The following is a 72,089-nucleotide window of genomic DNA, read 5'->3' as shown; positions in this document are numbered from 1 at the left end:
TACCGGTAAGAGTAGTAATACCGTTAAAACCTTAACGATACCCATCCCTAGCTGTCAGTGTGAAGCACTAAGATGTGTGTGCAATGTTTTCTTTATGATTATGAGCATGTCAATATTTTTAATCAAAGCAAATAAACCTCCCGTGAGTAGAGATGTGATGGTCTTTGCTGTCACCCCGCAGGTCAATACTGAATAGATTACTGGGCAAAATTATATATTTATATATAAAATCATGACAATTACAGTTAGTATTCTTAATATATACAGTACTGTGTAAAATCTTAGGCCACTATGCCAAAATTAGATTTGTTGTTTTTGCAATGATCATATATAATTGTCTCTCAGTCTCGTTAAAAGAATACATCCAGAAAATACAGGAAATTTTATAAAAAACTCTTTAAAAATGTAAAAAGTTTTTAGGGGAAACTCCTCTTCCACTTGAGCAATAGCAGGAAACGGCACGATCTCTTAAACCTAAATTAAGTTAAATCCTGATTTTTAATTTTAAAGAAATTAGTCTTTTTACTTTATTCTGCTAAAAAACGCTCAAGATGTGTTTAGTGCCAAGAGAGGTCACACTAAACAGACGATGCCAAAAGAAGACATTTAATCCTGAATTTTTTTTTTTTTACATTTTTCTGTTTGTATTTTAATAAAATAAATATAGATGGATATTAAAACTTCTAAAACAACAAGTCTGGTGGTGGTGCCCTAAAACTTTTGCACAGTACTGTACATCATATAAGGTTTTATGACAAGGGTTTTATAGAACTATCAAGAGTCATATCAAGAGTCTTATCTATCAAGAGTCAGTATTGTTCTGAAAGTTTTTGATCCAATAAGTAAAGGGATAGTTCACCCCAAAATTAAATAATTTTCTCACCCTCATGTTGTTCTAAACCTGTATGAATTTCTGTATGGCCCCGCCATGTGCGTATATAAGCCGCAGGTGTAGAATCCCTTACGAAAAATAAGTTTATTGAAGTGTGCTAAAAGTATTCTTCTTTTAAACTTAAAATAAGAAAGTATACTTTCAGTTTACTTTTTATGTACTTCTCTAAAATGTTCCTTAGGTACTTCTCAGAAATATACTTAAATTGTACTAAAGTATACTTGACCTTTACTGACCGAAATGTCTAAGTATATTTGGCCTATACTTGCTTACTGACATATACTTAAAAGTATAAAGTAAAAATGCAACAACGAAAGCTACATCAAGAAAGCTGCAAAAAGCCATATGAATAGCCCTGGTGAAAAATAAATATATACTTTATTGTATTTCAAGTATATTTAACTTTGCAATAGTACATTACAAATATACTTAGAAAGAAATGTACCATATTTGAATATATTGAAAGTATGCTTACAACATATTTGCTTACAATTAAACTTTTAACATATTTCAAAATAATTATAATTTAGTATATTTTCTAAAAGTATACTTTAAAAAATATACTTGGAGTTAAAGTTCTCTATACATACACTTAAGTTAAGACATAACGAAATGTTTTATTAGAATAAGAATACTGTTGAGATAATTTTGTTTATTATATGTGCCCTGTCAAGAGCAGAAAGATTTTATGTACGCTTGCTTTTAGGAACGCGTCTCTCCGATGTTCCCTATTGAGTGGCCTTAAACCCGCGCGCGCACACAGAGATGGAGGGGGCACAAACTGCGCACATAAACGCCCCACATACGTTGTTTTTCATTACTCTATTCGCAAAATGTATGTTAATATACTACAGTATAAGACACAGTAGCGCAACTCTCTTTAAAGTTTACACATCAAGAGTTCTGATCCGTCACAGCAGCACTACACATCTGTGCAACTGCGATTATACTGTAGCCTATGTCAGCATTGCGTTCACATACCATCTCACCAACAGTTTAATACTTAACTTACTCGCACATCCAAACGTAGTCAGAGAAGTGCCTCATCTTCTTTCCAATCGCATGAACGTTGCGAAACAGCAGTCACATCCTCTCAATGAATCACTCAATTTGCATCAGTTATATCCGCAGCTTGATAAGAAATGAGCGGTTGTCGGTTACCCAAACAAATATTTTAATGATATTCGGGCCGCGGTCAGTCGGTCGGGTTTAAAAACTATTTTGAACAATTGCGGGCGGGTTAGCTGAAAATGTCGGTCGGGAGTGGGTTGTTTATACATTGACCCGCGCATCACTGATTCGCATTGGCTACCCGCCAATGTGGCTGGTAGATTGACAGTGTTACCCGCCAATTGCAAAATCCACCCGCATTTGGCGCATGGTCGGGTGTTAATTTCAGGCCCTGCTTGCAAGTATTCTTTTACTATACTTTTTTAGTTAACTAGTGTACTCATACTGAAAGTATACATGCAAGTGTTCTGTTAGTGTACTCTTAGTAAACTAGTAAGTTACTAATTGTGTGCTGCAGGTATACTTGCAAGTTTTCTTTTACTATACTTTTAGTTAACTAGTAGTTTACTACTCAACTTTACTTTAAGTGAACTTAACATCATACTATAAATATTAATATATTGCACTTAAAGTACAATACAATGTGTATTAATTTTTTTACTTGTACCTTTTAATTGTACTTTCAATTTGAAGCTAAATCTTTCGTATGCTATCAGTGAGCTAATCAAACAAAAAATAATAAATACTAAAATTATATATATAATGGGACACTAGAGTGGGACACTGTAGAAATTGTAAAAAAGGAATGGAATAATTTACAAATCTCATAAACTTATATTTTATTCACAATAGAATATAGGCTATCTCTGCCCATCTTGACTTCTGAGAGACACTGCTACACTTTTTATACCCAATCATGTTGCCAATTAAGTTGCAAATTGGTCCTTTAGTTGTTCCTTATATGTACATTTAACTTTTATACTCTTATTGCTACCTGTCCCAACTTTTTGGGAATGTGTAGCTCTCATAAAATCCAAATTGAGCCAATATTTGGCATGACATTTCAAAATGTCTCACTTTCAACATTTGATATGTTATTCTATTGTGAATAAAATATAAGTTTATGAGATTTGTAAATTATTCCATTCCTGTTTTACTCACAATTTCTACAGTGTCCCAACTGTTTCTGATTTGAGGTTGTATATATATCTATATATATGGCTGAACCCCCTGAATATTAACTTTCGTTCTGGACTCCATTTCCCATAATCCCGCATGCCTGGACTGATTGGTCTGCCACCTGAAACACATTGGACAGCCTATATAAACTCTCTGGAAACATTCAGTCAGTGCAAAGTCTTGATTTGTACTGGCTGTCATTGCTGACCCTTTTGCCTGTTTCATGACTACGAGATTTGCCTGTTTCATGACTACGAGATTTGCCTGCCCTACATTGCTGTGTTTGCTGTTGTTTAACCTTGCCTGTTGGAATATGAGTGTGTTTAATAAAAACCTGCAGATGGATCCTCAGTGTCAAAGTGCTTTGTTACACAAGCAGTATACAATAAGTAACCTACTAGTTTACTAAGAGTACACTAACAGAACACTTGCATGTACACTTTCAGTATATGACTAGTAAACTACTAGTTAACTAAAAGTATATTAAAAAAACACTTGGAAGTATACCTGCAGCACACAATAAGTAACCTACTATTTTACTAAGAGTACACTAACAGAACACTTGCATGGACACTTTCAGTATATGACTATTAAACTACTAGTTAACTAAAAGTATATAAAAAAACACTTGGAAGTATACCTGCAGCACAAAATTAGTAACCTACTAGTTTACTAAGAGTAATCTAACAGAACATTTGCATGTACACTTGAAGTATAAGTCTAGAAAACTACTAGTATACTCATGAGTTCACTTGCAGTACAAATGAAGAACTAATTGTGCACTAGTTGTACACTTAAAGTTGACTACTCTTACACTTATAGTACACTTAGAAGTATACTTTTATATACTAAAAGTGGGCCAATTTAGTCCCAAGCGGTATTCAAGCAGTACACTTACAAGTTTACTACTAGAACATAAATGTTAGTACACTTACTACATAAAGTATACTTAAAACTATACTCCAACATTACTTAAGTATACTTAATATAATGAACTTGAAGTATACTTCTTTTTCGTAAGGGATACTAAATTAGCTAAATTATTTGCTGGTCACGTCGTGACAGACGAATTGGGACTCCCTACCAAAGCGCCACTGAGCTGGACCCTTCCAGTGGCTGCCTGAGCCTTTCGACTATACTGGAGAGTTGGACAGAGGCTGCATGCAGAAGGCCGGTCACTACCTGTTCATTACCCCACGATAGTGAACCTAGTGAACTGGGAAGCGACCTAGACTGGGCGGAGCTAGGACCACTGCGGAAGCCATCCCCTGAGAAGGTTAACTGGTTGACATATGGAATATGAAACAACCGATGGGCTGCTCATATAGAGGTCTCTGAACAATATATGGTATGACAGAGAGGCGCAGAGTGTACTCTGCTAAAGGAAAACGTGGAGGATTCCAACCCCACGGACTATACACATGTAGGAACCCCACGTAGGGGACGCAATGAGGGCACCTAGTATAACACAGGTTTACAGAAATACATCTAGTGTGAGGCTGACAGCCGATGCTTCGCAACATCGGTCATCAAGGCAGTGGCAGAGAACAAGAAAAAGATTTTGACGTTTTTGCTCTAAAGGCCTTCCAAAGGCTCAAGCCGACACACGAGCCAACCTACGGTGTTCTCACTGGTTTGAAGAAAGAACCCGGGAGCAAACCGGCTCGATATGAACACTATAGAATCTAGTGAACATATTAGGTTCGCCTGGGTATCAATGTAACACTGGATTCAGCAGATCGAACTGTAACCACGAATCGTCGACCGAAAATGCAAGGACAGAGCACAAAGTACCTCTCTTCTCTGGGACCATTCACCACACAAAAGTCCATAACCTGATCTACTGCAGAAATTTTGTACAGAAGGTACACAGTGAGCATACAGGCACTACTAGTCCGTCCAAGCTTGTGCCAGTCCGGGCTCCTCTTCGCAGTAGAGGCCGAGGCTGCGGGCTCCTCCGCGGGCTCCTCAGCGGGCTTCTCGCCGCAGATCTTTGCTGTATTGTGGCTCATAAAGGTAGCTACAAACAGCAGATTAGAGCATCATGCTTGCGAAATCACCCTCTTCCATATAATATAGATTACCTTTCGCTATTATTGTAACATGAAGTCTGGCTCGCTCCACAGCATCTCTTAGCTACCTTAGCATAAAAATGGCAGCTGATCGGGGTTTTTTTTTCCCAGGTATGTTCGTGTATTTTGGTAAGTCCCTTTAATACAATTATTCCAGACATTTTGTACAGTAAACTGATAGAGTTACAGATTCCCCTTCCCAACTGCAATGGGATTAAAAACTTTCTATCAAACTGCCCACAATCAATGAGAAGGGGGTGCGTCCACTCCAGTTTTAGACACGCACTCGCAACTTCCCTAAACACTTCCCCTCGGGGGAATCCCTGTCGCCATTTTGAAGTGCGTTCCACTTTGTCAAGTGGACGCGGGAAGTTTGTATGGACAGACCCTCACTCCCTCGATTTTGACCGAGTCTACTTCATATGTACACTTCAGGCAGCTCCATATCCCACAATGCATCACGATTGTGACGTCACTTCAGCAACTCGCGCTTTGCACATGGAGGGGGCGGTCTCCACTTTCCATGTGATCAAGGGCTTAGGGCGATCCATTTGAACCTACTTCAAGTGTTTCAGCAGTAGTGGGCACTCGTACAACGTAAGCAATGACGTACATCCGAGTGAACAAGACTGATGGAAGTTATTGAGGGAAGGTCATAAAAAACGAACTGGAACGCAGGGCTGGCATACACCACTCCTCCACACTTAAGCCCGATTTATAGTCGTGCGTAGGTTCTACGCCTTAGCTATGGCGTAGGGTATTCGTAGCCTGTGCGTAGCTCTCCGTAGCCTGACACGCACCTCGCAAAAATTGTAACAGCGCGTCAGATCTACGCGGACCGCAAGCGCTGTGATTGGTCCACCAGAACCCCTCCCGTCAGGTAAAAAAAGCTGCGTCATAGGTATTTCCGTTTGTGACAGTGAAAACAAAGATGAGCCAAGTTGAGTAGTGATTTAACTCAAACTGCAACAAAAGTCGCTGTTTATTTACTTCCATCATTACTGTTCTTCTCAAAACATACACAACAAGTTGCTGTTTCTTCTTCGTTTGTGGGTTAACTTACTAAGCCTTTTCTTCTCTGATGGTCGCGCTGCTACTGTGGTTACACGCGTGGATACTGCCTACCAGCGGTTTCCACGTGTGTTTGCACGTCGACGCGGAGGAAGGCGCAAAAGTATAAATGAAAACTGACGCGGAACCTACGCCGTCGTGGCTACGCACGACTATAACGAGCCCTTTACACTCAGCACTGGTCCTCCTCAAGGCTGTGTTTTGAGCCACTGTTGTATGCACTGTACACTGTTCTACAACTAACCCAACCAACCATATAATAAAATACGCGGATGACACCACAGGGGTGGGATGTTTCTTCAATAATGACGAGATGGCGTACAGGGCAGAGGTAAAGGATTTGACGCGTTGGTGCTCAGAAAATAATCTGAACTTAGATATCTGTAAAACAAGAGAACTGATACTGGACTTCAGGAAGCACAATTTTTCAATTCAATTTTATTTATGTAGTGGGTAGGGTGGCTGAGATGGGAAGTGCAGCATTAAGATCGGCCCACTGGCGCTAATTAGTGGGATCAGGTGGCATCAGTGGCTTTCCCTTTAAAAGTGGAGCAAGATGAAGACGGAATGATAATAGTACGGTGTGTGTTGAGGAGTGAGGCTCTTGGAAGATAAGCTGTGTAAACGGGAGAACCTCGGTTTGGTGTGTGTGGTATTTAAACTTAGCTCGCATAATAACGAGTACTGGATCAAGACTGGGTTCGCATTAACGTAAGTGTACATACTTTTCTCAGATGTGCATCTATGGGTCGTAAACGCCAAATGCATTCTCATTGAGTAATAGTTAATGCGATGTATTGTTCTTTGCAGCTCGGCCTGGGGTCTGTGTATTTAAATATTTGCTTGCATAATAGCGAGTAGTGGATCAAGACGTGCTCGCAGTAACGTAAGTGTACATGCTTTTCCCAGATGTGCATTTATGGTTTGTAAACGCTAAACGCATTTCCCATTGTGTAATATTTAATGCGGTGCTCTGTTTATTTGTAGCTCGGGCGGGCGTGGTGGCCAGTAAATGGTACACGCAGCTGCGCTGTTTACAGAAACTTTGCTCTCTTACTAGCGAGTAGTGGGATGGTGCGGGTTTGCAGTAATGTAAGTGTATGCACCTTTTCGTTTATATGTAAGATGTGGTGGTTTAGCTCTGACCATGCTTATTTGATATGGTCTGGGGATAGAAGTACAGCTGCCGTGGTGAGGGTGTGTGCACAGCTATCAGTCATATACAGCGGTAAAAACTCATTTGATGTATCGTTCATCTAGGCTGGTCTCAAAACCGTAAGTTCATTTAAATTCTTTGTTATAGTCTTCTCAAAAGAAATTTAGGATTGTTTTAAATTGTTAATTATAGTAAAATGTCATGATGTTCTATAAATGCTATAAATTATTTATGCTTGCAGGAGGATTATCGTCGTCTGTTCAACTAGCCACTGTTTTTCCTGTGCGTAATTCTTTTGAGCAACTTTTTTTTTCTGTTGTTGTTGTTTTTCTTTTTTTTTCTTTTGGGGTTAATGATTGAGATTGCTCTGATTACAGGAAAAACAGTGGCTGAGGAAGGTTTCGGAACGACGGCGCTGTAAGCAATTGGTGGGTTGCGTTGAATATTTAATTTTGCTTTGTCCCTTCGCTTAAAATTCACCAGTTATGGAAGACCAGGTGAGGCAGTTAACCGAGCAACTTCAGAAATTGCAGGCCGATAATGAGAGACTTCGGCAAGAAAATGTAGTGCCCTCCGTGAATCCAGAGCAGGGAGAGCCAGGTCGGCCGGCACCAGGGTCATCTGGTATGAGGTATGTTTATGTGCCTAGGGAACGTAAATATCCCAGATTTTCTGGTAGTCCAGGTTCAGAATGTCTTCCTGTGGAGGAATGGGTTGAAGAGGTCCGTAGATGTTTACAGGTTAGGCATATGTCCACTCAGGAACAGGCCTATTTTGTATATGATCTTCTTGAGGGGGAGGCTAAATTAGAGATTAAACTTCGTCCAGCTACTGATAGGGCCGACCCTGAAAAGATCTTTGCAATATTATTAGAGACTTTTGGCTGTGCACATTCTTACATCGAGGCCCAACAAAAGTTTTTCCAGTGCCGCCAGCGTGAGGGGGAGACATTACGGGAATTTTCCCATTCATTAATGGCCTTAATGGAAGTTTGTCAGCGCAAAAATTCAAATGCTATTTCTAACCCTGATTTGGTTCTTCGCGATCAATTTGTGGAGAATGTTAGAGATAAAATGTTGCGCCGGGAATTGAAACAATGTATTCGTCTTACACCTGCTTCAACTTTTTTGGATGTGCGTAGGGAAGCATTTCGTTGGGCTGATGATGGGGAGGGGGCCCGCCCGGTACGCGCCAGGGCATTCTCTTGCGATGTAAGTGCCGGGGTGTGTGGAGTGGAGACTCAGGTCGTAGCTGCAAAAGCAACCAACGAATTGGCTGAACTTAAAGAGTGCTTTCGTAGGCAACAAGCTCAATTGGATACTATTCTTAAACATTTGTCGTCCGGCCCAGTACCTCTCAGTTCGAGCCGTAGGTCAAGTAATCCACCACGGCGTTACAGATTTGAAGCTGATGGTCGGCCTATTTGCCTAAGGTGTGACCAGGTTGGCCATATGGTAAGGGACTGTTCGATGGTCCGCCAACAAGGACAGTGGGTACAGGGTGATGCTGGACAGAGGGCAGCTAATAGAACTGATGTTTATTCCAGTGGGCAGCAGGGAAACTAGCGCCATCTAGTGTGCAGAGCCAAGCATTAGATGGGGTTTCATTAGCCTCAGGTTCTTGTTCTTTTACACCATCTTCTCATTCTGAACTGATAGGGCAGTGCCCAGTGGCTGATATTAAGATGGGGGGAGTACCAATTACGTGCTTGGTAGACACTGGTTCTATGGTGTCTACCATCACAGAATCATTTTTTAAAGAACATTTCCAAGTGCAGGGGCAGGACCGGCTACGTTCCTGTGGATGGCTGCAGTTAAGGGCAGCCAATGGGCTTGAGATCCCCTATCGAGGATATCTAGAGCTGGAGATAGAAGTACTTGGTAAGGTGCTTCCCTCCATGGGTATTCTGGTTGTTCATGACCCACCAGAGCCTGGGGCAAGAGAAACAAAAAACATTGCCCCGGGGCTGATTGGAATGAATGTACTTCGTTGCTGTTTGCAAGAAATGTTCTGTCAAGGGAACATTAGTTTGTTTACTTCTCCTGCCGCTGATGTTCCTACGGTCTGGAAACAGGCTTTGTTGGCATGTCAAAAGTTTGAAGACTTGTCTAATTCTGGTCTCTTGGGCAAAGTCTCGACTCCTCCTGGTTCTTCCATTCTGGTGCCTGCAGGATCTATGAAGCTGGTTTCCGCTGTATGTAGGCAAGGTCTTCGCCCGTTGATTTCTTCGGTGTTAATAGAACCAGGAGAAGGAGGGTGGCAGTTGCCACCAGATTTGCTTATTCCTAGTTCTTTACTCCCCATGGGAGAGGGCATAGTTCATGTGCCGGTAGTCAATGTGGGGAGGGAAGATCGGTGGTTACGACCACGTACTACCTTGGGCCAATTGCACATGATAGAGGTATGTTCTGCTAGTCAGTCCGTTTGTCTTCAAGGGGACCGTGGCCAAGGTCTTGTGGCTTCTATTCAGTCCATGAATGCTACCACCTCTCCTCTTCCTGGTCTGGCTGATACTATTTGGCCTAATCTGACAGATTATGAGCATCAAGAGGCCAAATTGTTACTTCAAAAGTATAGTGCAGCTTTTAGCCGTGGAGAAGGGGATTTGGGTTGTACGGACCTTATTGAACATGAGATCCCATTAGTGGAGGAAACGCCTGTGCGGCAACGGTACCGTAGATTGCCACCGTCTCAGTATGAGGTTGTGAAGAAGCATATCCAAGAGTTGTTGGCACAGGGAGTGGTAAAGCCTAGTTGTAGTCCGTTTTCTTCACCCATTGTCGTGGTTCAGAAGAAGGATGGGTCCATCCGGTTATGCGTTGATTATAGACAACTCAACGCAAAAACTAAGAAAGATGCCTTTCTAGTGCCTCGGATTGAGGAATCCTTGGATGCCCTTTCAGGTGCTTGCCTTTTCTCCACTCTCGATCTGGCAAGTGGCTACAACCAGGTGTCTGTGGCTGAAAAGGATAGGGCAAAGACAGCATTTTGCACTCCGTTTGGCCTCTTTGAGTTTCAAAGGATGCCATTTGGATTGTGTAACGCACCAGGAACTTTCCAGAGGTTAATGGAAATGATCTTTGGGGACCAACGTTTCCATACCCTTCTTCTGTACCTGGATGATGTGGTGGTTTTTTCATCTACGTTCCAACAACATCTGGAACGACTGGAACTTGTGCTGGAGAGGATGATCTCTCATGGGCTGAAACTTAATTTGGGGAAGTGCCATTTCTTTCAGCCAGAGGTGAAGTTCTTGGGGCATATTATCTCTACTTCAGGAGTCTCAACTGACCCTGATAAAATCAGTGTAGTTCGGGACTGGAAGACACCAGCTACCCTTACTGAATTGCGCTCATTCCTTGGATTTGCCTCATACTATCGCCGTTTTGTGGAGGGGTTTGCAAGGTATGCAGCCCCTCTACATAAGTTGGTAGCGAAATTGCAGCCAGCTCCAAGGAAGAAGCGAACCGGTTCCAGTGCTTCCTTGCAGGATCATTGGGACTGGGGTTGTGAAAAGGCTTTTGAGACACTGCGAGAGAAGCTCATAAGTGCACCAGTTCTTGGTTACGCAGACTTCAGCAAGCCTTTTGTCCTTGAGGTAGATGCAAGTGGGCTTGGGCTGGGTGCAGTTTTGTCACAACAGCAGGGGGAGGGACAGCGGCGGCCAGTGGCCTATGCAAGTAGGGGGTTGCGACCAACAGAACGAAATATGACGAATTATTCGGCTATGAAGTTGGAGCTGTTAGCCCTCAAGTGGGCTGTGACAGACAAATTTCGAGACTACCTCTTAGGCGGAAGGTTCACGGTATTAACCGATAATAACCCACTTTGTTACCTGCAGACGGCCAAATTGGGTGCTGTGGAGCAACGCTGGGTGGCACAGTTGGCCCTCTTTGACTTCAAGATTGAATACCGCCCGGGTGCGTGTAATAGAAATGCAGGTGCATTGTCTCGCTTGCCGGCATTTCCAGCTCCAGACTCCATAGATATGGTAGCAACAGGAATTTCTGTCCCTGCAGAGGTAAGGAATGGGCTGGGAATCCATCCTCCTGGGCTGGTGAACATCCAGGCAATTGATGCCGCTCCAGTACGAACTAGGGCTAACCTCCAACTCCTCCAGTCCGAAGACCCAGTGTTAAGGGCTTTTCTAGTGTACTGGAAAAGAGGTATGCCCCCTACAGCATTGGAGAGGTCTAAAGAGCCCCCTGCTGTGGTGGAACTCGTGCGTCAGTGGGCCAGTATACAGGAACACGAGGGTGTCCTTTACCGGCAAACTCATGTCCCTGGTGGTAATGTAAAAGTGATGCAGCTGTTGCTGCCTCAGCTGCTACATGAAGAAGTCTTGACGGCTTTGCATAATAATCATGGGCACCAGGGGGTGGAACGAACTACTATGCTCATTCGCCAACGTAGTTATTGGCCCTTTATGCGCAAAGACATTGAGCGCTGGTGCCGTGAATGTCAACGATGCGTGGTGGCAAAAGCCGTACAGCCAAAGTTAAGAACATTTATGGGTAGTCTTCTTGCATTTAGGCCTTTGGAAATTCTGGCCATTGATTTCACCACCTTGGAGAGGTCTAGTGACGGGAGGGAAAACCTTTTGGTTGTAACTGATGTTTTCTCCAAATTTGCTCAGGCTTATCCCACCGTAGACCAAAAGGCCACGACCGTGGCACAGGTCCTTACGGAAAAGTGGTTTTACACTTATGGAGTCCCACAGCGTATTCATGCAGATCAGGGTCGTCAGTTTGAGGGGGAATTGTTTCGGCAGTTGTGTAAGTTGTATGGCATCCATAAGTCCCGTACAAGTCCTTACCATCCGGAGGGTAATGGACAGTGTGAGCGGTTTAACCGTACGCTCCACGATTTGCTGCGTACCTTGCCTTTAGAAAAGAAGAAAAGGTGGCCACACCATTTGCCTCATGTGTTGTTTGCGTACAATACGACAGTCCATCAGTCGACTGGGTTTTCACCATATGAATTGATGTTTGGGCGGAAGCCTATCCTTCCCCTCGACTCGCTCTTGGGTACAGTTGATCCTCCATCTGAAATGACCACCGAAGAGTGGGTTCGAGAACATCAAGAGCACCTTTCTGTGGTTTATCGGCAAGCTCGAGCCAATCTTGAGGCAGCAGCTGGCAAGCGCACAAAGCATCTAGCTGCTCCTATGCCCATTTTACCTTCAGGTACGTTAGTGTACCGCCGGAGTCACCCACCTGGGCGACATAAAATTCATGACCATTGGGACCATGTAATGTATGAAGTGGTTTGCTGTTTGAATGAGGGGGGTACTCTTTATAAAATCAGACCAAGGGACCAGCAGGGTCCAACAAGGAATATTCATCGGCAGGAGTTGCGCCCCATTCCTGTTGATCCCGGTCCACCCCGGCCTACAGAGACCAATGTAGAGTCCAATATGGATCAGTTTGACCTGGCATCGGAAGGTCTAAATAGTAGTGTAAGTGAAAATGATGATCTGGCACTATTGGTGGCTCTGGACACTTCTTGCCAGGATGGGCAAATTGCTGGTGGTCCCACTGTAACGGGTGATCAGCTGCTTTTAACTTCTGCCCAGCAGGAGCAAACCTTGCAGGGTTCTGTGGTAGAACACATTCCAGGAGGTGAAGAGTTATTAACAGCATCTGAGCGAAGTGTGGTTCCAAGGCAGACCACTAGAACAACTGCAGGCCGCCATTCAAACCCCTATAACCTCCCGGGTACATCAACCAGACAAATATCTGGAGATGAACATAGGGGAGCTTCGTTAATCGTTAGCTCCCATAATGTTGCTTATAGACCCTGGGTGTAGTTGGGGTTGTTATATCACCGGGACGGTGATATTCAGGGGGTGGTGAATGTAGTGGGTAGGGTGGCTGAGATGGGAAGTGCAGCATTAAGATCGGCCCACTGGCGCTAATTAGTGGGATCAGGTGGCATCAGTGGCTTTCCCTTTAAAAGTGGAGCAAGATGAAGACGGAATGATAATAGTACGGTGTGTGTTGAGGAGTGAGGCTCTTGGAAGATAAGCTGTGTAAACGGGAGAACCTCGGTTTGGTGTGTGTGGTATTTAAACTTAGCTCGCATAATAACGAGTAGTGGATCAAGACTGGGTTCGCATTAACGTAAGTGTACATACTTTTCTCAGATGTGCATCTATGGGTCGTAAACGCCAAATGCATTCTCATTGAGTAATAGTTAATGCGATGTATTGTTCTTTGCAGCTCGGCCTGGGGTCTGTGTATTTAAATATTTGCTTGCATAATAGCGAGTAGTGGATCAAGACGTGCTCGCAGTAACGTAAGTGTACATGCTTTTCCCAGATGTGCATTTATGGTTTGTAAACGCTAAACGCATTTCCCATTGTGTAATATTTAATGCGGTGCTCTTTTATTTGTAGCTCGGGCGGGCGTGGTGGCCAGTAAATGGTACACGCAGCTGCGCTGTTTACAGAAACTTTGCTCTCTTACTAGCGAGTAGTGGGATGGTGCGGGTTTGCAGTAATGTAAGTGTATGCATCTTTTCGTTTATATGTAAGATGTGGTGGTTTAGCTCTGACCATGCTTATTTGATATGGTCTGGGGATAGAAGTACAGCTGCCGTGGTGAGGGTGTGTGCACAGCTATCAGTCATATACAGCGGTAAAAACTCATTTGATGTATCGTTCATCTAGGCTGGTCTCAAAACCGTAAGTTCATTTAAATTCTTTGTTATAGTCTTCTCAAAAGAAATTTAGGATTGTTTTAAATTGTTAATTATAGTAAAATGTCATGATGTTCTATAAATGCTATAAATTATTTATGCTTGCAGGAGGATTATCGTCGTCTGTTCAACTAGCCACTGTTTTTCCTGTGCGTAATTCTTTTGATTAATTGTTTTTTTTTTGCGTGTGCCCTTGAAGTCTGCCATAGTTTGGTAAGGCTAATTGGAAATTTGGGCAGAAGCTCTATGTGGGTAGCATGTATTTTTAGTGTTTTGTTTGTTTTTTGTTTTGTTTTGTGAATTTTAATATTGTATCTGGCCTGGGCATTGTGCAATATTCCCTAAACAGTGTTTTGTTTACAGTGTTCACTAGTGTGAAGTGTGACACGCCGTTACTATGTGTACGGCCTATTTGGGGTGAAGTGGCTTTTGCAGTGGGGGTGCCTCTTGGAGGATTTGTGAATAATATTTGGTTGACTTTGTATACTTCATTTGCTGTGAGATTTTATCCACTGTAAATTATTGCAGGATTTCATCCACTGTCATGCATGTGAATATTTGCTGCCCCGATTATTTGCCAGTGTATTTACAGTAGTGTGTGTGTGTGTGTGTGTGTGTGTGTGTGTGTGTGTGTGTGTGTGTGTGTGTGGAATAATTTTGTGAAAAATTAGTGTCTAATAAATTATATATTTTGATTACATCAGTCCCCTGTCTGTGCCTTCATTGCGCACAACCTGCCTATTTGGTTAAGGGGGCGGTGGGCTCTTTTTGATATTGGGGTATACATTTTGAACTGTAGCGCCCCTAGTGGGGGTTACATTTATATAGCGCTTTTCACAAAAGTCAATTGTTTCAAAGCATCTTTATGCTTTGTTTACCCCAAATGCGGTTTGGGCGTCAAAATCGCGTCTACCGAGCGTGGTTTGCCGCTTGAACAATTTGGATGCATTCGCGCGTGTAGAGCGGAGTAGACGCGCGGAAAAAGCAAGCATTTGATGCGCGTCCGAAGCAAAATCCGCTTCTTGTGGGAGGGGCAACTGCTGTGCGAGTGTCTGTTTGCAAGATGACTGATGTTACTTGTGCATTTATCAAGAGAGTTACCAGTTTGTATTGGGTAACCTTACTATAGGGGAAAAATAAACGGCGCGGGTAGATAAACGTCACGTGACTCAAAAGTGAAGTGTGTATAACAACTTACCAAGTTGCCCAATGTCCTCACTGACACTCTTCCAAGCGAGGTCCTTTTTATTCCTGTCTCCTCTATGGAAATAACAACTTGTGTCATATAGCTTCGAGTGACTGCTGGAGTGAGTGACTCCGGGCGGGGCTGCCACCACAGCAGCAGGCAGGTTCCTGATTGGTTAACGCGGCGCGAAATTCCGCCAAAGTTCAAATTTTTCAACTCGGGCGTCAGCCGCAAATTCGCGTGATCCGCAAAATGCCCAAAAGCACCATTCGCGCGTACCGCACACAACGCTCAATTCGCGCCTTTCGCGCAAGCTTCACGCGCGAATGAGGCAGAAACTCATCTTCCACTCCGCGCCGAACGCCTCTTCCGCGCCGCGGGACCTCCTGACGCGCGTCAACGCGTCTTCACATTGACTTAACATTGAAATCACTCACGCTTCACGCCCTTACCGCGGTTGGTGTAAATGCAGCATTACATAAATAGAAGCAGTGAAAAGCACTGAAAAACGACAGAAAGCACAACAAAATACATGATTGCATGAGCAGTTAAATTTGTTGCGGCTATGACTCAATATTATAAGTGCACGTATTACTAAAGCAACGTCTAGAAGAGGAAGCTAAATAAAGCCCAAAATGGCTGCCTCCCCGGGGTGAAAAACCCCGGGCTTTTATCCGAGAAAAAATAAGTCCTAGGAGGGAAAAACCCTTGGGAGAACGGATAAGGAGATTTAGCAGAGATTAAGCGGGTTCTGCCGGTGATCGTTGGTCAGGCATCAGCTGGGCATCACGTTGAAGGACAGCCAGTAGATCAGAGGTGTGCCGACTTTCACATCTACCGGGACTGGGTCTGTTTGTCTCGTTGTCCTCGGGTCGAGGACGAGACAGGGAGAGAAAAACAAAATCGTATTAGCGTAGCGGCCGTTCGTATGTATTGAAATGTCACACAGTGATGTGGTGACACAGACAGGACTACACTCCCCTTCTTATAAATGGAGATCGGGTGGAAATTGTCACCACATTTACATTTCTGGGCACCCACATCTCTGCTGAATACTCCTGGACTAATAACATCAGGGCCCTGGTTAAAGGCCAGCAGCAGTTACACTTCTTACGTGTCCTCAGGAAGAACAATATGGACACAAAGCTGCTGCTGGCCTTCTATCACTCCTCTGTTGTGAGCGTATTTACACATTGTGGAAAACATCTCTACATCCTGCTGCCTCAGGAGAACCAAAGCCATCACTAGAGATCCTTCACACCCTGCCTAGCCCCTGTTTGATCTGCTGCCCTCAGGGAGACGCTACATGTCTATCAAATCACACACAAATAGGATGACAAACAGTTTTTTTCCCTGGGCCATACGAACTGACAACACTCAATTGCACTTTAATAATTTATGGACAGTCTTAAGATTTTATATATATTTCTATTACATTGCATATATTTATTTATATATATATATATATATATATATATATATATTTATTATTTTTTAAACTTTATTTATGAGTGAACATTGTTTGTTTTAGCCTGTTGTCTTTGTCTTTTGTCCTAATGTATGTTTTATTTTCTTCTTTTGTTGGGTGATGGAGCACCCTAAATTTAGTTGTACCTCAGTGCAATGACAAAAAAGGCTATTCTATTCTATTCTATTCTATTCTATTCTATTCTATTCTATTCTATTCTATTCTATTCTATTCTATTAATTCATGACAATAGTGATCCACGAGAAAGGCAAAGAGAAACAAAGAGACGTGTTTGCAAAGCACTCTTAATAAAATGACCTGATGACCAGAATCTATTACTGTACGTCTACCATGACACCTTCTGTACACCCTTTGTCTCCACCAGAACAGTTTGAGCCATTCACCATGATCAGTCATCTTTATGAACTGAAATCTCAGGTTCAGATAAATGTGTACTTGTCCATCTCAATAATAATTGAACAAAATCTACTTTAACAATAAAATAATACACAAATTATGCATGTACAACAACAGCATGCATACTAGTGTTAATATACTGTCTTATAACATATATTGCTGGTTGACAATATGGTTTGTTTATAAAACAATTAGTTCCAGTCCTTGATTCTGATTAGTCTATTGTTGTGCTTTACTGCACTTTGCATTGTGCCTAATACAAAATCAGCTTCTCGAACCTTACTGCTTACTTAAATATCTCTGTTTTTCACATTTAATTCAACATTTAGGTCCCTGCTCCGTGCTTCTCTCGTCTAATCGGTCCTTGTCCCAAAAACATTTGAAAACCCCTGCCTCACATATAAATTGCAAATGATCTTGAAATTGTGTGCAGCTGAAAGGGTTCAGATCTCTGTTGAAACGATGCCTAATTAATCTCATTGACATATTAAAGAGCAATGTTTCCATCCTTTTTGAGCAGCAAGAATGGCTTATATTTCCAAAAACCTGCAGCAATCTAACAAGCAAAATTGCATACGTCTGCCCAGACCCTGACATGGTGCAAAGCACCTTCCCACGTCAAAACCCATTTTCATTAATATAAACAATGTCATGAATTTTTCAGCTTTATTAATGAGGCCACATGTCTCTTAATTATAACTCCCAGAGGTATCATTCACTTTGAAAAGCAGAGGTCCACGCACTGAGCCCTGTGGCACTCCACACTCTACTGGTGATCGGGGCGACATCTCTTTATTGACAACTACAAATTGGAATTGGTCAAATAAATACAATTTAAGCCATGCATGCCAGTGCATTTCCTATAATGCCAACATAATTTTCCAGCCTATTCAAGAGAATGCTGTGGTAGATGTTATCAAAGGCGGCATTGAGGTTGAGTAACACCAGTAAAGAGATAAAACTGTGATCAGACAACAAGATCAAATCATTTGTAACTGATAAGAGCAATAATGACAGAGACTGACTGAAATAAACTGGTTTTATTGACGATTTCTTTGGAGTTTACATTTAGACACAGATTTTCTGCAGTGCTTTTAAAATAAAACTGAAAAAAAAATTATGCCAAATGCAGTCTTAAAGCTGCACTGCAAAAATTACTTTCTTACTTAGTATTTTTGTCTTGTTTTCCATAGAAATATAAAAAAAATCTTAAATCAAGATTTAATCTATTTTTTAGACAAAAAAAACATATTTAAGTAAATTTGTGTTTAAAACAAGCATTTCTGCCAATGGTGTGAAAATTATTTCTTGAATTAAATGTTTAACAAAAAAGTTAACTTAATTAAAGATTTTTTTCTTACACCATTGGCAGATATATTTGCATGTTTTAAGCATACATTCACTTAAATTGAATATTTTTGGTCTAAAAACTAGACTTATTTTCTTAGGTCATTTTGATCATCAAGATTACATCTTGATTTAAGAATTTTTAGATATTTCTACAGAAAACAAGATAAAATAATAAAAGTAAGAAAGTCATTTTTTGCAGTGTGAACATTTGAAAATTAAAGAATATTCTAATTTCATTTCCATAATTTCTATCATTATTACATTCTGACATGATCAGTTCACAGGTGTGAATTTGTTTGGCACATCCTGACTAGTCCCAGAAAAAAATGCTGAGATTGCCTGGCGTGGCTTCAACATCTGTCAAAATGATCACAAATCCCTGAAAAAAGTAACAACTTGGCATCAGGACTGTACAACAGTAAATCATTTAAAAACCACAAACATCAATGCAGAAGGTTTCAGCTTCAGTAGCTGACACAGCTGACACAACATGGGGTGATGGTCTGATATGGCTAAGGATCCAGTCCGGATCCGCAAAACTCCAGCAATATATAACCACAGAACAAGAAGATATTTGATTCCTCAAACAGTCTAACCCTTGTGGTATTACAGTACTGGCAGTCCAAACATTTATTTACTGATGCTACACTTACAGAAACCAATTAACAGAGGACTTTCCTGAAAATGCAAGCATACAGTATAATACAACAATGATGTAATGGGTTTTGATAAGGTCTTCACACCGTTCTATTGTGTCAGCATTAAATAAACCTATAAAGAGCAAACACAACACAAACAATGCACTTACGTTTTTAATGATCATGTTAGTATTAATCAGACTGAAGTCCTTCAGCACAGGTAAGGCAAAGCCAGCCTTCAGCTTCTCTAAAATACAAAGTACACTTATTCAGAATAAAACTTACATTTGTTTTAAAGTAAAATATCAACTAAGTAATCATTTATTTGGTTGGCAAGAGCATTTACACAACCTAAAGTTGGTTTATAACAAATTCTGTAGAGTATAAACTGAGTGTATATATAGAAATTATTACCATTTAATTTTGGAAGTACAAACATGCTCATTGCCATCTTTATCGCTTGTTCAAGTGGTGCTGTCTGAATAATGACAAAATGAAACCTAACATTATTACAGGTTTATTATATGATAAAAAAAATAATAAGAGTAATTCGTCTTGTTGTAAATTTCACCTTGAAATCACCAATTTCAGATGATCCAAGATTCAGAGTTAAACTTCATGCATTGGTCAGGGCAGAAGACAGAGGTTTACTAAGTAAATACTTAACAATCTTTTAAAAAGATACATTTTCTCATTTTTTTCAAAGATCTATGGAAAATTAAATTAGACAATACCAACAATTATTTTGTGATAACCCAGCGAAAAATAAAGACCGCTATAGTATTTCAAAACAGCACTAAAACTCACTTGTTCATTTTAATAACTCCGGTCAGGCGTTTGTTTTCAATCTGAGGGTTTCCACTGAAGAAGCCGTCCTGCAGGAGATTCAGAGATTCAACACTGTAATAAACTGAAGCTTTGCTGATCTCTTTAAAGGCAAACACACTACACTACACAACAAAGGTTTCTTGTAATTTTCCTGTTGTAGCAGTGGTCATAACTGAGCAAAAAACAACATTGGTACGGTACAAAAACTATAAGACCTCAGGTCAAGAGGCAGTCAAGACCAACAGCAAATAAACATTTTCACACATAAATTCATGTGAGAACTTAACCAGCCTTTCTCCATTTATTCATCTATACTATTTATCAGTGGCGGTTCGTGACCGAGGGGCGCTAATTCAAAATAAGTGTTTGGAGGGTCATGTGTGTGGTTTCTTTTTTCAAAATATGTGTTCTGCGCGTCAAGACATCCTGTGTGCATCACGTGTTTTGTCAAAATAAATGCCTGCTGCACACGCATCAAAACCGTTTATGATAAAAGAGACGTTCACAAAATACACACAAGACACTCCCTTAACAGTAAACTCTGATTATGAGATTATGCGAGTATCTGGCAAACGCGAGCGTCTCTTTTATTATAAACCCTTTAGACGCGTCTGCAGCAGGCACTTATTTTGACAAAACATGTGATGACCACAGGATGTCTTGAGGTGCAGAACACATATTTTGAAAAAGGAACCACACACATGTTGTCCACCGATTAAAGTCACCGGCTGCCACTGCTATTTATACTGCCCAGATAGCAACAGGCTCCAGAGCGGATCCGGTATGGTCGGCAGCTCAAGTGTGGAAACTGTACGTCCCAGAGTATATTGCTATTACAGTCATGTCTTGTGTTTCCCCAGGCTTGTACTCTTATTTTGAAGTTCTGTATCGTCATTCATGTCTGTATTTCTGCCTAGTTCTTTTGTTCATTGGTCCACATGTTGATCGTTTCCGAGGTGTGTCTTGTTATCTTGTTTACCCACATGTATATATTGCCCTTGTGTTTCAGTTGTCCTTTGTCGAGTATTGTTTGCTGTCATGTGTTTTGTGTCCTGTGTTCCGGTCTTTGTTCCTGTTCTGCTTTATACGCTTTTGGCTTTTTATAAACAAACTTTATTGCATTTGGACCCGCTGCCTTATCTTGCCTGCCTCACTGTGACAATTGCTATCTGGGTGGATCAGTTCCACATTGTCATTTAATGGTACACGGTAATACAAGATCATGCGACAATAATATCAAACTGGGTCTAAAATATATCAGCATCTGTGACCTCGAGATCGTATCACATGGCAGTGCACTTTAACATGCATCACCAACTGCACCAGCCAGCAAAAGTAAGTGTCTGCAGGGAAAGGACAGGACGGAGCTCCTTCGTCCCTGTCACACCTCCTGGGGTTATTGTTGGTCTCTGGTAAGTATCGGTGTAAATAACTATCCTTCCATGTTAAGCCTTCGAGGTACACAAGATGAGTTAACTTTGACTCTGGGTACAGGTAAGTAACAGTTAACGTTATACTTCTCCACTCTAGGTCTTCAGACGACACAAGGTAAGTAAGCTTTAGCTTGGGGTACAGGTAGGTATCGGTTGACATGGTAGTTCTCCCTCTTAGTTTTCCTTCTCTGTGTCTTTGGTACAACACACACAATGGTAAGTATATTTTCTTCTTAATATTCATGTTGCTCACCCCCTGTTAAACTCGTTTGTTTCCCATCCTTCTGATCGCTCAGCAAAGTCCTCCAAAGCCTCCCTTGTCCTGCTTTACTTCTGGGTGTTGACTCACCGCTTCGCCCGTGGTGCTTCTTCCCCAAAAACATACGTCCAGTTCACTTGTAATGGTTGCAATACTTCCCAGACAACGACTACTCCTTCCTTTCATCCTTCTCAGCCCCACACTCTTTCTGCTCGCTCCAAGCGTTCACCGAATCAACGGGGCCTACGGACTCTTCAGAAGGATCGTGTTGCTGCGCCCTTGGCGGAAAGGGGTTTACCCCGGAAATCAACCGCTCTTTCTGTGTTTTTGGATGTCCTATTTATGTGTCTCTTCCTTACTGCATTGCCCAATCGCGAATCGCCACGTTAAATGATATCACCTGTTTCTAATAGAGCCCCGTTTTAGTTGCCATGGAAATCCAGGAAGTAATTGTGTTTGGAAATCACGGTCCGGGCGGAACCAATCTCCATCACTTTAGTTCCGCCCTATAAAGTCACCCCGTGACACTCGCGTCATTGTTTACTTTGGGATTTGTACCTTTTGCATATGGTTAAAGAGCCACACAGATCCAAAATCGAAACTTACCTTTATTGCAGTGTGTCATGTAGCTGTCCATCAATGTAAACAACGTGTAAAGTAGTTGAACCAAAAAGTGCACGATTAATAAAGTTATTGGCTTCTAAAGTAGGGAGTCGACTCTGCATCGCTGAAACGAGTCGTTATAGGGAGTGAGTCTTCTTCCTGATATTATCCACGTCACACAAACTTATCCACGTCACATGAGATACTAATCTCTGCCTACAGACTTGCCCGAGAGAAACGAAAACTATGACCCGCCCACAGCTAGGTAGTGTGTGAGTGTAAACATCAGCTCACGCTGTGTTTTCAGCTTGTGTTGTTTTCACTACCAAAGGAGACTTTTTCAAGGAGGGATATACTAAACGTGTCTAGCTGTGAAGAATCAGTGGTTAAAATTAATTTTTATCGGAGGGATTTAGACGTTTGGCAATGAAAGGGGTTCAGTACCCACTTTATTTGGAACAACATGCGTCTCCTAACCACAAACTGTAAGTATGATTATAGCTACATACTTGCTTAAAAGATGGTTATCGTTGTATTGTTTGGATTAATGATGAATGATGTTGTGTGTTTAAACTGTTAATTTACTGTCAGAGAGTCACGTTAGCAAACGGCTAACGCATGCTCATTTACGGTTTTGTTATGACCCGGTTAGTTTGCTTAAATGAGTGTAAAATTGTTAGTTTCACTCGTTGTTTGTATTGTTTGGATTAATGATGAATGATGTTGTGTGTTTAAACTGTTAATTTACTGTCAGAGAGTCACGTTAGCAAACGGCTAACGCATGCTCATTAACGGTTTTGTTATGACCCGGTTAGTTTACATAAATGCTTAAATGAGTGTAAAATTGTTAGTTTCAATCGTCGTTTGTATTGTTTGGATTAATGATGAATGATGTTGTGTGTTCAAACTGTTATTTTACTGTCAGAGAGTCAGGTTAGAAAATGGTTAACGCATGCTCATTTACGGTTTTGTTATGACCCGGTTAGTTTACATAAATGCTTAAATGAGTGTAAAATGTCTATATTCGTTTTTATTGCTTGGATTAATGATGAATGATATCGTTGTTTAAACTCTAACTTATATACTGTCAGAGTCACGATAGCAAGCGGTTTTGCTATGACCCGGTTAGTTTACATAAATGCTTAAATGAGTGTAAAATGTCTATATTCGTTTTTATTGCTTGGATTAATGATGAATGATATCGTTGTTTAAACTCTAACTTATATACTGTCACGATAGCAAGCGCTATGACCCGGTTAGTTTACATAAATGCTTAAATGAGTGTAAAATTGTTAGTTTCAATCGTCGTTTGTATTGTTTGGATTAATGATGAATGATGTTGTGTGTTTAAACTGTTAATTTACTGTCAGAGAGTCACGTTAGCAAACGGCTAACGCATGCTCATTAACGGTTTTGTTATGACCCGGTTAGTTTACATAAATGCTTAAATGAGTGTAAAATTGTTAGTTTCAATCGTCGTTTGTATTGTTTGGATTAATGATGAATGATGTTGTGTGTTCAAACTGTTATTTTACTGTCAGAGAGTCAGGTTAGAAAATGGTTAACGCATGCTCATTTACGGTTTTGTTATGACCCGGTTAGTTTACATAAATGCTTAAATGAGTGTAAAATGTCTATATTCGTTTTTATTGCTTGGATTAATGATGAATGATATCGTTGTTTAAACTCTAACTTATATACTGTCAGAGTCACGATAGCAAGCGGTTTTGCTATGACCCGGTTAGTTTACATAAATGCTTAAATGAGTGTAAAATGTCTATATTCGTTTTTATTGCTTGGATTAATGATGAATGATATCGTTGTTTAAACTCTAACTTATATACTGTCACGATAGCAAGCGCTATGACCCGGTTAGTTTACATAAATGCTTAAATGAGTGTAAAATTGTTAGTTTCAATCGTCGTTTGTATTGTTTGGATTAATGATGAATGATGTTGTGTGTTTAAACTGTTAATTTACTGTCAGAGAGTCACGTTAGCAAACGGCTAACGGATGCTCATTTACGGTTTTGTAATGACCCGGTTAGTTTACATAAATGCTTAAATGAGTGTAAAATGTTAGTTTCAATCGTCGTTGTTATTGCTTGGATTAATGATGAATGATGTGTATTGATGTTGATAATGTCTTCTCAGTAAATCATGTTAGCATGAGGTCAATACATGTTGCACTGTTGTTGGTCTGTGCCACCGATCTGTGGTCTGTGAGACTGATCTGTGATCTGTGCAAAGACACTGTGTCAGTTGACCAATCAGAGCAGAGTAGGCTACTGAAAGGTGGGGTTTAGGCAGACTGAGTCGTTGAACGGCTTCACACGAATCGTTTGGGGATCTCTGAGAAATGGGGTAATTTTAAATTTATATTTTGAGAAAATTACAGTGTTTTTTGACCTTGCAGGCATTTAAACCTGTTGTCCGGGACTTATAAATAGTGATAGGATGCTTAAAATTGTCATCTTACTGGCTCTTTAACATGTACTAATACACACTTACTGTGCGTTCAGACCGCCACCGGCGAGAGCGTCAATAAAAGCAGTGGCTGCCCTGACAACGACGCTAAAGAAAAGTTGTAGTGGACGCTCTGACGCTCGAATGCATTCTCTGAACTCCTCTCAGGCGGAGGTTTCCGCCTTCCGATTGGTTGCCTGTGAACATTTCCACCTTCCGATTGGTTGCCGCCGAACCGCGTCATATCTCATTACCATAAAGTTGAGCTGATTTCAACTCTCCTCGACGCTCACGCTGTACATGGCGCGCCGCGCCGCTGCTCGCCGGAGTTCGCCGCCGGCTCTCATTGAAAATGAATGACTTCCGGCCACTTTGACGCTCTCGCCGGTTGCGGTATGAATGCACAGTTACACACCAAAGGAAATGAAAAATCATGAATCTGATAATTGGTGCTCTTTAAACTCACCACATCCAGTCTGAAAAGAGGTATGAGGCTGCCATCCTGTTTAACAGCAGAGAACTTTGCTGAAGCCGGTACATGAACGTCCAGCTCTCCTGGATTGAAGAAGAACAACGGTGTCTCGCTGGCATATAACAGAACCTGCATGTCTGTGTCTGGATATAATGTGGCAAGCTGAATACAAACCAAAATCCACATTATTTATCTGAAAACAGTTAACGCTCTCTACTTACACAAGCAGTCACACGTTTAGGGTCACTTCACTCATTCTTGATTTTTTTTCCATTATGGAAGACAAATGGATCCATTGGAATCCAAAATCAAACTCTTATTTGATCATCTTTAGTGTCGTCACCCTTTGTTTCTCTGTGTGTGCGTGTGTGTAAAATGACCTGTATTTACTGTATACTCACCTGTGGAATAAAGATACTAAACTGCCGGGTGTTTAGGTGGATTGGCAAACTCTTTGGTATCTATGATTGACACAGTTCAATATTTAATTATTATTTCAAATTATTTCAAATTGACTGATTATTAATATTATTTTCACAATTGTCATTATTTATACAAATAAAATATTGTAATTTATCTATATACTTATGTTTTTGAATAAAAACCTGATAGTGATGATCTATATAAAAGGTTAGCTGTTATAATATTTTATATACATTATGCTAAGGATGTCATACCCATTTTAAAGAAACGTTTCCTCACCATGTCATCTTTAATGTTTATCTGAAGAAATCCAGAGCTGAAGTATGAATATGCTGCTGAGTTAATGAAGAACTCAGATACACCCAATGAGATCATGTAGTCGTCTGTGTACTGCAGGTCAAAGTCGTGAGCATAGAAAGGCGGTTCAGACGGAGAGTTTCTGCTGTAAAACTCACCCTGTCGCATCAACAACAAACGCCATCATTATACAAATCAACAGATCTGAGATGGGAAACATATTCAAAATCCTTACAGACACAAAGAGGAGGCTGTGGCATTGACAGGTCTTGGCCTTCCATCATTGTATGAATTTGACAAGTGATAAAATGAAAGAATCATCAGAAATGCTTTACTGGGCTTTACCTTTATTTCCAATTGAACGTTGTCATTTGTCACAAAGGGAGAGGATGTGAGAGGGATGCTCAGATATATATACTGATCCACAGCTACATTGACTACAAAAGATAACAAACATTGAAAAAGAAGTACTTTGTTTTTAATTTCATAGCCAATTACTGTACATTACAGCTTCATGATATTCACAAAGGCCTACCAGGATGTTTTTAATGTATGTAATGTATTAAGTATTGAGTTAGGATTTAAGTCCAGAATTATATGATTATATTCAGCACAAACTAAATCCCCAAAAGATGGTGTGGTGGTGGTAGCTTCCACATTTTTAGTCAGAAATGAAATGTGCTCACTAATCAGTTGCCTTGACATATAATACACTTCTGTAAAATCAGCACAGAAAAGGAGGAAAAGTTAAGTCAGAATGTTGTGCTTTCAATAATGTTTTTAATCAGTATTACTACATGGCTCTCTAAAATGCGTGATTCTGATTGGTCAGTCAAACATTTGCAGGTTTGTTATTTCCAGTTATTACACGGCTCTCTGGAATGCTTGATTCTGATTGGTCAGTTGAGACATTTGCAGGTTCGTTCTTTTCGAATAATAACCGCTCCAAAATAATAACGCATAGCCGGTACTACTTTTACGAGTAAGATCGCTCCGCGCCAATAAAGATAAATAAAGATTACTGTTTGTTTGGCGCCATCTTGTGACAAACACTGGACAACCACGACAAGACACAGAGAGCTTACTGAGACTGAACTTGACAAAATAGAGCATGACAGCTACGAAGCCAACACACAAAAAAATACAGAATGGGCATTAAAACTTCTCAAAGACTGGCTAAAAGAGAAAAAAATGGAGACAGACAAGTATGAAGCAGAGGATCTTAATAAGGTATTACGATCATTTTATGCATCTGTGCAAAGTTTCGCGGAAGGATAAAAATGTTAATTTAAAACAAATATGCCAATAAAATGTTTCAAATTCATATTCATGTCCAGTTTTTTTTCTTATGTGACAAGTAGCCGTGTAATAAGCGGGATAATGTAGAGTCAGCCGGCAGTTATCGGGAAATAAGCCCCTTCAGTGTGATACAAGACCCTCCGCTTCACGTCGGGTCCTGATCACACTGTCGGGGCTTATTTCCCGATAACTACCGGCTGCCTCTACATTATCCCTTACATAACAACCGCTCAAAACTAATAACACACAACTGCAAATCATTTTGACAGGTACAGATTGATATTACACAAAGTTAAATATAAATATGTCTTTTAATAACATATATGACAGTATATTTACAAATGTTTAAACCAAATAGAGTGTGTTTGTGACATTTGAACGTTTTGTCTATTTTAAAACCAAAAGTAAACAGGTTTTTTTCTCGGAAGGTCTACATTTGTTAAAAATGATCACATAAAATATTTCAAATCAATATTTAATGTTCCTTACCTTACTTATGAGGTGAATAGCTGTGTAATAAGCGGGTATAAGCCCCTTCAGTGTAATACAAGACCCTCCGTCAGATCCTGATCACACTGTCTGGGCTTATTTTGGGATAACAACCTGCTGCCTGTACATTATCCCGTTTATTACACGGTATTATTATTATTATTATTATTTCTGCTATAACAACACTGCAAAAAAATGATTTTAAAGAAAAAAATTATTTTCAAAATTTTTGTCTTGTTTCAGTAAAAATATCAAAAAATTCTTAAATTAAGATGCTTTTTCTTGATGAGCAAAACGACCCAAGAAAAGAACTCTAGTTTTTAGACCAAAAATATAATTTTTATAATATTTAAGTGATTTTGTGCATAAAACAAGCAAGAAAATCTGCCAATGGGGTAAGTAAAAAAATCTTGAACATTTTTCTTAAACACTAAATTCAAGAAAAACTCAAGAAAAATTTGCTTACCCCATTGGCAGATTTTTTTGCCTGTTTTATGCACAAAATCACTTAAATTTGATATTTTTGGTCTAAAAACTAGACTTGTTTTTTGGGGTCATTTTGCTCATCGAGGAAAAGCTTCTTAATTTAATTTTTAGATATTTCTACTGAAAACAAGACAAAAATACTAAGAAAATATTTTCTTGAAAATCATTGTTTTGCAGTGAACAATCTGCCTGGCTGCCTGCTCCTTATTGTTTCCACACTTCCATAAGCCATTTCTCTGTCTCTGCTATTTCAAAAGGTCATTCATCTCTGTCCCCCATTGGCTGTTGTGAAAGTACTGATGTTATTTTTCTGATTTTAAATCCATCATCAATTTGCTTGTGGGCACATCAGGAGATGTAAGAAATTGAAAACATCAAACATTACATGATAATCTGAGCTGAACATTGAAACCAAAATTCTCGCTAAAAGAAAAGTCGTAGTAAATTTGGGCTAAAAAAGTATATTTTTTGTTATCACTAAACACTGCAAAAAATGAATACTAAATACTTACTTAGTATTTTTGTCTTGTTTTAAGTACAAATATCTAATAATTCTTAAATCAAGATGCATTGTCTTGATGGGCAAAATGACCTAAGAAGATAAGTCTAGTTTTTAGACAAAAATATCAAAATTAAGTGAATTTGTGCTTAAAAAGCAAAATAATCTGGACATGAAAAAATCTTGAAATAAGTTAACTTTTTTCTTAAACACTAAATTCAAGAAAAAGTTTCTTACCTCATTGACAGATTTTTTTTGCTTGTAAGCACAAAATCACCTAAATTTGATATTTTTTTGTTTGTTTGAAGACTAGACTTATTTTCTTAGGTAATTTTGCTCATCAATAAAATAAATCTTGATTTAAGAATTTTGTATATTTGTATTGAAAACAAGACAAAAATACTAAATAAGAAAGTATTTTTTTGCAGTGAAGTAACTAAAGTGTGATGTGTGGGGAGGAACTCTTGTCAGTACCTGGCAACTCCTGTAGACGCATCTCTACATCATCAATCACTTGTTTAATTGTTGGGCAAATCTAAAGCCAATAACAAAATCTCAATTTACAAGGATAAAAAACAAGAAGTAATTGTGTAAATTTAGCATAAATGTCTTAAATCATGACAAACCTGTTCACGAATCGTATTTACGATTATTCCTCTGATTTTACTGACAAACGGCTTAAACAAAACGCTGCAGGAGAACACGGATAAGTAGAAAGTGTTAATGCACATTACATTTATCCAGACACTTCTATCCGAAACAACCTGAAGTGCATTACAAGGTATACATTTATCTGTATCTGTGTTCCCTTGACCCATAACCTTTTGGGCTGTAAACACAATACATCCACCACTGAGCTATACAGGAGCACACAAAAGACTTGGTTTACTGGACGCACCTCGCTCCACCATGAAACGTCACGTCTACTCCTCCAACATCATCAGTGCAGGAGACGGAGGAGATGAAGAGGCGACCAGACTCATCGTCACTGAACAGCAGGAGCAGATTGATATTGATGTTGTACACAGCCAGATCAAATGAACCTCCATCGTTACTGTAGACAGACACAGATAGTAGCTCACCTCTCTGCTTCACTAGACTTCACATTCATTTATTAAATATCAAACAAACTCAGGCGTCTCATCCATTTACTTTCTGTCCTCAAGTTGCATAATCAGATAAACACAAAGACTTGACTTCCAACAATCAGATTATTTCACAAATGTGTCATCTGTAGCTTAAATTTTCATACATTGTCATGACTGATACAATTTTAATATAAATTACCACAAAACTGTGAATAGTTTTAGAAATAAAAAAGTCCTTGTTTAGAGTGTGCATTTGTAAAGTGTTTTGATATGCAGTCTAGTGAAAGTGATATCACAGATGGGAATGTATCAGACTTGGGTGATTGGCTGGTCCACTTACATGAGTCCAAAGTGTGTCGCCCAGTTACCTGTGACAGCCAATGACAGCTGACTGACCATCACAGATACACCTGTACCCTCTACAAACTCCATCACAAGATCTGACATGCTGCTCTGCCTAATCCATATACTGTAAAGAGAAACAACACAGCAGTTTATAGTTCATAAACAAAAGAATTTTAACACAATATCTATACAATATCAGATAATGCTGAAAAGTAGGAGCTACTGGTGATTTTTGCCAGTATCAATTTCAGGTCTTTCGGGATTCTATGGGAACTGCAAAACTTTACACACACTTCTTGTCAAGTCTTGCTTTTTAGAGTTGTGTTTCGATGTGAACTTAGATACAGAGGTTGAGATCTTATCTTCTTAAGTCTTACATAATCAGGCTTTGAGAATATTATGCACCAAAAATATTTTAAAGGAAAAAAACAAAAGAAAGAAAAAGTTTACAGTTTATCTGCATTATGTTTTTACTTTCTTTCAACTAAATGCCCCCTCCCAGTCTATAAACAAGAAAATATATATAAATATAATGTATTAACACATGTGGTATGTAATATATGTGGTAACCATGTTATAAGCAGAATAATTGACTTTGAATTATTTAAAAATATTGCACACCCGCTGTGTAACTGCCTCGCATCATGCCGCATTACCACCTTGGGTGTGCATTATTTTCTTATAATTCAATGGCCCGTCGTTAATTATTCTGCTTTTACCATCGGTTCCACGAACATTGGTCTGGTTCCTATTTTTAAGACATTTGACAAGTTATAATGCATACCCGTGGAATACAGCATTCAACAGACCTGTGTTTTTTATAACTAAAAATACACTATAATTATTATAAAAATTTACATCAGTTAAAGTTTAAGATCATATCTCAAAAAAAATCCCCACATTTGAGAATACACTGCAAAAAATTATTTGCAAGAAAAAAAATCTGACAAAAATGTTTTGTCTTTTTTTTTAGTAAAAATATCTAAAAATTCTTAAATTAAGATGCTTTTTCTTGATGAGCAAAACACTACAAGAAAATAAGTCTAGTTTTTAGACCAAAAATATCAAATTTAAGTGATTTTGTGCATAAAACAAAAGCAAAATTTAGTGTTTAAAAAATGTTTTATGCTTACCCCATTGGCAGATTTTTTTGCTTGTTTTATACACAAAATCACTTAAATTTGATATTTTTGGTCTAAAAACTAGACTTATTTTCTTGTGGTGTTTTGATAATTAAGAAAAAGCATCTTAATTTAAGAATTTTTAAATATTTTTACTGAAAACAAAACATCATTTTTTGCAGTGTAAGAAAATGCATGAACTAATGTAAGGGGAGGAGAAGGATAAATATACATTCATGCAGTCTTCAGAAGGATTTGGATAAAACAGGCATACAGTACACGATCAGAGATATACTTTCAACTCACTGTATTGTGAAAGTTATGACATGTCGTGGCGACACCAACTTCAACACCTAGCTCTGCACTTTGTGTATGGCTTTACTCCAATTCAACTCATATCTCCTAAATACCCAATAAATATGTCAAACAATTATGCCTGTTAATTAAGTCTGTTAATAAATCTCTCTCACATTATTCTTTTGACAAATGTAACCCAGGCCAGCACTGAAGCTTTTGAGTTATTTCATTATCATTTCACCCTTTAGCTTTCTTCTCAACTGGATTCAGGTGTAAGCCATCATTTATAAAGCGTGCATATGCACAGAATTGATCGTAAAGTGTGCGTACGCAAAAATCCACTGCAACGTTCATATTTACAAAAACTTGTCTTTGACGTAGAAAGGTGGACCACTTCATGGTCTGAGCAGATGTTCACAATTTTGCTTGTTCGATTTCTGCAGGTTTTTGAAAAATATAAGCCATTTTTGCTGTAAGATTAGGCGGAGATCTTAGACTGGTCGGCTGCACACAATTTCAAGATCATTTGTGATTTATACATATGAAAGTGAAGCGCATTTTTTGTGCGTTCTGTCATTCAATAAATCACACTTACAGGCTTTTGAGAAATGATTGTAATCACATAATAACCATGGTTAAACCATGGTTAGTGTACTAAAACCATGGTTTTGCTAATAGTAAAAAAAAAATGGTTACTACACTTAAAAAACAACAAAAGTTAATTTTCTTAAGAGTATGCAGCATTTTATGCCCCATGTGTTTCTTGGCTTTACTGTTTTCCTTTCATCTGGTGGTTTCCAGGTCAGGGCTTGGGTGTGGACTACTCAGATCTACTCTCTAGGTATGTGAGGCATTGTTTTCCTCATGTCCAGAATACAAAGATATCTCAAGGCCATTGTCTTCTGTGTCCATCTGGCCTCACTATTTTCAACCTTAATATAATGTCTCTAAAATTATTTCAGTGGCAGAACAACTCTTAAAGAGATGCTACTGCCGCTGCAACCTGAGCAGCTACAACCACACTTTGTAAGTTTTGTGTTAAGTAGGAACACACAGCCCCCGCCCATTGTTTGAGTAGGATTGGAGCCAGCACCAGGAATGCCCAGGAATGCCCTAAGCAAAAACCTTCCCTCTTTTTTAGATAGATAAGTTTGTTAAATGAATGATTACACTTGCAACCACCCTCCCTTCATATTCTGACCCGTACCTTCACTTGAATTTAAACATGTCTTTGTAGTTTTACACTCCCGCTGACGTCATTTTAGTTTCTAACACTTTTATTTGGTTGGTATACTTGCTTTGATAAAGTGTAGTCTACAGTGCCGATCAGGATGTCCAACTTGCCGTGGACATCTGGGATTTCAGTGCTCTTCAGTTTCTGCTGTATCCACACAGACATCATCTGAGACCCTGAGAAACACACACAACATCACTTTACACAGCACAACACATGGGTACTTACTGTGTGTATATATATATATATATATATATATATATATATATATATATATATATATATATATATATATATATATATATATATACAATAATATATAACTGATGTACCGTTTCTATAAATCTGTAATGGATCTGTATAATGCTGCTGTGGACTTTGTGTCTGATTCAGGATCAGTTACTGGCTCGAAAAGATACTGTTGAATTTGGTATTTCTTGTAAAGGTGTCAAGTCAATAATACCAGTGTGTGCTTATAAAGTCTTACAGAACAAACAGCAGCTAAACTGAGTTTTTAAAAGCAGATGATATCAACTATAAACTTCAAATATGAAAGTTTTCCTAAACACGCCAAGCATTTTGCTTCAATGCCACATTTATTAGTCCATTAAACTCTGGATTCGATTCATGAGGTGAAAAGCACATGTTTAAAACTGAATTAGATATACATTTTAGTCAGATGATGCAAAGTTTATACTGTTTGTGTTGTGAAGATCTTACCGTCTGTCAAACTCTTTTGTAACAGTTGAACTTTTAATGCTGGATAAGCTGCACATGTTTGTGTTAACATCAGTAAGAAGAAAACAAACAGCCGCATCATTCAGCTCCTGTTCAGACAAAAACATCTCACACAGTTTCACTCATATTCACGATTTCATTCAAATCTTAAAGAGCTCAATAAAATATTTGATACATGAAGAGATCACTGTAATTATTGAATACCAAATCTGACAGTTTAGTTTTAAACCAGTTTTTCCGTTTTAGTTAATACACCAGTTTACATGAACTAACAATAAACTAACAATACTTCCATGGGACAGATTTTGAATTTCCTGTTTGTTTAAGGCTTCTGGCCTTAAATTTAAAACATCAGCCTAACACATTAAAACATTTCTTTAATAGTGAAGATGTTGCCTATCCATCTGAGGAGGGTTTTAGGGCTGGGAAAAGATTAATCGCGATTAATCGCATACAAAATAAAATGTGCTGTGTGTAATTATTATGTAAATACACACACATTCATGTATGTATTTAAGAAACATTTACATGTTTATATATATTTATTTATATTTTTATATATTCTATATTCTATATAAATAAAAACATTGATATATAAATAAATAAAAATCTGACATGAATATATGTATATATACACAATAATTACACACAGTACACACACACATATATTATGCAAAATTAACTTTTATTTTGTATGCGATTAATCGCGATTAATCTTTTCCCAGCCCTAGTAATAATAAAAAATTCTGCTGTGTTATTAAATAAACCAATGCTGTTTTTTCAATGCAATGCTGGGTTGTTTGTTTCAACTCATGGTTGAGTTAACAACAACCCAGCAAGTGCAAAATTTGTCATTCCTGTAATATTTGTGTGATTGGGACAGCGCATGATGCTTTTGGCTACTAAAAGCAGATTTATTGCACAAGTTAGTTTTGAAATAAGAGATTTTGTTTTCTGGTCATCATGATTCATGTTTTATATTCATTCATATTTCTGTTTAACTCGTGTAAGTTACCTGCCACCACTTTAGGTTTCTTCTCCTTGATGTTATTACTATAACAATTACATTAAGTCATTTAGCAGACGCTTAATAAGAAAGACATAGATAGATCGTGTCATTTTACATTTTGTTTTCTCATTGTTTTTTCTATTTTTAAATCATTGTCCCTTGGGGTTGGGGTTAGATTTGGGGGTTTTAGATTTCTACATGTTTTCTTCCGATTTTAAAATAATTTTCTCTTGGGGTTGAGGATAGAAACCAAAAAATAGAAACCCAAACCACAAATATAACCCTAACCCCAGGGACAATTGGTAAAAAAATAGCCAATACATAAAATGATACGAAAAATAAAGTCATGCTTATATATTCCAAAGATAAACACTGATAAAATACGAATACTTAAAAAAAATTACTTTTATGTAGAAAGTAAAAATACTTACGCCTCTGACCACGACTTGCCTTAAGATTGGGTTGTAAAGACAGACTGTAAAAACACTGTTTCCTTTTCTCTATTGCTGTTTGTTTGTTCTTTCTCTGTGCTCTCACTTTTGTTATTTTCCTACATCTCTCTTCCTGTCTCACTGGTACCATTCTGCTCTGAAATAGCTTCAATTAATCAAGATTAGTTAGGAATATATTAAAAAGTGACAGTCAAAGTCAAGGATAAACTTGCTGTTAGGTGTAATATTGTCATAGCTAATATATTGCACAAACCTTTGATGGAAAGTAAATATGACATACGACTGTAAAAAATAGCGGTAAAAATGTGGTGCACAAGTCAAGAGGTTGAGTCTGATTCACCCACAATCACGCTGTCCCATTTACCAAACTGTATTTGGATGGATGGGACAAAATAAAACCACCTAAATCTGAAAATAGAAACATGATATTAGCATAATTTTGTATCAGTAGTACTTCATATTCATGTTTCCATTGAAAGTTTGTGCAATTGATTAGTTATGACAATTTTATGACCTTATTATTAAGACTAGCTAAAGCTAATGTCATTTTCCTCACCTCATGTTCTGCAGGGTCAACTTCCTTTTTGATGCTTGCCCCACCCACCTATGTGATGTCAGACCAAAGAGGACATGCAATTTTGATGACGTGGTGGTCCCATAGGGTTTAGCCAAAAAGTTGTTTTATTTTCAATCATCAAGCGAAGATTTTTCAATCACTGTCTCATTTGACCTTATGTCCCAATCACCCTTAATTCACACTTTAGGTTAATATTAATATTTACTAATACATTTTATTGGCATTAACTGACATGAACACATGCTAATAAAAGCTGTAAAACTATATTACTCATTGTTCATGTTAGCTAATGCATTCACATATGTTCGTGAATGAAACTTTATAATGAAATGCTGCTGTTTTATGTTTTTAAAGTAGATATGTTTTACTTTTTTATCATTTTTGTGATCTCAGTTCACAGTTGAATGGTGCAGTCACTTCCTTAAATTACAGAGAACTGATACTGAGACTAAAACACATTTACTTTTCTGAAGACCATGCTGATGTATTTATGTGCATGCGTGTGACCACAGACAAACAACACATGTTAAACCTCCTGTATAATGACATTTCATTTAAAGCACTTATTATGTTTCATACTCCTAAAACTTATAAATTGTAATAGGTTTAAGTATAATATGATTGTAGTAACAGCATTATAAATCTAAAGATAAGAGACTCATAGAGATGTACAGTATACAGACACTGATGTAATGCAACAGTGATGCTGATGAAGAGAGACTGGACAGTTCCATGATCTGTATAGAGTAGTTCATGTTTATAAGCACTAATAAACCGTACAGAATAGCAGTGGATGATACACCACTTTAAACTAAGTCCTTTTGAAGATAATGCCTTTTGAGTTTGCTATAAAGACAATTTATTGACAATTACTTGTTTTATGAATAAATATGCCACACAATCTTATGATAAGATCTCAAAGTTGATTTCAATCTTTGTCATGATCATACTCAGTCAATATTAAAGATAACTAGATTATATTTTTACAGGATTGTTATTTACATTATACAAAAACTTTAGCTGGGTTTTTACAGCTATACAAACAACACAAAATCCTTGCAGTAAAAAAAATTCTAAGCTTTTTCCCTTAATAATATTTAAAAACTGTCCCACCAATCTTTTCAAATATATCTATAAAATGCAAACAAGTGAGTGGTATATGAAGAAATAAAGACAGAAAACATACCTGAAGTTTTCAGTACAGTCAGGTGTGTGAAGGAAAGAGGCACTGATATGTAATTTCATTTCCTTAAAGGCTTTAAATAAACTGAAATTCAGTTCCTGATGTGGGTGTGTTTCTCTTCAACAACACGAATAAGAAATAATTTAACAGAAAGACACTTTCACACACACAAAAATAATCTCTCATGACTCTTAACTGATTGACTGTGAGCTGCTGTGTGTTTGATCTTAACCTGCCCTCTTGTCTCTTTATAATCTCTCATCAGCATCATTTTAATTTTTTCATAATTTATTCACCCTCATGTTTTTCTAAACCTGTTTGAGTTTTATAATTTGATAAACACAAAAGAAGATATTTTGATAAATGATGGTAAGCACACAGCTGATTGTAACCATTGTCTTCCATAGTATTTGTTTTTCCTAATATGGAAGTCAAAGTTTACAAATTAGCTGTGTGCTTGCCATCATTTATCAAAATATCTTCTTTTGTGTTCATGAGAAAAAATTAATTCATACAGGATTACAACAACATGAGGATGAGTAAATGATGACAGAATTTTCATTTTTGGGTGAACTATTCCTTTAACAGTTCACCTGTATACAATTCATGTTCAATTATTTTAAATCCATTAGATTTTATTTCTGAATAATTTTACTTGTAAGCTGATAGAGTTGACAAAAATTTAATTTAATTCTTTTCCAAGGGCTTGGATTCTCCCCTGTTCCCTTCCACCTGGACTCAGAGACCTGATTCCCTTTATTTTCTCTCTCAGTTTGCACCCAGGTCCTTGGCTGTTTCTAGGACATATTTTGCCAAACCACTGCCCATGCACAACTATAACCAAAAGCAACAATGTCAGCCGAAATGTGTTTGTGCTGCTCAGGATACTGAGTTTATTTACGCTAAATTTTGTTGCTTTATAGTCCAGGGTCACTTGTTGTGATAAATCTACTTTATTATCCGTCCAAACAAAATTGATCAATGCTTTAGTTGTCTTGATTGCTATTATCTCTCTTTAGACGAATGTGTGGCGTGCAGTGTTTGTTCACAAAGTAACATCATCAGCTTAGTCTTTGCGGATTCATGTAAAAGAGGATCTTTGTGACAGCACTGCCATCTGTATGTGAAATTGTTCAAACTTCTTAATTTTTCACTATAACATTGTCCAGTGAACATAGCCTAAGACCCCAGCCCTCTGGGTCCCTGCCACTGTGCGTCCATGGCCACTGTTTGTTTCTGTGCACCACACGCTCTGTTGTCTCGTGTCTTGACTTGATCTCAAAGAGCAATCACAGGCAAGTGCCGTACTGTTGCTGAATGACATCAAAACCTTCCAGTAAGGTGCAAGGGGGTCCACACCCGAGGAGGAGGGACAGACCCCTTGTCAGTAACACCAGCGGGGGGGTTTTAAAGCAGATAGCATCGACTTAGCCGCAGGGTACTGAAGTATACAAGGAATGTGCCAAAGATATATGGTATAGAAAAAGGGGCACTACGGAGATCATACCTCACCCAGTGGGGGAGCGCGTATGGAATAGACCATGGTCTCACCTAATGTTGTTACCCTGGAGGACCCGAGCTGACACTGGCTCTACCCGGAGGTTGTAAAACCGGGCGAACGTGTTAGGTGTCGCCCAACCTCCAGCTCTACATATGTCTGTCAGGGTGGCGCCCTGCGCCAGCACCCAAGAGGAGGCAACACCTCTAGTGGTGTGAGCCCTCACTCCAAATGGGCACGGCAGCTCGTGGGAGTTGTATGCCAAAGTGATGGTGTCCACAATCCAGTGCGCCAACCTCTGTTTGGAGACAGCATTCCCCCTCTGCTGTCCTCCAAAACAGACAAAGAGCTGGTCAGAAAGTTCCGTGTGTAATTCAGGTAAAGGCGTAGCGTGCGTACTGGACATAAAAATGACAGGGTTGGGCCATCTCCCCCAGAGGGGAGTGCTTGCAGGCTCACCACCTGATCCCTTAAGGGAGTAGTGGGAACCTTGGGCACGTAGCCGGGCCGAGGTCTCAAAAAAACACAGGTGAACCATGGCACTCTGGAGAAACAGAGAGCGCCTGTAGGTCCCCCACCCTCTTAATAAAAGCGAGCACCACTAAGAAAGCGGCCTTCATTGTAAGATGAGAAAGATCAGCTTCTCTCAGGGGCTCGAATGGAGCCCTCTTGAGGCCCGAAGGACCACTGAAAGGTCCCAAGAGGGGATGAGGCGCGGTCTGGGCGGATTTAACTTCCTCGCGCCTCTTAGGAACCTACAAATCAGGTCATGCTGCCCCAATGACCTACCCTCAATATCGAAGTGATATCGAAACAACGTCGAGGGAACGACAGAAAGGGAACATCTGGCATGCTGAATAATTCACTCTTTGACAGTAGATGGCGCTCAACAGCAGAAATTCAATTGTTACCATGGTTACCGTAAACAGTAGTAGACATGCAGGCTTCAACAGCGCTTTAATCAGTGGCGGCCTGTGACTTAACACTATAAACGCTACACTATAGTAACCCAACACTATAAACGCTAGGAATTACCCAACAGAATGACCCAATATGTTTAACCCACTTGTTGGGGGCATGGCAATCAAAGGGACAAAGGGGGATGGACATGGTCAGAAACAATGCTTAGGTAGGCCGTGGCATTTAAACGATACCCATTTGGCACTAAGGGCCTAAAGTGTGCCAAGAAAACATCCCCCACACCATTACACCACCAACACCCCCCTGCACAGCGGTAACAAGGCATGATGGATCAGTGGCGTGCACAGGGGAGGGGCTGCAGGGGCCGCGAGTCTTCAAAAATAGCTACACGAGCGTCACGAGCAGCAGGGCAGCAGGTAAGCTAATAGGGAAAATAGACATTTATCCTACATGCTGCTACTGTAAGATTTGCGACAGCATGTGAGTTATGCTTAACTAATTCGTAAAACTAGATTTCAGCTGCTTTCTGAAAATGTTCTCATACTTTCTGTAATGTTTTCATCGAAGGACAATGTTACGTTACATCCTCGTGTTATTAGTTTGGAGAAATTCATCTAGTGCAATGAAATCTAAGACCATGTCCATCTCTACTAAAACTAATTTTTTAAAAACAAATGCAATGCTATGTTCAGAAATTATTATATGAATTTTATTTCATTTGAAAAAGTTAATGTGTTAATATGAACAACAAATTGCACATGTGAAAAAAAACTGCAATTAAACATACTGTAACAGCCTAGGTCCCACTTAATGTCATTCCAAAGAGCCATTAGTATAAAACTGGGGTGGTGGGTATATGAAGTCTATGGTTGTAACTATGGTAACAATAAAATGCTGAAAATAAAATTTTCCCCTTAATGTCCAAAATCACTGAAATTACAGGGATTTTACACATGAAACAAAAACTAGTACATTACAAAACTAATAGATCTGTGGATTTTAGCTGCTTTCAGTTGACGCCTGGGGCCTCATTTATAAAGCGTGCGTACGCACAGATTTGATCGTAAAGTTTGTGTACGCAAAAATCCACGGCAAAGTGCATATTTATAAAAGCTGTCTTTGACGTGGAAAAGTGCTTAGCGCCACGTCAGGGTCTGAGCAGACGTACGCACTTTTGCTTGTCTGATTGCTGCAGGTTTTTGGAAATATAAGCCATTCTTGCTGTTTGAAATTTGGTTTAAACATTGAGAAGTGCTCTTTTATATGTCTGTGACATTAATTAGGCATTGTTTAAAGGCGGAGATCTGAAACTGCTCGGCTGCGCACAAGTTCAAGTTCATTTGCGATTTATAGATTTGAAAGGGGTACGCGCGTTTTTTGCGCGTACGTACGGTTTATGAATCACACGTACGCATTTTTTATAAATGATCGTAAGATCAAATGTAGGATGGTTTTTACGCAGCATTTTATAAATGAGGCCCCAGATCTTTTCTTTTGACTCCTCTTTGGTTTAGCCACCGATCCATTTTTACGCTATTAAAACAGAATGACAAGAACTGATATCACAAGTACTACTTGATTTCTGGTATGTGATTAAGTCATCCAGAGGATTAAATTTAATCTGTTACTACCCGGCACTGATGGAGGCCAATTAAATAATTATATGGGCAGTTTTCAGGATTCTTGTTTTTAATTACTATTGTAGTGAACCATGTAAACAAGAAAAACTAGTCAAATGTATAAATGATTTCAACAATTAGATTATACAAGCATTGTAGCATTAAGAAACATTTTATTAATTGCAGGTGTGTATTTGTTTGGCACATTCTGGCCAGATGTCACAGATGAGGCTTAAAGGGTTAGTTCACCCCAAAATGACAATTTTATCATAAATCACTTACCCATGTGTCGTTCTAAACCACCAAGTCTTTAGATTGTCTTCAGAACACATTTTTAAATATTTTTGATGAAAAGCGAGTTGTGTGACTATCCCATAGACTGCAGTTTGATTTACACAATCAAGCACAGAAAAGAATGAAAGACATCACCAAAAAGGTCCATGTGCAATCGGTAGTTAAATAATAATAATATGAAGCAACAAGAACACTTTTGTGCAAAAAGAAAACAAAACAAACGATTTTATTCAATAATTTGTTTTCCTGCTTGGTTGTTCAGTTTGCATTCACGAGCAGACTACAGCACATGCTGCTGACATCACCTGCAAAAAAAGTGTTCTGAAGGACTTTACGTAGGTTTAAACGACACATGGGTAAGTGATGTATGATAAAATTGTCAAGGTAAACTAACCCTTAAGCCTAGTCCCAGAATAAATTGCTGAGATTGCTTGGCGTTGCTTCAACATCTGTCAAAATGATCACAAATCCCTGAAAGAAAGAGTCACAATATGGCATCAGGACTGTACAACAGTAAATCATTTAAAGGCCACACACATCATTGCAGAAGATCTTAGTTACGTACAGTTATGTCATTAGTTATGTCATTCTGAAGTTCAGTAGCTAAAACAGTGAGAACACAACTCCCTAATATGATGATGGTTCAATGTGGCTCAGGATCCAGGAAACTCAAAACCATAGCAATATTCTCAACAGAAGATATTTAAGCTGTTTGGTTCCAAAATGCGATAATATTAACTTGCAATCTCATTACTGATTGGCTGACTTTGCTGCCACTAAAAAATGTAGCCAATTATTTTAAAGTGGAGGGGCAGTGAGATGCCTGTGATGTCATAAGCATCAGTTTTTCAGATTGGGCCGTTTTCTGGCTTACATTTCTAAAAGAGGAATTTCTATGAGACTGAGATGTTTAGCATGTCTAGCACTTTTTGTATGTTTGTGAATGTGGGTAGACTACCATTATTCAACAAAGACAAGGTAAAAATGTTTTTTCATTCTCTGTCCCCTTTAAAATGCTATGTGAAAGTTTGTAACAGAAAATAGTGGTTTTCATCTTGTCACTTTCTTGGTTTAGAAAATAAGTTTTTACCGAAATTACTCAAAATGGATTTATTGCATTTTGGAACCAAACTGTTCATTTGTTTCATTAAAACAGCACACTAACCCTCGTGATGCTACACTCACAGAAACCAATTTACAGAGCTCTCTTCAGAAAATGCAAGCATACAGTATAATACAACAATGATGTAATGTGTTTTGATAAGGTCTTCAACCGGTCTATTGTGTCAGCATTAAATAAACCTATAAAAAGCGAACACAATGCAAACAATGCACTCACGTTTTTAATGATCATGTTAGTATTAATCAGACTGAAGTCCTTCAGCACAGGTAAGGCAAAGCCAGCCTTCAGCTTCTCTAAAATAAAAGTTACACTTATTCAGAATGAAACTTACATTTTTCTTCAAGTAAAACATCAACCAGGTAAGCATTTATTTGTTTGGCAAGAGCATTTGTGACCCGTCACGGAAACCAGTGTCACAAGTCGGCAGCACAAGTTTCGAAAAAATGAGAAACAAAGTTTTTTTTTTCAAAATTTGTGATTTTCGTTTTATTGCAGAATCTGTTAGTTGAGATCACGAAGTAGCCTCTCAATGTTTGAGATAGTAGTTTTTATACATTTAAAAGCATACATTTTGCGGTTGAAATCGGCTTGTTTTTCCAGAGATTCTAGCGTGCACCGGGGGGGCGTCGTTGTCTGTGTGTATATTTACATACTGTATAAGCTTGTGTTTTCACCTCCGCCCCCAAAGGGAACTGTGTTGCTCCTGAATAAGGATAGTTCACCCAAAAATGAAAATAATGTCATTAATGACTCACCCGTATGTCATTCTAAACTCGGAAGACCTCCGTTCATCTTCGGAACACACTTTAAGATTTTTTTACGTTAGATTTAGTCCGAGAGCTTTGTGTCTCCTCCATTGAAAATCTATGTACGGTTTCCATGTCCAGAAAGGTAATAAAAACATCATCAAAGTAGTCCATGTGAAATCAGTGGGTCAGCTTGAATGTGTTGAAGCATCAAAAATACATTCGACGGCGCTGTTTGGATTATCTATTATACTACCGCCCTATTTTAAATACAAACTTTGAAGGCGGGTTCATGTGTTTAACGAAGTGTAATCTGATATACCCTTACATGTTACGATGTAAATAGTCCTCAGATTGTATATTATATTCTATTACCATACGGTCATGCGAAATCTGATGTAAACAATAGACTATATATCTATATTTCACGGATAATACGCATTTGTGGACAAAAAAGATCATTGGATGATTCACACATCTGAAACAGACTGGATTCGACTTGTGATCCCCACAAAGGTAAAAGTCCTGTTTATTTTTGCATGTTGTTCATTCGGACTTCTGTAATAAAATACTACATATGATGCTAGAACATCTGTATCTCAAAACGGCTTTACAGGGGGTATGGCTTAGCTAAATGAGATGTAAATGAGCCCTATTATCTCTCCAGGCCGGGAAAAGTGTTAACTCTTCAAATTTCTCAGCATTCTCTTTCTTGAATGTGTTATATTCAAATGGCCACAACTTCTCCAAATCTTATCAGATTTTCATGTGTTACACATCGTTGGAAAGCTTAGAAACTGCACTTTGAGAATAACCGAATAACTCAAAATGCCCCAGATCGAACTTGTGTCACTACTTTCCGTGACTGGTCACATTTACACAACCTAAAGTGAATAATTGTCAGAAATGGTTTATAACAAATTCTGTATAGTTTGTGTATACTACTATATAGTGTATAGAAATTCTTACCATTTAATGTTGGAAGAACAAACATGTTCATCGCTATCTTTATCGCTTGTTCAAGTGGTGCTGTCTGAATAATGACCAATTAAATGAAACACAGCATTATTACAGGTTTATTATATGCTAAAAAATAATAAGAGTCATTCGTTTTGTCGTAGATCTCACCTTGAAATCACCAATTTCAGATGATCCAAGATTCAGAGTTAAACTTCATGCATTGGTCAGGGAAGAAGACAGAGGTTTACTCAACACTTAACAATCTTTTAGATAGATCAATTTTCTATTTTTTTTTCCAAAGAACTATGGAAAATTAAATAACACAACACCTACAATAATACTTCAGTGATAACCCAGCAGAGAATAGAGAGACTTCAAAACAGCACAAAAACTCACTTGTTCATTTTTAAAGCTCCGGTCAGGTGTTCGTTTTCAATCTGAGCGTTTCCACTGAAGAAGCCGTCCTGCAGGAGAGTCAGAGATTCAACACTGTAATAAACTGAAGCTCTGCTGATCTTAATGTCTCTCGTGTGTTTTAAGGCAAACTCACTACACTGTCGTAGCAGCGGTCATAACTGAGCAACACAACATTGACAAGCTGCAAAAACTTCAAGACCTCTGGTGGTCAAAAAGCAGTCAAGACCAACAGCAAATAAACATTTTCACACATAAATCGTTGCCTTCTGTGGCCTATGCGGCCTATCTCTATCTGGCATATCGTTGCTTTCTATGGCCTATCTCTATCTGGCATATCGTTGCTTTCTATGGCCTATGCGGCCTATTTCTCTGGCATACCGTTGCCTTCCAAAGGCCTACGCGCCCTTTTACCACTAGGCATATCGTTGCCTTCTGTGGCCTACGCGGCCTATCTCTATCTGGCATATTGTTGCCTTCTAAAGCCTACGCGACCTTTCCCACTTGGCATATCGTTGCCTTCTATGGCCTACGCGGCCTATCTCTATCTGGCATATCGTTGCCTTCTGTGGCCTATGCTGCCTATCTCTATCTGGCATATCGTTGCTTACTATGGCCTATGCGGCCTATTTCTCTGGCATACCGTTGCCTTCCAAAGGCCTACGCGGCCGTTTACCACTAGGCATATCGTTGCCTTCTGTGGCCTATGCAGCCTATCTCTATCTGGCATATTGTTGCCTTCTAAAGCCTACGCGACCTTTCCCACTTGGCATATCGTTGCCTTCTATGGCCTACGCGGCCTATCTCTATCTGGCATATCGTTGCCTTCTGTGGCCTCTGCGGCCTATCTCTATCTGGCATATCGTTGCCTTCTATGGCCTACGCGTCCTATTTCTCTGGCATATCGTTGCCTTCCAAAGGCCTACACGGCCTTTTCCCACTAGGCATAGTATTGCCTTCTATGGCCTATGCGGCCTATCTCTATCTGGCATATCGTTGCCTTCTAATGCCTACGCAGCCTTTTCCCACTAGGCATATCATTTGGCTTCTACGGCCTACGCTGCCTATCTCTCAGCCTATCTCTCTCTCTCTCTGGCATATCGTTGCCTTCTATGACCTAAGCGGCTTATCCCACGGCCTCTTACGGCATCTGGCAATGTCACTAGATAACAATTTCTCTTATCTCTGTTTCAGGAACCTCTAAGAAACACTGTTGGGTAACGATCATCGTTATCAATTTTTGGGGATTAGACTCTGGCCTGTCTCCATCTTCAGATATGAACCACAAGAATCCGTGACCCCCCGGATTCGAACTATGGTCGGGGCCTACGCTATGTTATATACTATGTTACATTCCAGCCTTAGCTGCGAACTACTGTTAAATAAACTCTTATCAATTCTTAACCTATCTTCGAGTCTTTCTGGTAGAACTCCATTTATACTATTAGCACTGTTATTGGCTACCCATATAGCAATAGACTCTACATGGGACTTTTCCAAAATCGACAGCTCTGGTGTGGATCTGTCCATAGTAGATCCAGAATCTATTGCTATCTGGGTGGATCAGTTCCACATTGTCAGTGGATGGCACAAAGTAATACAAGATCATGTAACAATATTATTAAACAGGTTTGATATAACTCTGCACTAAACATACATCACTGACAGCAACTAGCACTGATTTGGCCTCGATCTGGGAGTTTAGTTGCAGTTTGACCTTTCAGTGTAGATGATGTAATACTGCCCAGATATCCTCCACTTGTGAGTGGATTTTAAACTCACCACATCCAGTACGAAGAGAGGTACCAGACTTCCATCCTGTTTAATAGCAGAGAACTTTGCTGAAGCCGGTATATGAACGTCCAGCTCTTCTGAGTTGAAGGAGAACATTGGTGTCTCGCTGGCATATAACAGCACCTGTATCTCTGTGTCTGGATATAATGAGGCCAGCTGAATACAAATCAAAATACACATTATTTATCTGATAACAAATTAAAAACAGCAGTCACACGTTTAGTGCCATCACCCTACTATTGTGGACTCTATACTTCTTTAACATGTAAAATAAATTCTTGGTGTCCTCAGAGTACATATGTGAAGATTTTTCTCAAAACACCATATAGATAATTTATTATTATAGTATGTTAAAATTGCCACTTTGTAGGTGTGAGCAAAAATGTGCGGTTTTTGGGTGTGTCCTTTAAAATGCAAATGAGCTGATGAAATGCAAACACTGATCGCCATATTGGTGGTTTTTTGAAATTGAAACTCAATTGTGCTGTCAATTATTTTCTTTCTCTATCGCTGTGTGTGCTTATGTGTGCATTCTGTAGTTTGTTGAATTGTTCATGTGTAATGGTAATTTTTTTTAAAGAATAGTGTTTTTAGAGAAAGTTACTGGAGTCTGCTCCCGGCGTTGCATCCAGACATTATGAATAGTGATGGTCTAACACAGGCCTGTACTGGCCATTAGGAGGACCAAGATAATTCTTGGTGGGCCGGTCTGCTTTTTTGGTCTCGAGGGCCGGTGCTGTCATGCCACCGGGTTGAAGGTTGCTCTAGGCTGCCTGGCACACAAAATATTATCCAGCCCCACAAATACAGATAATTTTCTTATTTAAGCCTATAGACATAATTTTTTTTATTTTACCATACTCTTAACATATATTTGCCTTACTGTAAACCATTAAACCTACAATCAACTGTTTCTTACTTTGTTGTAAAAGCTTTACAGGGTATTTAAGACAGACTTGATTAAAGAAATCACATTCTTGTGCTGGAATGTCTCAATGCACTCTGTAGATATAATTTGGCCAGGACTTGTAAACTTTAATCTGAGGTACTGAGTACAATGTTTTACATCTTTTCTGACTTCTAGCGTGAACACACAGTTTACAGCGCTATAGCTTTAGGCTTTTTTTTGATAAAACTAAAGCTGCTGATCTCCGCATCTTTAATTAGTTTAATTTTGCGAGCATGTGGAAGTTGCGCAAGCTTATTTCATCAATTGCGCTGAAATATCAAAGAAAGCTCTTACATGCACATGTACAATACACTGTGCAGCATGTTTACTTATAACATAACATTATTTTAATATTATATTTCAATTTCGAAGTCGCGCCAGTGCTACCTTTAATAAAATGTAGTCGCGTAGACAGGAAAAATACTTGCAAACTGCAAAAATTTACTCCTAGTCTGTAGCCCTGTGAATGCAACTTTGTAAAACGTGTCTGGTTTTCTGATTTAAGAGACACATTCACAAATGATGTCAGTGCTCGTCGCTCTTGTTCACTATCTATGGATGTTGTTCTGCTGGATGTAGGTTCGTGTTGCAACCACCCTGGTATGAGACCTGTACTAACTTGAGCAACAGCGCAAACTGTGTATTAAAACAAAAAGTGTATTTTGAAGGCATAACGTAACGCCTGAATATTCTATTCATAGACGATTGTAGACGAAAATTAAGAGAGATTTTATCTTAGTTTTTATTTTATGCAAAACATAAACATATATGTCAACAATAATGCATGTTAATTTAGTTTTAGTCAGCGTTTTTGGACATCTGTTCAGTCTCGTCATTGTCTCGTCTTAGTCATAGAATCAAAGGTCGTTGACGAACATATTTAGTCTCGTCTCGTTTGACGAAATTAACACTAATTAAGTATTGAGTGCTGTTCATACTTTAATGTCCATACTTTTCAGTTGGCCCAGATTTTAAAAAATCCTTTCTTTGTATTGGTCTTAAGTAATATTCAAATTTTCTGTTTCAGTTATAATCATCAAAATTAAAAGAAATAAACATTTAAAATATATCAGTCTGTGTATAAGGAATGACTATACTATACAAATTTCACTTTTTGAATGGAATTAATGAAATAAATCAACTTTTTGATGATATTCTAATTATATGACCGGCACCTGTATAGGGGAAAACAAAAACACATTTGTTCCCTTCCAGTAGTTTTTGAATAAGTTTAAATGTAATAATATTAAAATACCTTATGGTAGGGCTGCATGATAGCAATGACAATAATGGTTTAGGCTACTGAATTTGCACTGAATTCGAAATGATATATTTGAAAAATACAATAAATTGCAAGGCTGCATAGATCAGTTTACTATTGTAGACTTATGTGGTGGGTTGCAACTCAATTGTTTCTGCGTATTAAATTAACAATGCGGTTGTTTTATTTTTAAACTCAATCGAAAAGGCCAATGAAGTTGTTCAAACAGGAGTTGTCATTAATGATATACCTACACCTGAACTAGTAGCCCTTCCAGAAAGGTTATTTTGTCGTTGAGTCAGTTTCTGGCAGGCTAGTTGTGATTAAACCAAATAAACCCACTATAGAGTTTACTACAGTTTCTCTCTCTGTACCTGATCTCATTGTTTTTGAGACTGCAGATAAAAACAGCGACAGTGAGTGTGTTGTTGCATTAGAGATAGAAACAGTAGTGATGGGCAGTCCGGCTCTTTCCATTGATTCGGCTCTTTCGGCTCAAGCTCCGGCTCTACATTTTAGTGATGGCAGTCCGGCTCTTTTCATAGATTCGGCTCTTCTGGCTCGGCTCCCTTAGAAGAGCCGGCTCCCCTGCCTGCGTCTGAAGATTCGGCTCTGCTCGTTCGCTACAAAGAATAAGCTCTTAGAGCCGGCGTTCGCAAACGACGCATCACTAAGAAACAGAGTCAATCTTAAAAGTCCCAACAAAAAGAAAAAAAAGTGCCAGAGCAAGGTAATTAAACAAGTTAAAAAGACGAAAATGAAGCTGAAAGTTTAATCTCAGATAATGATGCTGATTCTACAGACTCAAATACCTCTGACTGCTCTTATCTTTCATCGCAAAATGAAAATGAAAAGAATACATTATATAAAGTTGATGAAATTAGCACATTCTTAAAAGAAACTAAAGGACTACCTGTAGTCCAGGAAAGTTGATCTATCAACTTTTGTGAATGATGCTAAGATGTTCATGAAAGAAGGTGCATTTGTTGTTAAAAAGTTTACCGTCTCAGGAAAAACTCAAAAATAAATCATTAAAATAAACAACAAGAGGTGGTGTAACTTCTATTTTTGGCAAAAGTCTTAGCTTTGCTAGCTGTTTCTTTTAATTTTTGTTTTTTAAAAAAAATAATTTATTATGAGAGATTTAAAAATTGAAAGTCTCAATTTAAATGGTGCTAGAGACAGTCAAAAAATAATAGTTTAGTTGCAATTTATAAAACAAAAACATTTTGATGTCACTTTTGCTCAGGAATCTCACAATGATTCAAAAAAAAGTAATTTGGTATCAGGCGGAGGTGTGACTATTTTGTTTTCAAGGTAATCATTACCCATTTCTTGTGAATTAGAAGAAAATAAGCTTGCAGACTTGTTAGGTGTGAAAGCACAAGATGTGTTAATTCGCTTCTGTTTTAAAGTATTACACAAATTGATGCAGAATCTAAATTTTCCTTTAACCTAGAAAGAAAAAATGCCCAAAGTCATATTATTTACTTATTGTGCTCTAATCAAGGAAAACAACACAAACTTGCTGTTACTTTTAACTGAAATGTATATAATTGTGAGTTGTCTCAAAGAGAAATAGAAAATTCCACTTTTTTTAATGACCTTACTTAAATTGGAGAAGAGTCTAATAATATGCTTGAACATTCTCGGTCAAAAGATGAATTATACATGGCTATGATGAGTATGGAAAATGGGAAGACTCTTGTATTGATAGGATTCTCATTGATTTTTATTAAATTGTATGGCCATTGAATGGTGAAGTTTATTGTTCTTGATATCTTAAATAAATGATGGTTACCACTAAGCTGTAGAAGGGCTCTTATTACTTTGTTGCCTTAGAAAGGCGATCTTTAAAATATAAGCAATTGGAGACCAATATCTCTTTTATGTGCAGATTATAAAATATTATCAAAGGTTTTAGCTACTAGGTTAAGCAGTTTTTAAGTTTAAGTTTTTAGTCAAGTAATAGTTTCTCAGAAGAACTATTCTATACACAATAGTTCAATCTTCAATGTATCATTGGTCTGAGATGTTCTTGAGGTTGCAAGGTTATTGTGTGTTAATTGTGGTTCTGATTTCACTTGACTATGAAAAACCTTTTGATGGTGTTGCACTTGTTTTTTTTAAAGAGATGTTTTAGAGGCTTTTGGTTTAAGTCAGGATTTTATAAATATGACTAAGGCCATGTATCCTAACACTGACAGTATACAGCGGGGAAAATAAGTATTTGACACATTTTTATCAGTAACGGGGTTAAGAAAGATCAAGTATACAACTTGAGTCATAATAAATAAAGTGAAATGACCCCGGGAATAAGTATTGAACACAGTTCTGAGAGAGAAACCCTGTACCCTATCAGTACTAATTGATATCAGCTGCTTTATTCCTAATTAATGGCCTATAAAGGCTTCTCATTACCCAGGAGGCACACAGGAAAGACTTCATGATGGGTAAAAGCAAAGAACTCTCTCAAGATCTTGGTAATCTTATCGTTGAAAGGCATTTTGATGTGAATGGTTATAGGCGCATTTCCAGAATACTGAATGTTCCTGTGGCCAGTTTATAGTGAAGTGATGCACTACACAGGGTGCTATAATTATATCAGGTTTTCAGAGTATTGATTCCATGGATGCATCTTTAAAATTATTTTTTAATATGGAAAGAAAAAATGGGCAAAATAGATTTATTCATGCTCTACGCTCTGAAACCGGAGTCTTTTTGCTTAATCCTGTAGAGCTTTGGAAGAGAGTGGTTAAGTTTATAGATGGTTTCATCGGACGCACGTGATACACGTCTGGATCCGAACCTTACTTCCGGTTTCGTTTTTTTAATGGTCTGACTAGTTGCTAAACTGATCTCTTGAACAAATGCCTCGTCGAAAATAACAAATGTTTTGGTTTCCTAGGTAATCTATGTGTTGTTTTGTTTGCTTGTTATATAAATAAACTATGTTTAAAGAATTTGTTGTTATTTATTATTAGCGGAGTTTACCGGAAGTTACGTGCGGACCGCGACAGCGGCTTGTTTATGTTGTTACCGCTGAAACGGTCTATAAGGATTTATATAAGAGTGAATTACTGGATACACAAGGTCTGAATAACGTTTTTCTCAAAAATATGCCGCAGGTATCTTAAGAGGCAAATGTTGGAAATAGTAAAGCACTGTCGATGGAGGAACTAGAGAGAGGTCTTAAAAGTATGGAAAATGAAAAAATGCCCAGGATTGATGGTATTTCAATATATTTTTATAAAGTTTTTTTGGCAGAGGTTGGTCCGGACTTGTTAGAAGTTCTTAATCAGAGTTTAATTGATGGACAGTTACCAAAAAGCTGCCGCAGAGCAATCATTACTTTGCTCCCGAAAAAAGGGAGATTTAAGTAAGATTATGAATTGGAGGCCTGTAAGTTTGTTATGCAATGAATACAAATGACTGTCAAAAGCCTTGGCAAATAGATTAGGGGGAATTCTATATTAAATTATTCATTGAGATCAGACATATTGTGACCCTGGCTGAATTTTTTTTATATATATATTTCTTTTATTAGAGATATTTTGGATAATGGCAAGACTTTTTCGGAATTTTGGTTTAATTTCAGTCGATCAAAAAAAAGCTTTCTTTAGAGTCGAGCACAGATACTTGTGGAATGTTCTTAAAGCTTTTGGTTTTAGTCCTAATTTTATATCAATGATTAAAGGAGACATATCATGCTAAATCCACTTTCTTAGCTCTTAAATGCATTTTGTTGTATATTTGTAGTGTTTAGAAGTACATAAAAGTTGAAATTAGTCTCTTCAGGTGCTTTGTTGATATCTTTATATTCTGTTTTGGTCATATTTTCCAACCTGTTCTGATTTTTGTATTATCTATTACGTTTTTTGAACAATAATGTCACAGTATTTGCAGCGGAACTGCCAAATAAGGACATCGACTTCAAGCCCTACACTACGAGCAATCCGCCATTTTTTATTTCTCGCTGCGATATTGTAGTCCAAGCTCAAGGATGCAGAAATTACGAGAGAGTAAATCAAAATGTTCGGTTGTTGAACCTGTGCCTGGTTGAGTTTTATTTTTCACAGAAATGTCATTTTTTAGTGCGCGAAGCACTTCAAGGATAACTATTTCACCAACCTCCACCAGTATAAAGTAGGATTTGCCGATAGACTTTGTCTGATTGAGGGGTCAATTACTTCTATCTTTGGAGACGACGAGCAGAGCACTTCGGTAAGCTGTAAATAACTTTAAAAACAGTAAAGTACACGGTGGTCATGGTTTAGCAGTGCTGTTCCTCAATCCGAAGGCTGCAGCCTGAGAATGTCGCATGTGGTCATCACCCGGGATTAAATTATAGCATATTACAACAACTTACAATTAACTAAGAATGATAGTCAACTATATAATTGTTAATATTCGGAAATAAGACAGCCGGCATTAACACACCATTGCGATACCTCCATATGAAGACGTTGTTCTGGGGCAGGGTATGACGTGCATTTAAAAAGACAGTACCAAAACGAGTTGCTCTCAGATGCACATCAGAAAAGGGGTAGAAAGGGGACCTGTGGGGCTATAATAATGAGTAATTCAGACCCAATCATTGCAGTTTCACTTTATATAGACCACAAATAGATGATTTATATGTAAAAAGGACAGATTTAAAAGCATGATATGTCTGCTTTAAAGCCTCGTATTGTGACGTTGAGAGTATGTTGAAAATAAATGGTGACTTATGCTCTCCCTTTAAGGTAGCCTAGAACCTCTTTTAAATAAATTAAAAGCAGAGATGTCAGGTGTGGTTATGCCGAATTCCACCTATACTGTAAAATGGCCTCCATAATAAATGATGCATTTAATGGAAGAGTTTAAAAGTGTTTCTTCAGCAAAAGTGAATTGGCAAAAAGTGAGGCCATAAGTGTTGGGAGTTGGTTATGTGGTGAGCCCATTCTTCCAGCTGGTCTAAAATGGACCAAGGATGGTTTTAAATATTTGGGAGTTTGAGAATGTTGTAAAGAAAAATTTTGAAGATGTTATTTAAAAGGTAAAAGGGCGTTTAAATAAGTGGAAGTTTTTACTTTTGAAAATGTCTTACTACGTATACTGACCTGGGGAATAAAGATGCTAAACTGGCTGGTGTTCAGGTGGATTGGCGAACTCTTTGGTATCTATGATAGACAAGGTAGTTGAATTTGTTTTAAAGAATCAGTATTCTCAATATTATTTCCACAATTGTCATTATTTATCAAATATTTGGGGGAAATATTATATTTGAATGATACAGTTATTTTCTCACCATGTCATCTTTAATGTTAATCTGAAAAATTCCAGAGCTGAAGTATGAATATGCTGCTGAATTAATAAAAAACTCAGATACACCCAGTGCGATCATGTAGTTATCTGTGGATTGCAGGTCAAAGTCTTTAGCAGAGAAAGGCGGTTCAGACGGAGAGCTGCTGCTGTAAAACTCGCCCTGTCACATCAACAGCGTCATATACATTAGGCAAAACAACAGATCTGAGATGGGAAATATTATGCAGTACAGCCTATGTGACAGCTAATATTGTTCTTCCTTCATTCACCTTCATTGTATGATGAATTTAACATGATAACATGAAATTAATCATTACTTTATTCTTTACCTTCATGTCCAACTGAATGTTGTCATTTGTCACAGAAGGAGAGGATGTGAGAGGGATGCTCAGATATATATACTGATCCACAGCTAGGTTGACTAGAACAAATAATAAACGTTGTAAAGATTTTCTGGGCAGATGGACAAGTATTTTGCTTTTAATATTATACTGTACAGAAATGTTCAAGTGGGTGGGCCTGTATAAAACAGTGTGGGCAAAGCATATATGTGACCCGTGCTGTCCAAATGTGTTCGAATCCGCACATTCTAATTTTGAGCTACAGGCAAAAGACAGTATGTCATACAGTGGGTACGGAAAGTATTCAGACCCCTTTAAATTTTTTACTCTTTGTTTCATTGCAGCCATTTGCTAAAATCAAAAAAGTTCATTTTATTTCTCATTAATGTACACTCAGCACCCCATCTTGGCAGGAAAAAAAACAGACATGTAGAAATTTGTGCAAATGTATTAAAAAATGAAAAACTGAAATATCACATGGTCATAAGTATTCAGACCCTTTGCTGTGACACTCATATTTAACTCACATGCTGTCCAGTCCATTTCTTCTGATTCTCCTTCTTTTGATTCTCCTTTTACTTTACATTGGAGTGTTTACTTAAACTGATTGGACTTGATTAGGAAAGGCACAAATCTGTTAATCAACTATCACTGCAGCTCTCCACCATCGAGGTTCTATGGCAAAGTGGCCTGACCGAAGCCTCTCCTCAGTGCAAGACATATTATATAGAGTTTAATGTGTTTTTTTGCATTTCTATGCAGGCTTTCATATGTCTTGCACTGAGGAGAGGATTCTGTCGGCCACTCTGCCATAGAGCCCCGAATGGTGTCTGTTTTTTTCTGTCAAGATGTAGTGCTGAGTGTACATTACTGAGAAATAAAATGACTTTTTTGATTTTAGCAAATGGCTGCAATAAAACAAAGAGTGAAAATTTTAAAGGGGTCTGAAACTTTCCGTACCCATTGTACATTTTGTTTTTATATAAAAAAAAATTAAATAAGTAGCTGCATAAAGCCCTCGTCCAGCTATCCCAATGGTCTAAATCAGGGGTGGGGAACCCTGGTCCTGGAGGGCCAATGTCCTGCAGAGTTTAGTTCCAACCCCAATTAAACAAACCTAAAACATCTAGTTCAAGTCTTCATAATTACTTGGAAATGAAATTCAGGTGTGTTTGGTTAGGGTTGTAACTAAACTCTGCAGGACAGTGTTCCTCCAGGACCCAGGGTTCCCCACTCCTGCTCTAAATGGTCATTTAACATCTAAAATTATCTTTCTTTGTATGTTTTCTGAGACTTGTACTGTCATACGCTTAACCTAATCGGCAACGGTGCGCACTTGCGCATTTGCGTTTTGTTTTTGTTTTTTAAAACATGCAGAAATTAGAAAATAGAGTAAAGGACTTGATGAATGATAAAATAGTTATAAAGAGACATAAAGTTTGATGTTTGAAAAGACTCGAAAACGATCTTCTGAAGTTTGGACACACATAGATGCGTGACAACGGGATGATGGAGGGATAGAATGGTAAAATACGTGAGAATCGCGGGAAAAATTTTCTTTGTCGGGTGAGGAAAGTCGGCCTTAAAATCCTGTAATTATGCCCATTGGTTCTGTTATCACTGGAGTAACTACAATGTGATGTGTTTTAGGAAAAACTCTTGTCAGTACCTGGCATTTCCTGGAGATGCATCTCTAGATCATCAGTCACTTGCGTAATTGCTGGGCAAATCTGAAACGAATGATACAATCACAATTTACAAGCATTATAAGCAATAATGTAATTGTTTAAATAAAGCATATTTGGCTAAAATTATAACAAACCCGTTCTTGAATCATATCTTTGATTTGTCCTCTGAATTCACTGACAAACGGCTGAAACAAAATGCTGCAGGAGTACACAGACGAGCAGAAAGTGTTGAGGCACGTCACCATTACATTTATATCTATGCAAATGCTTTATCCAAAGCAACCTACAGTGCATTAAAAGATACACATTTTTATCAGTATGTGTGTTTTGCGCTGTGATGCTCTAGCAGTAAGCTACTGTATACAGGAGCACACAACAGTGGTACACAATGTCAGTCGTTGACAGTATTTTAATAGTACATTCACACGGGGCATCTGTGTTACCGCTTGGCAGAGGATGTAGCCTAGTGGTTAGAGAGTCAGGCTAATAACCCAAGAGTTGCTGATTCAAGTCTCATGGCTGGCAGGTTGCGACTGAAGTGCCTTTGAGCAAGTCAGCCCCAGATCGATCTGCGCAGCTCTGCATAAAGTACACACCTAATGAGTAGCGTTAACGCGGTCACGCCGTGTGAATGTACCGCAATATACCTCGCTCCTCCATGAAATTCCATGTCTACTCCTCCCACACCATCAGTGCAGGAGCCGGTGGAGATGAGGGGGCGACCAGACTCATCATCACTGAACAACAGGAGCAGATTGATATTGATGTTGTACACAGCCAGATCAAATGAACCTCCATCGTCACTGTAGACAGACACAGAACGCAGCTTATCTCTCCACTCATTTATAAGATCTCTTATATCAAACAGACTCAGGCGTCTCTTAAACTCACTTTCTGTCCTTACGTTTATAAAGTTGCAGAATCAGATAAACACAACGGAAAACAACTGGACAATTGTGGGAAGTTTCACAAATGTGTCATCTGTAGCTCTTATTTTGTAACACTGGTATTTTAATACGAATTGGCACAAAACTGTGAATAATGTTATAAGTCACACAACTAGTCCTTATTCCCAGTGTCTATTTGTAAAGTGTTTTGAAATGATATGATTCCATGTCTTCACAGATGTAAATATATATGAGTGATTCACTGGTCCACTTACATAAGTCCAAAGTGTGTCGCCCAGTTACCTGTGACAGCCAATGACAGCTGACTGACCATCACAGATACACCTGTACCCTCTACAAACTCCATCACTAGACCCGACATGCTGCTCTGCCTAATCCATATACTGCAGGAAGCAAAAACACAGCAGTTCATGAAACATATTGAGAACAAAATAATTTAAAAGAGCACCAATGGTCCGATTCACAATTTTACATTTCCTTTGGTGTAGGTGTGTATTAGTACATGTTAATTATATGCAAAAGGTATATAGCCCAAAGTAAACGATGACGCGAGTTATCGTCTCCAACGTAAATCTCTTTTCTTGGACTACAACAAACACACGGATTCTAGGCAACATAATTCCTTATGCTTCGGACTCACAGTCCTGTTAGCATTGCATTGTGCGCAAATCTTTCAAACATGTTAAGGAGCGTCACATTTCCAGGTGACGTCAGAGGTATTCCGACCAATCACAACATACAGATTAGCTGGCCAATCAGGGACACAGAGCTTTTCAAATCTGTGCATTTCAGGAAGGGAGTGGAATCTGGAGCTACAAAAATGTACGGTATGTGGAAAATGTTTTTTTAACCATAAACCACACAAACACATTGTATTATACAAAATTACTTTTTTAGCAAAGAAATAGGTGCTCTTTAACACAATATCCATCACAAACAATACCAGAAAATAGTAGCTACTGATTATTGTCAGTATGAATTTCAGGTCTATGGGAACTCACAGAATAAAAATAAAAATGATTTAAACATTGACTGGTGCCCCTTTATATGTTGTTAACATTAATTATGCATCATTTAAAAGCAGCAATCTAAAATTGTTCAGCTGCACAGAATTTCAAGATTATTTGCAAATGATAGATTTTACATCTAAAAGTGAGGCACACACCCATTTCCTATCGAGAAAAAGACAGGCCTCCTCCACTATAATATGCGTCATCAAAGCGACATAACCTTAGTATTTTCTCCTTTACAAGTTAATTCACATTATGAAAGAGTGAATTTCCCTACAAGCTGGCGACTTCTGTAATCAACGCAAAGAAGACGGACATCTCTTGGAATTCCAAATGTCATGTGTCTGCTTGCTGTGTTCGGGTCCGATAGACCTGCCAGATACACAAGAGCACTGCATTCTCTGCTTGGGGTTGCTCTACGTAGAGATGGTGATCTCTGGGTCAAGGTGCTCGCATCCCTGGGTCGGGATGCTCAGGACTCAGCACAACATCGACCTGTGTCGAGCGTGTCTATTTAAACGTGCAGTCCCGATCGCGTCTGCTTCCTACACTGGCGGTTCAGCTGTTAATTCAGCCTCTGTCAGTCTGGGGAGCGGCGCGAATGATACAGGGTCAGTGTGAGCGATTCGTTGCTGGTTGTTACCCGCAACCCGTTCCTCCCCTCACCTGTTGGTTTACAGTAAGAGGCAGAGTTTTCATCTTCGTGTGAATTCACTGCCACTGTTTTGAGCACAGCGGAGGATGAGTTTTCTATTGGAGCATCGGAGGGAGCCTTTGAAGTTCCTGTGTTTTAGCGGTTGAGCCCTGGGTGAACCCAGCACTCAGATAACAGCCGTGTGTGTTTGGGCTGCTGTGAATATTAGGCTACAGTGTATGCACTGTTTTTGCCAGTGTTCTCAGCTTAGTGAATGGTTTTGGGTGCCAGCCGTGGCATTTAGCCACGCCCCGTCCTTCTACCGTTCCCTTCTGAACTACATGGGGAATTTACTCGCTCAGAAGGTACCATTTGGTGCCATTCGGGGTTGTGAGTTCAGTCGCTCTCATCTCCCTCAATGGCATGGCAGCTAAGGGATATGTCGGTGTACCCAGATGAGCATGCTGTTGCGGTACATACGTGCCTGCATACGGCTACCATCTGACCGCACTGACCAAGTCTCTGGGTCAACCGATGTCCACTTTTGTGGTCCAAGAGAGATGTCTCTGGCTTTACTTGCCTAGATGGGAGATGCCGAGAAGGTTTGCTTTCTTGTCATACCCATCTTGCGAATAAATACTGCGCAGGATTCTGCTCTTGTTCTACGCAGTAAGGAAGCAGATGGAGGCTGTTAAACATGTTTCACCTCGGCGTGAATTTACCGCTCTCCCTGTCGCTGTCTCGTCTGTCGTCTGCTCCCAGGCAGCCCCTGCTTCCTGCGGTTCTGGCCTGGCCTTCAATCTACTAAGATGGCCGGCCCAGAGAAGATCTACCCGCAAGAAGACAGGCCGTTAGGTGACTGTGAAGGACCCTTTTGGTTCCTGAGCAGCCCTGACGATCCCGTTCCAGGGAGGGAATCTCAACCAGCGGGCCTGGCCCTATGAGTGGCAGATGTTCAGCGAAGCTCAGGTAGACCTGTTTGCTTCACCGTACAACACTCTCTGCCCACTGCCCACGATTTGGCACCCGAGGCCGTACCTCTGGGACATCCACGTCTGGCTTCTGGACGGGACGAAGATGCTCTAGCAGGACTTCGGCCTTCTGTGGCTGAAACTATCACTCAGGCTAAACCCCCCTCTACCAGGCGGCTCTATGTCTTTAAACCTAAGAGCCCTAAGGTCATTTTTACAATGTATTGTCCATCTGGTTTTATTTTCTTAAAAAGGTTGTAAAACATCAACCCTGTTGTGCACAGACAATCTACAAACATCTTTTTTTTCAGGACACGTTGGACTGTCAGAATATTTGTTTTGTATTGATGTCACATGAATGTAAAATAAGTTATGGGACCATAAAGACAAATAAAAAAATAAAACGGCAATTGAATCACTTATATATTTATTGTAATCACACACAAAAGAATAAAAGCATAGCATTTTTCCTCTGTAAAACAGTTGTCTCATGTCTTTGGAGTCCTGGAGCACAGAAATGAACAATATAAATTATACAGATCAAAAACTATTTACATTTTTACAAAAAAAGTCCAGGCGTTTTCATGACATTTATTGATGCCAAGCCTCAAGCCACATGCGTGATGACGCACACATGCGTGATGACGCACACAAACAGAAAGCATCAGTGGAAATTGTAGCATTGAGCTAGCGGCAAACCCAACAGAAAAATTGATAAATTATGGACATCAAGTGGATAAATCTAGGATGTAAAAGTTTGGATGCATTGCTGAACAACTACGAAAAGAGGGACAAGTTTCAGGCTGGATAGAAAACCTTCTGTAAAAGCTAGAAAGACACCAAATATATCCCCGTGATGGTTTACTCCTCAGCTATTAGCAGAAAAAAACGGGAAGAAGCTACATTTTACGGTTATTAAATTATTAAAATATGAATCAGAGGTGCCGTTTTCAATCGTCGATGATTGATTAGGTTTCTGAGGGTTAAGTGGCGTCTTTTCTTGTCCTGGTGTTTCTCTCGCGGAGAGGACCCACAGAGGTGCGCTGTCAGTGTAGTGTTGTCCTTCTTACAAGACGTTTTGGTTTCCTTCTACCCTCTTGGTGTATGTGTCTGCTATAGCAGCCCATCACTTCGATATCGAGGGTAGGTCTTTCGAACAGCACAACCTGATTTTTAGGTTCCTGAGAGGTGCAAGGAGGTTAAATCCACCCAGACCGCTCCTCATCCCCTCTTGGGACCTTTCAGTGGTCATTTCGGGCCTCAAGAGGGCTCCATTCGAGCCCCTGAGAGAAGCTGATCTTTCCCATCTTAGGATGAAGACCGCTCTCATAGTGGCGCTCACTTATATTATGAGGGTGGGGGACCTACAGGCGCTCTCTGTTTCTCCAGAGTGCCTGGAATTCGGTCCGAGTGACTCATGTGTTATTTGGAGACCTCAGTCCGGCTACGTGCCCAAGGTTCCCACTACTCCCTTTAGGGATCAGAGGGGGAGATGACCCAACCATGTCATTGTTGTGTCCGGTACGCGCACTGCGCCTTTTACCTGGATTACACACGGAACATAAGAACTTTCGACCAGCTCCTTGTCTGTTTTGGAGGACAGCAGAGGGGGAATGCTGTCTCCAAATAGAGGTTGGCGCACTGGATTGTGGACGCCATCACTTTGGCGTACCACTCCAAGGAGCTGCCGTGCCCATTGGAGTGAGGGCTCACACCACTAGAGGTGTTGCCTCCTCTTGAGTGCTGGTGTAGGGCGCCACCCTGACAGACATATGTAGAGCTGTGGGTTGGGTGACGCCTAACACATTTGCCCGGTTTTACAACCTCTGGGTAAAACCAGTGTCAGCTCGGGTCTTCAGGGTAACAACTAGCCCGGTGACTGACTAGGCGTCTCGCTTGCATAATACCCTCTCCCCTCCTTAGGTGAGTAGGGTCCTATAACAACTTACCCTTCTATTGAATAGGTTGGTACCTTTTCCATCATCAGCTTGTCCGATATAGACTGAGCGGAGCGGTCTTTATTGGTTCAGTATTCTCTGAATTATGCCATTACTGAGATTCATATCCAGTCATTTGTCTCCATTATCTAACATGGAAGTGTTCCCCAGCGTTATACCCGCTCTTGTGTCTCCTCCACTTTGTGAGTTCTTGACACAATTGTTGACATGTTATTCTTCCCATTAGGTGAGACCATGGTCTATTCCATACAGGCTCCCCCACTGGATAAGGTATGGTCTCCGTAGTGCCCCTTTTTCTATGCCATGTATCTTTGGCACATTCCCAGTATACTTCAGTACCCTGCGGCTAAGTCGATGCTATCTGCTTTAAAACGCCTCACTGGTGTTACTGCCGAGGGGTCTGTTCCTCCTCCTCGGATGAGGACCCCCTTGCACCTTACTGGAAGGTTTTGATGTCATTCAACAACAGTATGGCATGTTGTACTTGCCTATGATTGCTTTTTGAGATCAAGACGTGAGACAGAGTTGTGGCGTTTTACATAGGGACCCCATACTGTCGTCATCGACACAACGTCGAGTGAACGACAAAAAGGGAACGTCTCTGTTACGTATGTAACCACGGTTCCCTGATGGAGGGAACGAGACGTTGTGTCCTCCGTGCCACAACACTGCTTATTCCACTGAGGCTCATCGAGCTCCTCAGACACAAGCGAATCAATGGATGCATTTCGTCTCCTTTATACACGTAAGTGTGGGCGGAGACTGGTATGCAAATACCATTCGCACAATTTCATTGCAATTTCATTGCAATTTCATTGGCGTTTTACAAATAAGTCAGACCAGATTGGCTCTCAAGAGCACACCCCATACTGTCGTCATCGACACAACGTCTCGTTCCCTCCGTCTGTGTCCCGGTTTGAAGGCTGTGACCTCCAAAGGCAGGATTCTAAGAGCGAAAGCAACACAGCAGCACCACTGAGGGTCAGTAAGGCCATCTTAATTTAAAGGCTGCTTAAAATGCAACCTCAGAATGCATCCTTCTTTCTCCAGGCTGTGAAGGATAGAAAGAATGGATCCTTCAAAGCCTAGGCTATCCCGAGATACACTGCGTGTCTGTAACGGCTGAATTTAACAGCTGGATATTTTAAAATAAACATTAAAGAACTTTGTTAAATAAAAATGTGCATTAAGCAGAAAAAAGTTTCTTGTCACTGTTTTAGTATTAGAAGTTATGTTTTGTATTAATATTATTATGTGTATGTTTCGTATTTTTCTAAGGTAAAATAATTTGATATACTATGGTTAGTTTAATCTACATCAATGCGTCATATTTTTTTGTTCCATGTTTATATTAATAATTCAGAAACATCTCCGCTGTGTCCCTGCTGACAGGCGCGGTGGGCACATACAGCAGGTGAGCAGCTAGACCATCTTCTTTCAGTTCTCTTTATGGACTTTAAATAGTCCTTGCACTACATGTCCTTCGAAGGATCCAGCCTTCGAATTGGGACACAGCTATTGTGGGGACGTAAAAAAATTGGTCTGCAGTCGCATTGTCAAAAGAGTTTGTTGCCGACGTGACTTGAACAATCTAAAATTTTTAATTTAATAAAAAATAACAATATTATTATTATTAAATATAAATAAAAATTAATTGTCTGGTCGAAATTATTGCTAGGGACATTTCAGAGTTCCCTTAATATTGTCCCTACCCAAATCAACACTCTTAAGGGCTTGACTGCTGATGTGAGTTTTTTGGAGGGTGTGGACTAATCAGATGTTGTCTACTCTTCAGGTATGTGAGGAATTTTCTTCCTCATGCCCAGAATACTAAGACATCTCTCTGGCCATTAGCTTCTGTCCACAGTTTGTTCATCAGGTTTTACTTATGTTGAGCAGGGAAAGATTGTTTTTATTCACAACTTGCGAAGTCTTGTCCCATGTCTCGTATCATGCACTTCTCACATTAAATGTCCCAATGATGATCGTTCTTGAGATTTCACCAAAATACATCATAAGTTTATTTGATAAAGGTCCTTCCTCTTTCAAGGCTTAGATATTTTTTAATGTTATGGATAATGTTTCTTTAGATATGCAGTTTTTTCATGATAGAGATACAGGCCCTATGCAAAACCTCTCATTTTAGATAAGCTTCAGACTCTCCTGTAGTTTTTGACTGGATGTTGTATATGTACAGTACAGTATGTTTAAACTTACAACCACCCTCCCTTAAAGGTATAGCGTCAGATTTTCCTGAATTTTTTAAAAGAACCGCCCCTCCACTTTTTTTAAATGCACATGCGCAACACTCTACCTCCTCCCAAGGGGGAGGGGACGCTTGATTAACGTGGGCAAGAGAGAGCATGCACCACCACACATATACACCTAAAAGTGCGCATGTGCGAACCTAGGGACGAGCACGTATGAAGGCCTTACGTAAACATATCATCAGAATGATTGACAACTGAGATAACCAATAGTCTTGATGATCCACCCGGAAAAAGAAAATCTTCCGCTATATTTGTAATATTCTGACCTGTACCTTCACTTGAATTTAAACATGTCTTTGTATTTTTAAACTTCTGCTGACATCAGTTTAGTTTCTAAAACTTTTATTCAGTTGGTCATGTACTTGCTTCGATAAAGTGTAGTCTATAGTGCCGATCCCAATGTCCACATTGCCGTGGATATCTGGGATTCCAGTGCTCTTCAGTTTCTGCTGTATCCACACAGACATCATCTGAGACCCTGAGAAACACACACAACATCACATAACACAACACACTGGTATAATATAAAACTGATGTATTGTGTTGTATTATTTATATCTTGGTTTCTGTAAATGTGTACTAATGAATGTGTATAAGGCATAGTCGAGCTGAGTCTGCTGTGGTTTGTGTGTTGGAACTGATTCAGGATCAGTTAATGGCTCAAACATATATTGGCAGTTTCCCAGAAAGGGTTTAGATTAATTCAGGTCCAGGCCTTAGTTAAATTAATACATTTAAGTGTTTTTTTTTTCAAACAAACCTTACAAAAAATAATTCAGGTGTGCATCATAAGACAAAACAATGGCACGTATATATGTTAAGAAATGCAATGTTTTTAAAGAGCCAGTTAGAAACATTATGTAAAATTACCTTTATTGCAGTGTGTCATGTAGCTGTCCATCAATGTAAGCGGTGTTCAAAGTCGTTAACCCAAAAAGTTCATGATAAATAGCTATTGTCATTGGTTATTAGTTGCACTTCTGAGGTGGAAAAAAATAAATTGTACTTTTACTTCGTTTACACTATGCAGCGTTCCTTCGATACTGTATTTTAATTAATTACGAAATTTGTATTTTATTTTTAAATTGCTATCTTGTGTTTCTGGCGCATTCGTGAATTAATGACTCGTTTGAGTCGATTCCTTACAAAGTGTTGCAAATAAATGAGTCTTTTGAGTCGATTCTTTACAAAGCGAATGGGCCAAACGTTTTAAATTGGTTCGCGAATCAGTTTGAATGAATTGTTCTGATCGCTGCATAAACGGAATCGTCCGAAGCTGTTTTACTCGTAACCTATGTAGAAACACGCAGAATATAACCAGTGTTGGGTGATGTGGAAATTAATTTACCAATCTTTTAACTAAAAGCAAAACTTCACACATGTACCCGCCATTACATACACGCGACCTGTTCGTCGTCAGACACAGTTAAACGCGTGCAACCTCCAGAAGCATTGTAGCACAGATTGAAGAAAATACATCGATGATTGACGTCTGATTGTCTGTACTGTATGATGTAAGTGATTCTCACAAAACACACGTGACATGACAACGTAAGAAAACATGAGTTTTGTCTAAAATCATTTTTACGTAAGTGTAAACTGTCAATGTCCTCAGACCATCTTAGGAGATTCCAACTTTATGCATGCAAAACTGTTGTCAGTTTACTTGTCTGATATTTCAGCTATAAGCTACATCAACATTTTGACTAGAGTTAATTTGTTAATTTGAAATGCTTGTCTATTCTGTGTTTGTATTCTTTTTTTCTGTACTGTTTGTGTATGTTGCAGTTTTACACATACTGTGCCCTTCATAAGTATTCTTCTGTTTGTTGTGGAGTCAAGAAATGTCTAAACATTTAAAGATGAACATGAGAGAAAAGTACAGAATCTGTAACATTATTTTTTTTTTATGGTCACTGAGCTGTGTCCTGATTGTTTACACATGAAAAGCATAAAATGTGTAGGATCAGTTTGATTCACTTATGTGCATTTGTGTACAACACACATAAGTCAGCATTTACAGTTTTTTTCGATTGCTAAACGACAGTGGGCACAACTGGAGCTACATGTGCAAAACTCTAACTACAGTCTGCACTACCAAAAGTCACCTGAGCACAACTCTTAACATATGGCTCAAAACAGCTCCGTGCAGCCAAACACTAAACACAACCCTCACTGAGATAACACACACTGTCACTCACAACACACTGAGAGGAAAAACACTAACATCAAACACCAATACACAAAATACTAACTTTATATCTTTACAGTTTTAACAATTTCAGTGATGTCACACCAAGTAATGTTTTCTTTAAAGAATGATTTATTTATTGATTTATCACAATATTTTTTTTAGAACATCATAATTTTTTAGGGTAAATGAAAATTAGCAGTTTGCTTCAGTTGTCTGTAGTAATTTACGGAATTACAGTAATGAGAAAAAAGGTAGAAACTTAAAGTACATGAAAGGTAATATTATATATAAATGAAATATATATATGAAATTGGAATTTATATTTATATGAAATTGCAATCAGCAGTGTTTGAAAGGCACAATGCTGAAATCAATTGTGTTTTGAATGTGTGATTCACAGTTTTGACAGCAGTGTGTTAGCATTTGAACAAAGTGCTGTAAATCCACAGTGTTGTGCAGGTTGTGATTAAAGTCATGGAATAAGTGTGTAAAGTTTTGAAAACTGTGTTCAAGCAATGAAAAACGAACTAGAGTTTGGTCCACATGAACTGCTGCTGTGCAGACTGTAGTTAGAGTTTTGCACATGTGACTCCAGTTGTGCCCACTGGCGTTTAGCAATCGAAAAAAACTGTAATGCTGTTGTTCTTTAAAGCATGTATGTGTTGAAACATAAACAAAGGTTAATAAAATGTGACATTCTGACATACTGATATTTATCTTACCAACTGATATTTATCTTACCAATATCTGGTCTACACTGCAAACAGAAAAATCTTATCTTTACAGTTCTGATACTTATGGAGGGCACTGTATTTTGTGTGTGTGTGTGTGTGTGTGTGTGTGTGTGCGTGCGTGCGTGCGTGCGTGCGTGCGTGCGTGCGTGCGTGCGTGCGTGTGTGTGTTTGCGCGTGTATAAATAGATTTATTTTTTCATGAGTAACTAGTAACTCGCTACTTGAGTATTATTTTCATTGTATACTTTTTACTTCCACTTGAGTAATTATTTATTTAGTTACTTGTACTTTTACTTGAGTGAAGTTTTTGGCTACTCTTTCCACCTCTGTTAAAATCCTCATGAATCTAGGCTGAGTTTGCCACGTTTAAGCCTAAATAATCAGACAGCTAGGCTAGCTATCATAGCTTGCAGACAAGCAGCCTAGGCTAAATTTTTTTGGTAGGCATTAGGCAAACATGTTTGCTGATTTTAATAAAGACCCTGTTATTCTCAGTCCTTCATATAGGCTGTGAGTTAAAAAAAAAAATTAGGGGGGGGGGGTGCCCTTTATTTAGGTCAGAGCAACTGCCCCTAAAAATTCCTGTGCACGTCCCTGTAAGTGTAATAAAGAATAATAACTATATATAAGTATAATAAATATGTTATTGCTTTCTAAAGTAGGGAGTTGACTCTTAGCCGCATTAAAGAGTCTAATTATTTTCAAATCTCCCGCCTGTTGTTTGTCTACGTGTGAAGGCAATATCTTGCATAATCTCCGCCTACAGTCTTGCCCGCGAGAAACGAAAACCCTGACCTGCCAACAGACACTTCCACTAGTTGACGTGTTAACATCATGTCGAGAAGACGCTGTGTTTTCAGATGTAAAGGCAAGTTTGTGTTGTTTTCACTTCCAAAGGATAAAGATGTGAAGAATCAGTGGTTAAAATTACTTTTTCAAGGAGGCATTTCCTAAAAGTTTGGCCATGAAAGATGGTGTACCCACTTTATTTAGATCATTATGCGTCTCGTAACACAACCTGTAAGTATGATTATTACTGTACTGACTATGTCCTAACAAAGTCTAGTACTGGTTGCAGATACGGTGGATAAAGTTTTGACGTGTGCCCGTGCAGCTTACACCAATCAACACTGAGACATTGCGTATTATATTATCTAGCACGTTTATTTTCCCTTTGTATATCATACAGCGGCAATATCTTGACTCATAATACATACCAAAAACAACAAACCCTATTGTTCCCTGTAGCAAGCTAAACACCAAAGCACAGTCGAAAACTGTTTGCTTCCCAAATTCGCAACACCTGTGTATGGATTTCCTTGAGGTTAAATCACCCGGGGTGACCCGAGATCAGCTGAGCCACAAAGCTCATACCGCCCTCTAGTGGCACATGACAAAATCACATAATACAAATGAATACAAAATGAATATGGCTCATACAATTACATTATGTGTTTATTTTCCCCCAAGTGTTCTGAATGTCTAGTTTACTGTGATGTCTTATCAGTAAGTCGCGCTAGCAATTGGCGAACCCATGTTGCAGTTACACTAGTTTACTGTTTAGCTGTGGCCCGGTTTGCTTACATATTTGCTTACATAATTGTAAAAAATTTAAGTGTCTGTTGTCATTTTTGCTCAGTGCAGTGTTTCTTTAAATGATCGCATACCATCAAAATGTGTGCATTAGAGAGTTAAAATATAACAGTTTTCCTGCACACCAATCGTTTTGCTTACATTTATTAGTCCACTGGAGGTCATGAGGTGAAAAGCACTGTATAAAACTAAAATGGATATTTGTTACTTGTCCCCTCTTAATCTCACAATAAAGAGTCAGATGATGTGAAGTTCATATGTTTGTGTTGTGAATATCTTACCGTCTGTCAAACTCTTTTGTAATAGTTGAACTTTCAATGCTGGATAATCTCCACGTGTTTGTGTTAATATCAGTAAGAAAACAAACAGCCGCATCATTTAGCTCCTGATCAGACAAAAAACAAACATTTCACACAGTTTCAAACCTTTGGTTCTTAAAGTAAATATTTGATACATGAAAAGATTATTGAAATTATTATGAATGCACATTGAACAAACACCAAACAACTGTTTTGGCATTAAAGGGGACAGAGAATGAAAAACCATTTTTATACTTTTTCTTTGTTGAATAATGGTAGTCTACCCACATTGACAAACATACAAAAAGTGCTAGACGTGCTAAACATCTCAGTCTCATAGAAATTCCTCTTTTAGAAATGTCAGCCAGAAAACGGCCCAATCTGAAAAACTGATGCTTATGACATCACAGGCATCTCACTGCCCCTCCACTTTAAAATAATTGGCTACATTTTTTGAGTGGCAGCAAAATCAGCCAATCAGTAATAAGATTGCAAGTTAAGCCAGTAGGGGGAGAAAAATAGGTTCAAAACCACTTGTTTAAAATCCCCCATGATAGAGCTATCTGAGAGAGGTTTTTAGGAAGCTACTAAGGCATTACAGACCAAAAACCAAAAAAAAAAAAAATGTTGTCTACATGTCACATCACAGAACAAGGTTAAATACCCCATTCAATCATTCTATGTCACCTTTAACCAACATTAATAAATCTTAACAAAAGCTGTAAAGCTATATTGTTTATTGTTTTCGTGTCAGCAATCATGTTGTGATCTCAGTTCACAGTTGAATGGTGCAGTCACTTCCTAGAGAGAACTGATACTGAGACTAAAACACATTTACTTATCTAAAGACCATGCTGATATATTTACATGCATGCGTGTAACCACAGACGCATTCAAACAAAACATGTTAAACCTTCTGTAAAATGACATTTCATTTAAAGCACTTCTTATCTTTGATCCTAATACATAGAAATTGAAGGCAAAAAAGTCTTTCTAATCCTAAGGAATATTTAATTGACCCATTGTCAATTATTCTTTACATATATGTTTTTGTATTTGTTGTAGCATTTGTACTTATACTTAAATTGATGTGAACCTGTCTGTGAAATCCAGACTAAAGTCTCATAGAGATGAGGAGCTTAACAGCATGATTTCAATCTTTGTCATCACCTTACTCAGTCAATATTAAAGATATCTAGATTATTGTTATTAATTGTTATTTACATTACATAGGATGATTTGTTGTAGAAAAACTTGGGTTTTCACAGCGTATTCAAACAACAGGAAACCCTTGCAATGAAAAAATGCTAGACTTTTCCCTTTTATAATATTTAAAAAAAAATGTCACATCAATCTTTTTAAATATATCTATAAAATGCAAACAAGTAAATGATATATGAAGAAATAAAGACAGAAAACATACCTGAAGTTTTCAGTACAGTCAGGTGTGTGAAGGAAAGAGGCACTGATATGTGATCTCAATTCCTCAAAGGCTTTAAATAAACTGAAATTCAGTTCCTGATGTGGGTGTGTTTCTCTTCAACAACACAAACATGAAATCATTTAGCAGAAATACACTTTAACATAAAAAACACAAACAGGAACATATTTTAAATGATACTAGAAAAAGGTCTTTAAAACAAAACACTGCCCATGCAGTACCTATAAGGCCAGTTTAGGTGGTACCTCCCCGAGCTGAAGCACGGCCACCTAGGACCCCAACTCCTTCACAGATCTCTCATCCTACACACCCTGGTCTAAGGGGCCATTTACACAACAACAGTTTTAACCGTAAACAGGCAGTTTTTTTGCAGTTTGGCAGGTCATTTACACAACAACAGCGTTTTGGGGTCCTGAAAATGCAAACTTTTTATAACAGATTACAACATGCAAGTATTAGATAATGACAAATAATCGTCGCATGTGTGTTATAAAATGAGGATTATTCAGTTTAGCTTTATAAAGGTGTGCATTATCTGATTTTACATATAGTATAACAGCTTTATCCCAATATATAAATATACAACCTATTATGATAATGCTATGCAAATAATATGTGAAAAGTAGCTTTCAATAAATAATTTTAACATGCATGAATAAATAACACAACCAAACAAGGACTTGTGTGTATAGTGTTCCTGTATAGCTCAGTGGTAGAGCATTGCATTTGCAATGCAAAAGGTCATCAGTTCAAACCACAGAGAACACATAAAAAAAGTTTAGCTTGTAATGCACTGTAAGATGCTTTAAATACCCCTGTAACAGGGCTACATGGGAAGAGGTTTCCAGATTAATAAACCATTGTGAAGCAGTTGTCTATTTGTTTTTGCAGTTAAAAAGACAAAGCTGGCTATACTTTCGTTATTTTATTAATCTCTTCATTTTTTATTTATAGATCACTCAGGGTTATCTGATTTAACTATTTGTGGCTTTGTGTTTTATTCCCCTGCACTTTAGGCATTTTATACACATTTGCTCTGCACCTTGTTACTTGATTCTTATTGAAGTAGGTACTCCTGTGCAAAATAATAAAGCGTAAACAAAACTGATCAATGCTTTTGCTGTCTTGATTGTTTGTTTTCATCTCTCTGTCGATGAATGTGTATGCATGCAGGTGTGTAGTGTTTCTTTACAAAGTAACATCGCCATCTTAGTATTTGTGGATTTGTGTAAGCGAGGAGCTTTTTGACAGCGTTGTTGTCTGTATGTGAAATTTTTTATGAAAAAACTTTTCCATTGTGTCCTGACCCCACCCTCTCATCTCCTGATTATCTCATTATTGCTTAGTTTTTATTAAGTGTGCTGCTTCATTTTTGGCCAGCTCCTGCAACTAGGCCGTTTGACACACAGACCCTGTTCAAACTTAAAATGTTCGGGTAAGTTGCTTGAGGAGATGACATCACGGATCCATGTCATTCTTCCGCCATATTGGATTGAACAGAAAACAAACAAAAAAAAAGATTCACAGGTAACACATTTTGTCCAAACTTCACGAAACTGGACGTACATGATCCTTGGACCAAGCCTCACAAAAGTTACAAGAAGGATTTTTGATTTTCATAAGCATTTGCCTGTCACAGCCCAACCGAAATCTGCGGCGTAGCCGCCAAAACAGGAAATCCTTCATATCTCAGGAACGCTTTTGCTTTTTTGCATTTGCGTTTGTACATGAACTTGGGTCTCCAATGTGAGGATGCACAACATCAAAATAAAAAAAACATTCTTACATTTTACGCTGCCTAACAGGAAGTCATTCATATCCCAGGAACGCTTTCACATATTGAAACCAAACTTTGTATGAACTTGGGACTCCAATGTTAGGACGCACAACATCAAAAAAAAAACATTCTAAATTTAACGCTGCCTAACAGGAAGTCATTCATATCCCAGGAACGCTTTCACATATTGAAACCTAACTTTGTATGAACTTGGGACTCCAATGTTAGGATGCACAACATCAAAAAAAAAAACATTAAAAATTTTACGCCGCCAAACAGTAAGACTTTATTATCTCAGGAACGCTTTCACATATTGAAACCAAACTTTGTACTTGAACTTGGGAGTCCAATGTGCCCAACATAAAAAAACTAAATTGGGGGCACCAGAGCAAGCACACTTTAGCAGTTCCTCCGGAAATGCATTTTCGATATTATTTTGACTTTTGATGTCACATTTTTACATTTGTGTTACTCCATGGTAAGTTTTTTTTATTATGTAAAATGTGAAAAATATAAACAATTAATAATAAATAAGTGAAGTCAATTTAAATATATGAATAGTACTATATATTGTACAGACAGTCAAAGGAGAACTGGCTATCCGTTGTGTCCTGGTTTCTGACTATATTTTGTTTCATATTTACCACTA

At 38.7% G+C, this 72,089-nt stretch overlaps 2 protein-coding genes across 7 annotated transcripts; both read right to left on the bottom strand.

Moving 5' to 3' along the window:
• Positions 1–18,176: 18,176 nt before the first annotated feature.
• Positions 18,177–36,875, bottom strand: LOC135782678 (bactericidal permeability-increasing protein-like). 3 transcript variants are annotated; one of them, XM_065293131.2, is made up of 17 exons: positions 35,533–35,604; positions 34,956–35,121; positions 33,498–33,604; positions 32,842–32,953; positions 30,121–30,249; positions 29,591–29,746; positions 29,319–29,382; positions 29,167–29,227; positions 26,265–26,356; positions 25,902–26,078; positions 25,601–25,660; positions 25,194–25,361; positions 19,947–20,014; positions 19,711–19,753; positions 19,554–19,617; positions 19,310–19,386; positions 18,177–18,880 (listed from the first exon to the last, which is right to left on the bottom strand). In XM_065293131.2, the coding sequence occupies exons 3-17, from the start codon at positions 33,595–33,597 to the stop codon at positions 18,812–18,814; spliced, it is 1,440 nt and encodes a 479-aa protein (XP_065149203.1). In that variant the 5' UTR covers positions 33,598–33,604; positions 34,956–35,121; positions 35,533–35,604; the 3' UTR covers positions 18,177–18,811. The 3 variants fall into 3 exon arrangements, with proteins under 3 accessions (XP_065149203.1, XP_065149201.1, XP_065149204.1); XM_065293129.2 differs by lacking the exons at positions 34,956–35,121; positions 35,533–35,604 and adding an exon at positions 36,740–36,875; XM_065293132.2 differs by lacking the exon at positions 35,533–35,604 and having other exon boundaries at positions 34,975–35,134.
• Positions 36,876–39,846: 2,971 nt separating this feature from the next.
• LOC135782677 (bactericidal permeability-increasing protein-like) lies at positions 39,847–69,754 on the bottom strand. 4 transcript variants are annotated; one of them, XM_073812007.1, is made up of 17 exons: positions 69,646–69,754; positions 68,205–68,308; positions 63,769–63,880; positions 56,814–56,942; positions 56,299–56,454; positions 55,786–55,849; positions 55,633–55,693; positions 53,952–54,043; positions 53,606–53,782; positions 53,418–53,477; positions 46,094–46,261; positions 44,294–44,361; positions 44,066–44,108; positions 43,907–43,970; positions 42,408–42,484; positions 41,463–41,539; positions 39,847–41,373 (listed from the first exon to the last, which is right to left on the bottom strand). In XM_073812007.1, exons 2-16 carry the CDS (start codon positions 68,299–68,301, stop codon positions 41,471–41,473), a joined length of 1,437 nt encoding a protein of 478 aa, XP_073668108.1. In that variant the 5' UTR covers positions 68,302–68,308; positions 69,646–69,754; the 3' UTR covers positions 39,847–41,373; positions 41,463–41,470. The 4 variants fall into 4 exon arrangements, with proteins under 4 accessions (XP_073668108.1, XP_065149198.1, XP_065149197.1 ...); XM_065293126.2 differs by having other exon boundaries at positions 39,847–40,688; XM_065293125.2 differs by having other exon boundaries at positions 39,847–41,539.
• Positions 69,755–72,089: the final 2,335 nt, after the last annotated feature.

The sequence above is a fragment of the Paramisgurnus dabryanus genome, chromosome 15 (assembly GCF_030506205.2).
Source record: "Paramisgurnus dabryanus chromosome 15, PD_genome_1.1, whole genome shotgun sequence".
Lineage (NCBI taxonomy): Eukaryota > Metazoa > Chordata > Actinopteri > Cypriniformes > Cobitidae > Paramisgurnus > Paramisgurnus dabryanus.
Note: the sequence above shows the minus strand (reverse complement) of the source record. Positions and strands in the feature narration are given on the sequence as shown.

Excerpts from the sequence above, each read along its gene's own strand:
- LOC135782678 (XM_065293129.2), bottom strand. The coding sequence starts at position 33,597 with ATGATGCGGCTGTTTGTTTTCTTCTTACTGATGTTAACACAAACATGT. Across the intron at positions 29,747-30,120 it reads GCGACACACTTTGGACTCAT|TAACGATGGAGGTTCATTTG; the intron begins GTAAGTGGACCA and ends GTCTGTCTACAG. Across the intron at positions 29,228-29,318 it reads TAAATACGATTCGTGAACAG|ATTTGCCCAACAATTAAACA; the intron begins GTTTGTCATGAT and ends TATTGGCTTTAG.
- LOC135782677 (XM_065293125.2), bottom strand. The coding sequence starts at position 68,301 with ATGATGCGGCTGTTTGTTTTCTTACTGATATTAACACAAACACGTGGA. Across the intron at positions 56,455-56,813 it reads GCGACACACTTTGGACTTAT|TGACGATGGAGGTTCATTTG; the intron begins GTAAGTGGACCA and ends GTCTGTCTACAG. Across the intron at positions 55,694-55,785 it reads AAGATATGATTCAAGAACGG|ATTTGCCCAGCAATTACGCA; the intron begins GTTTGTTATAAT and ends CATTCGTTTCAG.